The 56,877-nt window shown below is 31.8% G+C and overlaps 3 protein-coding genes across 13 annotated transcripts; 1 reads left to right on the top strand and 2 right to left on the bottom strand.

Moving 5' to 3' along the window:
• The first annotated feature begins 9,336 nt into the window (after nt 1–9,336).
• On the top strand, nt 9,337–37,360 carry LOC129806312 (CUGBP Elav-like family member 2). Of its 11 annotated transcripts, none has more exons than XM_055854790.1 (7): nt 9,337–10,081; nt 13,707–14,313; nt 31,127–31,305; nt 31,530–31,845; nt 34,136–34,330; nt 34,827–34,967; nt 35,032–37,360. In XM_055854790.1, exons 2-7 carry the CDS (start codon nt 14,175–14,177, stop codon nt 35,301–35,303), a joined length of 1,242 nt encoding a protein of 413 aa, XP_055710765.1. In that variant the 5' UTR covers nt 9,337–10,081; nt 13,707–14,174; the 3' UTR covers nt 35,304–37,360. The 11 variants fall into 11 exon arrangements, with proteins under 11 accessions (XP_055710765.1, XP_055710766.1, XP_055710767.1 ...); XM_055854791.1 differs by having other exon boundaries at nt 13,756–14,313; XM_055854792.1 differs by having other exon boundaries at nt 9,337–10,016.
• LOC129806314 (icarapin-like) lies at nt 37,355–43,981 on the bottom strand. The gene is made up of 5 exons (XM_055854802.1): nt 43,394–43,981; nt 40,909–41,106; nt 40,419–40,537; nt 40,070–40,315; nt 37,355–38,073 (listed from the first exon to the last, which is right to left on the bottom strand). The coding sequence occupies exons 1-5, from the start codon at nt 43,458–43,460 to the stop codon at nt 37,678–37,680; spliced, it is 1,026 nt and encodes a 341-aa protein (XP_055710777.1). The 5' UTR covers nt 43,461–43,981; the 3' UTR covers nt 37,355–37,677.
• Nucleotides 43,982–46,942: 2,961 nt separating this feature from the next.
• Nucleotides 46,943–55,468, bottom strand: LOC129806311 (ATP-binding cassette sub-family G member 4-like). The gene is made up of 8 exons (XM_055854789.1): nt 54,272–55,468; nt 54,084–54,207; nt 51,061–51,250; nt 50,506–51,004; nt 49,299–49,441; nt 49,070–49,238; nt 48,746–49,002; nt 46,943–47,537 (listed from the first exon to the last, which is right to left on the bottom strand). The coding sequence occupies exons 1-8, from the start codon at nt 54,351–54,353 to the stop codon at nt 47,193–47,195; spliced, it is 1,809 nt and encodes a 602-aa protein (XP_055710764.1). The 5' UTR covers nt 54,354–55,468; the 3' UTR covers nt 46,943–47,192.
• Nucleotides 55,469–56,877: the final 1,409 nt, after the last annotated feature.

A 56,877-nucleotide genomic window follows, 5' to 3' on the forward strand; every position in this document is an offset into this window, starting at 1 on the left:
TGCAGACCGATTATTCTCCATCCTTGTAAAGCCTAGAAGACTCTGGAAATCTCGTTGAAATCTTTTATAAAAGATCTTTTGAAAATCGACGAAATAATAAATATTAAGTTCATAAATTCTTTATTACAAGTAACTCCTTAAATAAGATTTTAGCCACAGTTCTACATGAAAATAACGAAATCGTAGTGGATCATTTACCCTTTGAGGGAAGTAGAGCACCTTTGAATTAGGGAAGCTTTTAAATTAGGCTTTTTTTTCTATTTAAAAAAAGAACCCTGTTTCAAAGCTGACCCACTTCAAAGGTACCCCACTACCCCCTAAGTATGCAAACCGTATTTCAATGTTAAAATACATTTTCCTATTGATGGGCATACCCTAAAAACCCAAAACCTTAATCACATAGTTAAATATTTAATCCCGTAAAAGATGTTACTCACCTTGATCTCTGATTGACCAAAGCTTTGAAAGCTTTTTAAGAAGCTTCATCCAATCAGACACCAGGATGGGAATAATATATTTTATGGATTTGAATATTTAATTCCATGCTTATGCTTACCAATTTTGATTTGGTCGTATTTGTTCTTCAAAAAAAGTTTGTCCCTCAACAAGCGAAGCTCTCTCTGGTATACTCTACAGTCCTTACTGTTTGCAGGATAATCAGTGGATAAGTTTCAATGTAAATTTGCCTTAAACGCTTTTTCTTAATTTTGTCATTAGGAAATTTTATTGTTTCATTCGCTACGTATAAAAAAAAACAAAGAAAAAATAAGAGAATCGCAAAAAATTTTGTACTAAAAAAAAAGAAACAAAGAAAAGAAAAACCGAAATTTTTTTACACATTAGGGAACCTAGGTGAATATTAATTTAAATTGAATTTGTGTCTATAATATTATTTAAGTTGAAGTTTACAAGTACGTATGTGTTAATAACTGAATTACTGTGATAATCAGTCTGAACACAAAGAAATAGGAAATACTAAAGAAGAAGAAAAATATTGATGAAATCATATCTTGAAATAAAAATTTATAGAGAAATAAAAAAAGTGAAATTTAATAAAAACCCAAAACATCTTCGCTGAGATACGTGGTATCTTTTAGTCTCGAACCTCCTATCATCTCAGGAGATTGTTTAATTCAATGAAATCACATTTTGAATTAATAACTTATAGAATTGAAAAAGAAGGAGAAAAAAAGAAAAGTGAAAAAGAGAAATTGTTCATTTTTATGCTAAACTTATGTATGTTAGGTATACCGAAATGTATATAAAGATATGAGACTATATGTTTTGAAAATTTGATAAAGTTTTTTAACAAATTTTGTATTTGGTACATTGAAGTACTGAATATTTAGCGAGCACATGTAAGTAGAAACGATGCGAAAATGAAGTACTGAGTAGTGAAAAATGGTATAATTTATTTCTGAATCTCTGCATTTTCTTCTCTCAGCAATGAATGCTCCACTCTCTTTATTAGGTCTGCAGGGTTTGTATTTCAAATTTTTGCTGATCAATCCACCTGGGCAGACCACCAAAAGATGTCTGTCACTGTAGTAGATGGAGTATAATTTGGAAGAATATGATTATGGATCATTTTTCTTTTCAGTTGTCCTTTTTTCTTATTTTCTACTAATTTGACTGAATGATCTTGGCAAATGTGGTACATTCGGAATTGCCTTGAGATCCTTTATAATCTTTGTTTATTCGCTACTTTTTAGTGAATGGTGATTTATTTTTATTAAACCCCAAAATCTGATATGCCGAACAATCTGACAGAAATACGGAACATGGACGAAGCATAAGCTTGAATAAATTCAACAATATTTCCGGAGGAATCATATCAATCGCTTAATTGGATCTAAAGGTATGTTAAATGAAGAATCGAGGAACAGATATTCCGATTAGCAGCATGAAAGGACTTTTTGCAGTAATGCTAGAAAAGTCCATTCTTTTTTTTATTTTCATCCCCTAGCTAGGCAAGATCCAGTCAGATAATGTAGTATTCTTTTATTGTTAAACAAATCAATAAAATTACATTATATGAGTAGGGGAGACTGGGGCAAAATTTATCAAAACGAACATTTCAATATTAACTATTTTCTAAAATAAAAGAGACTGATGCTTGAATTTTTTTCTATAGATAGCCTTCATGAACCTTCTTAAACTTAGAAAGTTTCAAGGGATTCGAGGAAGAATTATGTACATTATGTAAAATAAAAAAGGAATGAAATACTGAGCCCTATTTTTGGAATATTTGGCTTACAGAAAATATCAATACTGATTAGCTCAATTTAAGCACATTTCTCGTTAAGATGGAGAAAAATTATCTTCGACAAAGTTGTAGACGAATAAATTTCCTATAAAAATATGTGTATTTGATATTTTTAACGTTTGCGAGAGTAAAACGTCACAAATTATCTGAAGACTGACAAAATTTGCCCCAGCAATTTTGAGAATTTCCACAAAATCGACTTTTTGAAAATGATTTGAAAATCACATTGCTTTTGAAATAGAGCAAAATAGTCTTCTGCAATGTTGTATAGCAGTAAATTTCCTATAAGAATATGCTCATTATAAAACGTTTAAGTTTTCTCAGAGCTTGTGAAAGAATTAAATATGCCTTTTTACAAGTTTTCCCCAGTCTCCCCTATTTATTGGTAAAATTTAATGACCGTAATAAAATATATTTTTTCTGCAACTTAAAAGAATGTTTATTACCTCGTTTTTCTAAAAGGAAATATAGTGGGAGTAGCAAATATTCCAAGTCAGTATCTCTAACCATTTGGTCTCTTGATCGGGAAACGGCCGAACAGACACACGATCAGAGAGAAAAGCAGCATGACGATATTTTTATAGAAACCCCGATTGGATTATTAAAACTACTGAAAACTTGGGATTGGATTATTAAAAGTAAATGATCTGTTAAATTCTGAAGAATCATTTTAATTGCTTGCTATTAGGGATTTTGAGATCTTCGGGAACTGGACTGAACCTCTGGTCTGAAGACGGGTTTAGGGAATCTCACAGTTCCAAATTAGACATGATTTCTAATTACCCCATCTCACCCTAACCTTCTCATAGTTGTTCATAAGTCTCTGTAATACTGTATGAGCGATATGAATAGAATTAGTATTACTTGTCTTGCAATTTCTCAGTTTTTGCTTAGTTTAATTTAATATTTTTAGCAGTTAGGCTTCTTGAACTCTTTACTTTTATATGTAGGGCATTCGAAGGAGGTCTATCTTTTAATTGCAAATTTCCTTTGCAGTCTAATTGACAAATATCCCATATCCTTTGAGAACATGGTATTAATTTTCTCTCCATATGGAAAGTTTCAAGTTACATTTCTCGAGTAAAACTTGAATTTCTAACTAGATATAATTAATACAGAGAACTTTTTGGCATAAACTTACGTTATATCTAATTGCATTTCTACCTCGAAATTGATATAAAATAATTAAAACTTCATTTCTCTAATTGGTTTCCTTGGCAGTTGCCTTTAATCCAACGAATGACACGGTAATACGAAAAAAAAGGACTAAGCTCCACATGAAAATTAAAAGAAGAAAATTGGTAGTGTCGTTTCTCCGGGAATAAGTATGCAATTTCAATTCATAGGACACGATACAATAAAGGGGAATTGTAAAGAAACAATAAGAGGGAATCAATTGTGGTTAAGGACTCACTTTTGTTGTGTTGCTATGGTTTCTAATGATGCACGATATTTAATGCAAGAAGAAGAGGAAAACATATTGATTGTGTCTTGATTTTTTTCTATATACTTTCGTGCTTCTATTAAGACGAATGGATGAGGAAAAAAAAACCTCATGAAATATTCCAGAAGATATGGAAGCGCATTTGTGCTTTTCATAAAATATTTAAAGTAAGATATCATTTCTCTTATGAAATTGTGGGAGTGTAAAACGACTTTGCATGATTTTATTCGGAGAAAACCGCCAGAAGATATGCAGAAATGTTTCTGAAATAGACCAAAAGAAAGATCTTTAAGTTTAAGAAGTAGCCAGATGTGCGTTACTTCCCTCAAAAAATAGATAAAGAAAAAAAAACACGCAAAGCAATAATTTGTATTAAATTGAGAAGAAAAGACTTTAACCAATTCCAACTCAAGAGTCCATCGGAGGGGGATGCACATAAAATTCTTCGAGTTCAATTTCGTGTCCTGTCGCATCAATAAAAGAGTATTCTTCTCTATCTATAGTGAATGTTTTATGGCACCTCAAATGCGAGAAACATTTGGAATACTATCGACGCGAATCATCTTACGAAGCTGAGAAAGCAATTTCTTAGTTCGTTTCATCGTGAAAAAAGTACAAGAGTCATTCTTGCGAGTCATACAAATTATCCATTATGCTAATACTGCAAATATTTTAAGGTGACAAAGATGAGTGCATTTAATACGTCTTAGAGATTTAAGGAATTGGCCTTAGGATAAGTTACATTGAGATCTGTTGGTATATTCATAACAATTGAAGCTGAAACTTTAAGTACATTAGGAAGGATCTGATTTGCAATCTAAGCTGAATTATAAGCTCTTCTATATTCCAAAGCCCAACCAATATTCCTGATTAATTAATTGTTGTTTTAGAATTCTCTACAATTTCTCTGTTATCTAAAGATCGGAAATCGAAACACAGAACTTATAGATTTAGGGGAAAGCGCGTTCCTTTGGACGACTGAAGCTTTCATTCATTTTTTTAATATGTTTTTAATAAATTTGTTACCTAATAATAATAAATTTTAATGGCTAGTCCTATATTCTTTAAATTTCCTAAAAAAAAAGCCGTAGGTCAAATCCATTAAGAACACAGAGAAAAGATTGAGTTATTCGAAACTAGAGTCGTTCGAAGGCAGCGCGCTTTCTCCTGATACTATAATCCAATTATTTTAGAAACTAAAATTAGAGCACAATCTAGACCGTAATACGGGCTTCACACCTATGCGCCTATACGGGCTTTGCCATATGGTTTAACTCTTCTAATTTCTTATCAATCACGATTATTAGGAAAAATGTAACTTAGGATTGGATTATTAAAGATAAATTACCTATTAGGTAATCAAAATCAAATAAATTGTACACTATTTAAGATTTTGAGACCTTCAGGAACAGGGCTAAACCTCTGGTCTGAAGACCGATTAAGGATACAAGTAGACTCAGGCTGATCCTCGTGCATATTATCCTGTAAAATTTGGCGGTATAGATTTATCCCAAACACACTGAGAGCTTAGGATTGCGAATTAGATGTCCTTAACGTAATTTTCCTTTATCCAGTTCTCTACTGACAAATTATACTTTATGCTTTATCTGGGTAAAATACTTTTATTTGAACATGTGAAGCTAAGTATATCTTCCACTATCACAATTTTACAATATTATAAAAATTAGAAACTCAAACGTTTTGTCATATAGGGCGAGATAGAGTAATTTGGAATCATGTCTATTTTGGAATTTTGAATTTTTCTTTCTGTTTCAGATGGTCAAAGAGAAAAGGAAAACCACGAAGAAGTACATGACTTTACGTTCGAGAGTATTTCCTCGTTATTTTTCCTTTTCCCATCTGAAACTATTAGGAAAGTTCGAAGTTCCAAATTACGAAGTTCCAAATTACACATGATTCCGAATTACCCCATCTTATCCTAACATTTCCTGTGCTTCTCAAAATTTCATAAAGTTTTATTGCTTTTAATTCCTAAGGGTTGTAAAATACCAAAGCAACGAAACTTTGGCACCTCTACAATTGCTATGCCAAGAGAAAATCCTCTAAAGATCCCAGAAGGACAATAAACTTCTAGAAACTTGGTATTCGAATTAGCACACAAAGCAACATAAGGGAAGTGTTAGTAATTTTAGACAATATAAGAATAATGTTGGGCATTACATATAAATTCAATAAAATTATAAAATTCCTTGGAAATTTGGCTTTCTATTGTGAGGGATTAGCTGTCCAAATTACAAGCAATGTGTCCAAAATTACAGTCAAATTCACGTTTGGATTAATTTTAGAAAAACCAAAACCGATAAACTACTTTTTAAGGATCCTAAGAACACTTCTGAAACGAATTAACAAAATAAAACTTCAATTTCAAACAAACTTCAAGCAGTTCCCAAATAGTGTTATTAATTTCAAATCCATTGCGAATAATTCAAAATAGGGTAAGTATACCAAATTTCGGCCTGCTTACAATTTCGGAGACCTCTTTTGTTCTTAAAATTTCCATGAATTTATAATTTTTGCATACTCTAGCTAGATATTATAGAATGCAAAAAAAACTTAAGTAATTTTCTCAAAGTAAGGTTTACATCAGTAATATATCAATTTTTGTAATTCGAAATAGGGGAAAGTACTCTCCCTTCAAACGTTCATGACTTCGAATAATGTGAATTTTCTTATATACACATTTCTATTAAGCTTGTCATGATAATTATTTGACAATCATGTGGAAATTTCTTAGGAAACGTAACAGAAATTCACATTATTCGAAGGCATGAACGTTCGAAGGGAAAGTACTTTCCCTTATGTAGGGGGAAGTGGGGCACATTTGAAATTGGGATTTTCACGTATTTTTAAATAAAATCGAACCTTATCCTGATACAATTTAGCTGCACAAATAGATTGAGAAGCTAAATTACATTATGATATGGCTCAGTTCCACTTAAACATAGGTGAAAAATCCCAATGTTAAAGGTGCCCTACTTCCCCCTACCTGTAAGTACCTTATTGCCATCTAAGGGGTTGTTAATTATGCATTTAAGTGACCCTTTATAGTAGAATTATTGTTAACTTCCCATCGAATTTTACGTAAAGATCAGTGATTGACGTAAATTTTAACTTCGTTGTGAGAAACTTACCAAATTTGAGCTTTTTTTGGCAAAATCGCAAGAAGTCCCTTGGTACGATATGAGAATATCTTGACAAGGATCTGTCGAAAACTTCCGGAATAGATTTTTCGGAATCCTTAAGTTCCAGAAGTCTGGCGGTATGGCAATTGCTGCAGTATATACATTCTCCTCGAGAACCATCAAGAAAGTCTCTCCACGAGAAAAATACGTTTTCAATCGGATTCTTTAGAAGTGGAAAAGAGATGTTTTTCTTGTTTTATTTTCTTTACAAGACAAACACTTGAAAAATGTTCATCGAACTAATCAATACGGTGTTACATCTATTGTTTTTGTGTCAAACCCTCGTCACGGGCCTGAATTGTTGGTATTGTACTCAGAATATTCAATATCCTACCTGTGTAGTATTGGTACATATTTGAGCCATGAATATTCTACGTGAATACAATTGTATAGAATATTCTGCTGTTGCGATGTTCACTCATCGCTCTTCAACAGTGAGTGTCCCATATTCTTCCAGAATTTGTCTCATGTCGCAAACATTTTACTGTATTACCGGGAAAAAAGAATATCTTTTGGTCTACGCTTATACAAAAGAAAATCGATATTGTGCAAAACTAAAAATAGCAGAAAGTATCATCATCATTACACTGATGCCTATATTAATGTCAATAAAATCAATTTAATTTTATTGTCTAACGGAACACACTGTCTGGCAAAGTAAATTAATCGGACTTCTAAATTTATTTTGCAAATCAATCTTATTAACGCATTTTCCTATAGGGGAGGGCAAAGCTAATTCAGCTACGGGATATGTTCAATTGAACATGATTTTTAGGTCAATAAAATCAAATTCTATTAGTACTCAATTTAGAATCTTACTAGAAGTAAAATCATTAGGGGAAAGTGGAGCAGTTTCACTCAAGAAAATAAAAATATATGTTATTTGGATGAGACACAATTATATGTTATATTATCACATAAATAATCTTGAATGTCATTTTTACTTGATATGCAAATGAGCCTTAAAAACCTTCATCTATGTAAAAGTAACCCATCCTCCTTTACCAAAGTTTTGGCAAAGGAAAAATTAAGCTAATTTAATTTACTGTAAGGCATCTCAATAGGGGAGACCGGGGCAAAATTGGCTAGCAAGTGATTTTTTAATTGGACTGAAAAATATTTTAATGAACAGGGAGGAAGTACAGTTCAGTAAATCCTGACCAAAAAAAGTTCTTTAATTTAACTATTACTTAGATTATTACTTGATACGTATATATGCAAAAAAATATATTTTGAAATGCAAAAACTGAATATTAATAGTTTCACTTAAGAACTTTTATCAGTGTAACAGTTTAGTAATAAAATTTTAAATTTCTTCAAATATATTTTTGATCAGTAAAAAATTATAGTAAAATGAAAACTTTAATAAGTAATTTCATATGATCAAAGAAAAACAATTTTAGTCAGTGGAAAAACGAAAGATAACAAGAGATAAAGTTAAAAAGAAAGACGGCAAGATGGTTCGTAACTTCTTAATATTTCATTTGTCAAGAATATTATAGTATTCGTCCAATTCAAGGTAAGTCAAAACAATATAACGGCGACGGTGCACACTTAAAATAAATTTGTTTAAGGAGCATGAATTATGCCCAGTGCACAATACATTTTGTTTGTAAACATTTTTTTTAATTCCCTATGAGAGTGAATGAAATGTAGATATAATCATGTCGCTCTCTCTTACAGGAAATTTTAAAAACATGTTTACTTTTGTTTAGTAAACATGTTTTTGACATTTCAATGAGAGTGAGTGAGATCTAGATCTAGTCATCTCGCTCATTCTTATAGGAAAATTTGAAAACATGTTTACAAATAAAAGTTATTGTGTGCTGGGCATTATGCTTACTGTTCCCTTATAATATTTGTTTATATATGTTTGAAGAAGAATAGATATCACGACAGATCACAATATAAAATATTAAATATCTAAACACAATAATTTTTTAACGAACTTAATGAGTGATGAGAAAGTAATCATGACAACCTCCGCATTAGACATGTGAAAATAGAATATGAAGAAGCGAGATTTACAAGTTTATGCTCTGATAAGCAGCTAACCGTCTTGAAAATTCTTCTTAGCATCAAACATTCACCATTAACTTTGTAATCCGCACTTTAGCACATGTTTACTGTCTAATAATTGATCTCTATGTTCCCATCCCCGTAAACTTTTTAATTTGCTGGCAATTTGCTGACATTCATTTTATTACAAAAAAAAACAAAGAGGTAGGGAAAAAAATCGAAAATTCCATGTGAAGAAGTGTTGCAACTTTGCAGCACGATCACCTATCCTACCTGTGAAGTGCTTGAGGTGAAGTACTGCAGAAACATTACTAAAAGCTCAACCAATACAGCCTCAGGGCTGGTATGCAATGTATATAGTTTCTTCGTAAGACGCGATTGTGAGTCGTTCATGTGAATATTAAATACGATGTTAGTCGGTTGGGGACTGCGTATGTAACATTGCGCCCATTGAATAGTTTAGTTTAGTCGTTCGCGCGGCCGCATAATGTACAGACTTTTCTATTGAGTGTCGCGGCGAAAGAATCAGTGGATTATCCACCTTTTGGTCTTAGAAAAAAAAAATGTTTAAAATGTTTCGGAATCAATTTTAAAAAATTCAACAAAACATTTTGTAAATAGAGAAAAAAATCTCGGCTAAAGTGTGACAAAAAAATGCGAAGAAAATAAAGATAATTTATTGCAATTGAGCGTGAATCAGTGAAATTGGAGGAAATCGCAGTTAAAGCAAAAGAAATGTATTCAGTGTCACTCAGTGCTTCTACTAATAGGATCACTGTGAATTTAAATCAATCTTCAATCGTTGCTATTCGATGAATCTGTCGTCTATAGCACAAAAGTACATTACACCCAATAAATTGCTCATTGTGCCTTCACAGTAGACTTCAATAGTGTCAATAATTCTAAAAGTAAAGTGCCTCAGTTTTAAATAAGGCTCAGTCAGAAATAGTTGGTGTTCTAGCACTTTTGTTTGGTGACATATTTTAAGTCTACATAACTTACACTTTGTATTATATTACGGCGGTTTGAGTGATTAGTTCTAATCACTCAGGATTTTTCAAAATAGAACATTCATTGTGAGAAAGTAAAAGTGACATTAGGAATTCGATAATTAAAAAAAAATGGAACAGGATGAGAGGATACTGCAGTGTATTATTTTAAATTCACCTGCAGCATTGCACAATCAATGAAGCCAACATATCGTCGGTTGCCTCAGCAACTGTGCTAACTGCATTTTTGCGATTTTCAGGTTTTTGCATATTCTGATATTACTGAATTTTCTCTATTAAACTACGTTATTTAAAAAGTTTGGAATTTTCTCTATACAGAGATATTTTTCCGTGAAAATGTTCTAAGTGTACTATAGTCACAAAAATTTCTCTGCAACTGCGCTATCTACCAATTTTTCTGCAGTTAGCATAAAAATATACTGAAAAAAGGCGCAATTTTTTTTGTCAGCAACTGTTCTATTTGCAGTTTGTCATGTCTATCCATCACGACTCTCCATTAAAACAAGGTAAACGTTTGCGATTTGTGATTGAGTTTTTCGCGATAGTTGTGCAGGTGAAAGCAAATTAGTGATTTCGGAATTGTAAGTTTTTGTTTCATTTGTTTCTTTGTAAAAATGCTTATTAATTTACTTACTAAATTAGGATTTTGTGAGAAAAAAAAACAGGAAAAATGTTACGCAGGAAGAAAAATCATAAAGCAGCTGATCCACGTCCAAAAGAATGCAAGAAGGAATGGAAGAAGTATCTACATTGCGGGGAAGGCGTTCTTGGGCGATCTACGATCGGCAGATTCTTCCAACACGGTTTATACGACAACTTGGCTGAATTGTAATAAACATATCTCGATACGATTAATAATAATAATAATCAGGATGAACCAGATTCATCTCCTCATACTCTCATTCATGTAGTCGATAATTCGCAAGAGATGTTCACGAGTGAACAGGGTTCATTTGACCAGCCTGAAGTCAAAAATGAGCCACATATTTCAAACGATAGATCACAAAATTCTCTGAATGGTCACCCTGGAGCAAAAATTTTCATAGCAGATGTTTTATTAACCGAAAGTATGGGTCCAAAATCGACGCATAAAGTACAGGATAAGTACAGCATAAGTAACAGCTAACGGAGAAGGAAAATAAAATTTTCATACACACAGAAAAATTTTGACTCTAAATTTAAGAATATATCCTGGGAACTTAAATTGGACGTGAATCCGCTAGACGTTTAAGTTTAGAAGCTCTGAGCGAATGAAATGGGCTAGAATCCCTAGCTCTGACTGAGAGACCGGGAACTTATGTTCAGCATTAGCTGGAAAATGAAAAATGTGTACAGATTTGCAAATTGCAACTAAAACTAAATGATCAAGGATTTACGATTAGGGCATTGGCATTCATTCTATGGGATTTGAAATTAAATTCCTGGGTGTTTCTGTTTAAGAAATTTCCATTTTTCTGTGTTTATGAATTTTCAAAAGAAAAAAGATGATGAGACTTTGTGCAGAAATTGAAAATGGATAAAAATCTAAACAAAATGAAAAGTCAGAAATAAAATTGATATCTCATAATCAAGTATTCTTTTAATATAATCATTTAGTAGAACTTTTAATTGCCATATTTTTTTTCAATATGGCCAGAACAATTTTATAAATTCCCATCACATATCTGGTGCCAATTTCCTTTTTCCATGCTTATTCTCATGTGATCCTTAAGCTTTGTGGAAGTCTCCTCTTTCTTCTTTATATATTAGAGATCGTTTATTTCCTAAATATTTCACTTTCAGATTAACGTAACACTTTTAGGAGGAACCGTTTGTAGACTTTGCAGAGATCCATGAGAGCAAAATAGTGTTGATAAAAAGAAAACACACTCGGAAGATAAATTTTGGAGTAAATTTTAAATGACAAAAAAATGTTGCTCTACACGGAGTCAATAGAATAAAAAAAAAGAAAATTCTTTCCTTGTTAGGTTTTGACTGTGATAAACAATTGTGCTATCTGCAAAAATTCCATACATTGCAGATAGACTTTTGAACAACGATGTTAGTTAGCACAATTGCATATTGTGTATTCTTTTAGGAAATGCTTAATTTTTAGTGTGCAAAATCTACTTTATTCCAATTTCTTTGCATTAATAGACAGATTACTTGTTGTTCTTTCGATATTTGTAATATAAAATAACTCATTCGGGGTTTGATTTTTATTAAAATGTGATTAAAGTAAAAAAATGGTCTCCTGAAAAGTTGTAAAAATGCAGTTAGCACAGTTGCTGAGGCAACCGACGATATATAGGAATGCTCATAGACTGGAACACAAATACCATCACAATATTAGCATCGGATTAATTTAAATATTTCCTACGAAAAGCTCATAATTAAAAAAAAACATTTTTTTAATTTTAAAGTTAAATTTTTTATCAAGAAAAATTCTTTTTTTTTATTGAAAATTTTCCGCTTAACTTTATCGTATTTATTTATGAAGTAACTGTCAAGTTAATAAATTTAGAACACAAAAAATATTTATTTTAATATATTTTCAATAAAAATATATCTAATCTTTTTAAACCAAATATTGTGGGCCAAGTTCGGCTTTCTTTCTCAAAGTAAATTGAAGTAGTTATTCAGGCTTAAGTACCGTAGATGCGGGTGACTTTGTCCTCAGTCAGTGATTTTACTCCCCTACAGTTTGCAAGCTATTCTTTAATTCTATATCTAAACACGTATGAATGTTCTTTCATGCTCTCTTTATATAATAGAAAATATAAAAAAATAACATATTTAAATGCATTTGTGAACGACAATTTAATGAAAAGCTCACAATAACAAAACTTTACATTTTATTTTTAAAAAATCTCTGAAAAATAAATAATTTAATATTTTTTCATGAGTTTTATAAATATTTTTAAATTTCCAAAAGATTTAGGTAATGGTTCCTAAATTATTATTATTGTATTTATATTATTTAATTTTAAAATAAATTTTCACTGAGTTTTTAATATTTTTTTAAATATTTTGTCACACTCTCATTTTATTTACATCATTCAAATTTTGTTAAATACCCGTAGGTCTTCAATTACAGCTTGCGATTATTATTTTATTTTTGGAAAATATATTCAAAAAACACAAAAAGAAGAAATTTCATCTAGGATCTTCCTAAAATTTTATTAAAAATATTATTTAAATCTAAATCGGAAACCTTCAGCGATATTAAATTAAAGAAATTCAGCGCTTTTTATTTTTTTATTTTAATATTTTCTCTTCAGTGTATTAATACTTGAGGCAGCCTAAATCCCGAACGTCAAAATCTCGAAAGGGCTAAAATCCCGAATGTTCAAAATCCTGAAAGGGATGAAATTAGGCACAGGAAATTTTCTTTTGCCTCCAATCATGGGAGTAACTATGACACTTTTAAGAATTCGGGATTTTGGCTTTTGGGATTTTGGCGTTCGGGATTTTGACCAAGACCCATTAATGCTAATGTTAATAATTAGAAATCACTGCTAACGAGTACAGCATTAAAAAAATCGTATAATTTTTTTTATCACAATTTCTGGGAGATTTAGAAACAGTTACGGCGCAATTTCTGAGATTTCCATACGTTTGACAGTGGCAGAATCGCATATTATCAATACATGTGAAAAAAAAAATAGAATGTGTATTCCTGTATATATTGGTTTCATTGGCACGATTGAGACTACATCGGATACTTCTGGACAACTGAATGATAGAGCATTGTCATTTAATTAAAATGTATCCAATTGAATCAGATATCAATACAACGTAAAACTTCCATGTACTGTTTGCATATGTATGCAGATAAAATCGCATGTTTGCAATATATGGATAAAATACGCAAAGTGTCGGATTTATGCTGAAAGAGTGAACTATTAACTGGAAAATATGTGGTGAAGCAGAAATGGATATATGCACAATTTACAGTGTTACAAGTTACCATCGAAATAATCGTTAGGACATTTATCTGCAAAGATTCATCTATCATTTCATCCTATTCAGCAACTTATCGACCAATTACAATACTGACGTCATTGGAGAACCAAGTGAAAATTGTATGAAGATTTTGTGAAAATTATCCCCTTACCCAGCAAGAGACTGCATAAAATGCATCTAGTTGAAAACTCTTGCACAAGTTTGATTTAGTGAGGAAGAGTAGTACACCGACCCAGTGATAAGCGGAAATAAATCCAGTGGCATTTTGGAAAAGAGTTCACAACTGAATGGAAATGAAAAATCGCACGAAAATAAATTCCCCAATATCCATTCCAGGACACACAAGTCCTAAAAATGCAGCATATCCATCTATATCAGCAGCCTATTGGTTACCAGCACCAAATCCGACACCATACCTAATCCCAGGTACTTTATTTGCTAACTAAATAAGAAATATATACTATGTCTATGAGCTAACACATCTTCGATAATTTTCCTCCATCGTACAAACCTTTTTTTGTTTGTGACTCTTTCATAATCACAGCTATTGTAGTGCTGCTGTTTATTGAATCATCATAGATCGGCCTTAAGTTCACAGAATAGGAGTTTAAAACAATCCAGCGAGCACAGTTTGGTGAAAAATTAGCATTTTCAGCATATTTTTACTGAATCGATTAGCTAAAATATGCTGACAGGTCAGCATTTATCGAACAAAAAGTGCTAATGAACTATATGAAAATAGCACTGCTTTACGAGTTTTAAAGTTAGCAGAATTCAGATGAATTAAAATCGGTTAGCATTTGGTGCAGGCTGGGAAGGAACGTTGAGGTAGGTTCACGTAATCAAACTCATTTGGGAAATGAATATATGAACTATATCTAAACTAACTGATCCTACCGTAGATGCGGATAACTTCGTCCTCCGTAGGTGACTTTGCCCCCTACTGTTCATCAACTTTTCTTTAATTCTCATGTTTGAGAACGATCTTTACCGTTTAGACATGGCAGATAAGATCGGAAAAGACCATCCTTAGGCGCTAGAATTAAAGAAAAGCTTACGAACAAGAGGGGGACAAAGTCACCTGCATCTATGGTGCAACTGAACAGTGATTGGAATATTTGAATATTTTTCAATTTTGGAAAAACCTTAAGTTTTAAAAATTTTCTGTCCAAATTGGTTTGATTTTTTTTTAAATTTTAGTTATGTTCGTGTTTTGTATCCTTATGACTCCAGCACACTTTTAGAACAGGGAAATTTCATAAAATCGAAATTCCCATCTCTTTCTTTCTTAAACCTATTGCGTATGTGAATCTCACTCTTTTGCACTCTTCTTCTTCCTTTAAACATCATATCAAATTAAATTTAGCTGAAATGAATTTGGAGTGTGTAAGAATGAGATATACATATGCAAAACCTTTGAGACAGAAAGGGATATGAATTTTGATTTCATGAAATTTTCCAGATCTAAAAGGTGTGCCGAAGCCATTATAGAATTTTTTGGTTGACTTGTAATTTCCGATAACTTTTATTTGCAAACATTTTTTCGAAATTGCTAATGAGTTGATCTAGATTATCCTCACTGTCATTGAAATGTCAGAAATATATATACAAAACTAAAGTTATTGTACGTTGTGCATAAGTCTGTTAGAGATTTTTCCGAATTTATATTGTTTTAGTACAAATCTGTTAATAGAGTATAAGTTCCTAAATAGGGTAAAGTGATATAAGTTAGACATAGTGTTACAAGTTGGACAATTCGCCGGTACAAGTTGGACATGCCTTTTTTCTTGACAAATGCAGTACAAAATTTGTTTTTAAACACAAGGAACCAAATTATAAAACTAAAGCATTAAAAATATACAAATAAAAATGAAGTATTAAATTTATCAAGAATATAATCCCTGTTCAACTTGTACCACTTTACCCTAGTTAATTTATAGTTTTCTCTGAAGCTAAATTGGAATGAGAGAATCACTATTACCATAAGCTTACACAAACTTATTCCTAGTTTCTGAGGAATATTTTCTTTCCTCTTTAGTTACAGAATTATATAATGCCTATATGTTAATTGGTTATATAACTGTTTTCATACTGATTTTCTTTTTTCGAGGTACTCTTTAGTTGCTCTTTGCAAAATACTGAAAAAATCCACCAGATTAAATTCTCCCAGATTTCAACAGACTTAATTATTGTCAAGATCCCTCAATTTTTAGGCAAAATTGCCCAAATGATCGGCAAAAATTCAAGGTATCCCCTAACTATTTTAATGACTTGCACACTATCTGCTATTGTACGAAGTACACCTCATATCAGTCCATGATGGTCACTTATTTTTTGTCTCTCGCAATACTCCAACATACCTGTAATTGAATTATCACGATTGCCCCTAGTATATAGATATCGTGTCTTGACTCTTAATTTAACCATGTGATTTTACCACCACCTTCAGTGTGACATCATTCCGAGACTACATGAAATTTCCATATTTTATTATATAGAAAAGAGAGGAAATACATTTAAAAGTTCTAAAAGGATGAAAATAATGGAGATAGTAAGAGGTGAGTGTGTAAGAATGTTGGATAAATGCCAAAATGGAAATTTCGACAATGATCATCACCTTATGATGTGCGGGTGACTATTTTACTCCCATGTCAGAGTATGATGCTTTCCTATGCCTTAAAAATACATGGCCTTAATGAAATCCACTTTCACGCAAAATAACCCAAGAATACGTTCCAACAAACACAGTTGAATGGCAAAAGTGTATAAATAAAGAAAACAAAGATTCTTCAAAGGCAGAAGTGAGATGAAATAGCAAAAACATACCTACATACCGTAATTTTTTTTCTTCAGAAGCTACTCAGAATACCAAATATTCTCAATACTCGGAAATAACTGAATAATCCAATAGGCCGAAAATTTGTATCTCAATTGAAAATGAAACATGAATGGATATCGCCTTAAATTTTTTCTTATTATTAAACATTCCAAAGGAATTTGATAGCGATAATGACAACAGTGCCAATAAGGGCTTAAGATCATTGACCGTTAAATCGAAGAAACCGTGAGCTAAGACACATACCGATAGCCATTGTAAATATCATTATGTTTAGTTTCTCTTCGAAATCTCAATTCAATAGTCTGTTTCTATAATACTTTTTAATGATATTATGCAACTTTCATTAAGAAATCGCTTGAAGATTCGGAGAAAAGCATAAAAATCAAACACAATAGCCCGGATGCTCATCTTTAACGGTTTGTGTCTTGACTTGATATCGCCGGTTGGATCAGCAACTGTCCTAACTGCATTTGTTTTGTGTCTGCATTCGCTGTAATCGCCATGCAGTGATATGTTATTTATAATGAAAACATACACAAAGCAAATGTAGTTAGCAGAGTTGCTGATGCAATCGACACGATATGTAGATTGTAATATGTGCAGTTCCAATAGAGCTTTAATCTAAATTTAATACACTCTGTACATTCCTTATCTAATTTTATTTAACAAATAATGTGCTAGGACCTCAGTAGCACTATAACTCGTGTCTCTTTTAATGTAAACAGATCTCTTATTAATAATAGTAATTAACTAATTTGAAAAAATATTCGTTGCAAAATTTGATTTTCTTGTATCGATCGACGCAATGAACGCGACAAGAGCGATCTTGCAAACTGACCATTGCGATTAACAGAGATCATGGGGATTGATCGGTGATGTGCCACTCACGGTTTACTCGCTGGCCATCCTTTCATCTCAAATAAATAAACAAAATTTAATATTTTCTATTTTGCAAAATAAGAATCTTAGTAATTTTTGCAGTGGGACAATAATACGATTATTTATTGTTTTATTTTTGAGAATTCAAATTAGGAGAAAGAACCTTTTTGAAATATTTTAAACATAAAATAAGGCTTTTGTAGGGCAAAAATATAAAATCTCGGTTTCTTTTATTTTTGAAAAAGGGTTAATTTTGAAATATTCGATTTTGCAAAATAAAAAAAAAAGTTTAAAATAGTTTTTAAATATAATATTGAAAAATTATCAATCTATTAATTTTAAAACTCGAAATGACATATATAGAGTTGTTACTATATAAAAGGGCGAACCTTAGCATTTAGGTAGGTGTCGTATTATTGACTTTATGATGCATTGGTTCCGAGTTCCATTCTCACATCAAACTGGACGTTCTAAAATTGAGAAGAAGATGAAGCATTACACTGCCCAATAAATTAAAACTTAATAGTTAAGGGGTAACATATATCAGAATGTTTAAAACTGATGGTTTTCCTGTGTGATTTTTTTTTGTGATTTTGCTAATAATAAGTAGATCAATGTGAGGTTATTACAAATGTCTTGTATCTACATATACAACAATGCACGGAGTTAGGGTACATTTGTCATTGAAGTACTCCACGTATAATCTATCTGATCTATCAGATTGACTTGAACTTTTCAGTAGAGTTGCTAAGACAGATTCTCTATACACGTGGTATTTTTAAGAGTAATTATATTAGTTATAAACAAATGAATTATTTTTTTAAACAAAAAATCTTTTTTTTTTAATTTCAAAATACTACCCAGGGGTGAGTATCAATTATGATGCCAAAACTTAACTGTTTTTGTGATCTTTCTTTGGGAGGAGAGGGAAACGACGAAGCTTCTTAAAACTATTGATTTATACATATTTAAAGTACTTCAATAATTTTTTTCTGAAATTTTTATGGAATATTCTTAGATAGTTTATTTATCGATTTAAGCAATAAAAAATATAGACCACTTTTGACCTATTAATTGGCACTCTCTCCTTAAGCAAAAAATCAATTTTTCAATTGTATTAGCCTATGTGTGTCTGTAGAGAATATATATAAGCAAATATTAAAAAAAGCACTAGAAAAATTACTAGAATTCTATTGCTATTCGCGGTGCGCCTTAAAGAAAAACGACCTTCAGTCGGCGCACTGCTCTACCGTCATTTTGTATCCAAAAATTGTGAATAAAATATATTTTAGTTTTATTCAAAATATATTATGAAATAATTTCTGAGAATTTTATATTGATCGATTCATTTTCAAAGTCACGGAAAAAGAACGTTAATTTTGGGAGTTCTGGTAGATGTTACCCCTTCAAGGTAGAACCCCTAATCGACGGGAGTGGTTACTTCTGGCATTGCGAAAAGAAATCTAAAAAAAAATAAACAAAATAAAAATAGAAATATTTTATTCGCATTATAAAGTTGTTGCTCTTCAAACAGAAACCGAAAAGACATTCACTTTCAATGGGATAGTGCAATTAGTCTCTCTATTAAATAGTACAAAATTAAATGTTAATGAAGTCAGAAGACGATTTTGTACTAATGTTGTCATAATTTTCCGCTAGTACATAGTAGGAGTTTTATGTTTATGTACTTGATGTTTGTAGTAACGCAGTGCATAACGTGTTTTACGATTATTGCATATGAATTTGTGCAATAACTTTCTATTCGTTCCGTATACTTTGGTCGCATATGTGAATGAAAAAGTCTAATGAATTAAATTAGGGATAATTATTTTCATGATGCTGCTTCTCAAGATAAAAAAGTGCGGTTTCAATTTGCATTTTTTTCTCTATTCAATAAGAATTGTGAATGGAAAATTTGAACTTATGCTCTGTCACAACATATGTTTTCAGGTTTTTGAAAAACTACTCACTGAAAAATTCTTCTTAAGACTTACTATACCCTTGAATATGTCATAGTCATATTTAAGTTTTGTATGACGTGAATTTCAAGTTAAGAACATACAAAAGTGAATAATTTTTTAGGCGTATGACTCGTAGAGTGATGAACAATGATGTATTTTTCTTCAGTTGACTGTAATGTTGAAACTGAATATCAACATATGTACATATATGCAGAGACTATGTACATTAGAGAGTCTTGCATAGTACCTACATTTCATTTACCATCAGGCTATACTTTAGCTTGACTTAAGCAAAGAATTGGTATTAAGTACAAATACAACGTTAAACTAATATTTGTAGTGTAAAACAATGTACACTTTGCTAATTATTATGCAACTCACATTCACATTTAAGTTTAATCTTTTGTATAAATTCCTCTTGGCAAGTAGTATTAGAGTTGAATAGGTGAGCAAGAAAGAGAGAATTGTTTGTTTGATCAGCGATGTCGAATACTTTCCTGTCCAATGGCGTCCTCAATGCCCTCAGAATACGTTAGTAAATTATATGCTATTGTTAGTTATACAATCTTCACCTATATGAGAAAATTTTATTGTTATATGTGTTGTGCTATTTTGTTGTATTTACTGTATTTTTTCTTCTTATTTTCCTTCTAACATCAACTTCTGAGAAACTGATTGAATTTGTATGTGTTAAGAGTCAGAATATGTAATATTGGGAAATTCAATAAGCATAATGTCTGTGATACTTGCAAAAGTCTCCAGTAGATGTACATCACTGAATCAACCAAATGAAAACACAAGATTTTGCTTTAATACCTTAGATTATGTATATTATTTACCTAATAGCCATACCCTTGGAAGTAAATACAATATACATCCTTAACTAAGTCACTTTGAAGTTAAGCACAATTACACATTTGGCTAGCTGTTTCGTCGCTGTTTACTGTAAATAAATTACATACAATTACACGCTCTTGGCATTTGCACGCCCAAAAATTTGCAATTAAAATATTATTACTTAAAATACAATGCCATACTACCAGACGGTAAGTTGCTGCCTGTTGATTTTCCAAAGTTTTCCGACTGTTCCGCTGATTTAATCGACGGGATTTTGGGTAAAGAATACAACAGGTATTTTAATTTGCAAAATTATTACTCTGACTTAATTATAACAGTTTTTTCTAGTACATAATTATCATTATTAATAAAAAAAGTACTCTGAATGGGACATTTAGTTACAAACTCGTCAAATTACACCCAAAAATATCACTAAAAATTTAATTAGAGAAATACGTCCGTAGTAATACGGATTAATAAATTACTCTTGCATAGAGGACGCAGAGAAACTCAATATGATTGTTTTTTTTTCCCAAGTGAAAAGACGCGCCAAAAATGAAACACCGCACAGTGCATTTGATACGATTCTCTGGCGTCTTAACATGAAATCGACGTAGTCATATTAACAATCCTAAATAAAGGCTGTAGCAATATATATTTTTTATTGTATTCTGTCACTAATAAATACATTTTTTACCAAAATAAATAAACAAATCAGAATTCAAAAAACAAAAATTTGGTCAATATGGCTCCGGCACACCTTATAGATCAAAAAAATTTCATGAATTCAAAATTCACATAAGGGAAGAGTACCAGCGATCGGCAGTGTTCCTCGGATGGTCAGGTTATTACCTTATTGTTGCTCTAAATCAAATGAATTTTTAAAAATTATTATCTAATTTTTACCAATTAACTCTTACAAGAATGCACTGCATTAGCTCTGATTTAATTTATAAAACCAATTTTCCGAGAGACACCTGATTGAATTCGTGACGATCCGAGGTACAGATTGCAAGTTTGCAATTACACCTATTTTTTATTATTTTATTGTAAAAATTAAAAATTCAAATGCACAAATATAATTAAATGAATCACTAATGTACCAATTAGCATGCATAAAAATACCAAATAGTATTTTGATTCTTATATTTTCAACTAAATATCGAGCATGTCTCTTAACATTCCGATCCGGGGTGTTCTTCCCTTACCTTTCTCACTTAACAGTGCAGGGAATTTCGGCTTAAGTGAAATAGATTGAAAGAATTCGATATGACTTGCCCACTATTGGGAGCTCATTTAGAAAATAACTTTTGGATTGTGCAGTGGCGTTGAGAAAAGGCTGAAAAATATTTTTTTCGTACATCACGGCTTAATTGACCGCACGGTAATTGACTTTGATTCTATTGCGTCCACCGGCGTCTTAATATTGGTGATATTGTAAAGTAAACCTATTTCCAGTTAATAGTATACTTTTTCAAATATCCTGGTTGTTATGAACGTTACTATTCAAATCCGTTCCTGGACCGCTCCTAAGCCGTTGCAGTGTCAATGCCTTCTGGGTCTTTGCCACTGTACCTATAAGTTGGAGAGCCTAGAGAGACAGTTCGGTTTAGAACGTCAGAGAAGAAAGACGTGTGGACTTGGGTATCTCGGGGGAATCTGGCTGGGTGCCAGAAGGTATGGCGGATAGTTGCTTAAGAGAGCCCATTTCCTATCAATCCTTCCAACCTAAAAATCCAACCGGAGGTTTACAATATTAACCAAAGAGTTTATTGAACTATGCAAACACTTCCTAGGTATTTATTGCGAGCTCACATAAAAAATATTTGATTACCATTGTTGAAAGCGTTAATCATATTGCTCATATCCATAATAACCTATGAGGTAGAGCTATCCTTATTCGCTGCTGATCCTGATGAATTCTAATCTCTCATCACTTATCCGTCTGAGAGCTGTGTCATTCTTTTTCCATTTGATCATTTCTGAGAAGCCGCAATACTCAGCCTGATTCCTGATTCATAGGGCTTCTTTCAGGGCCCATAGCCGTATTGGTTCCAAGAGCAGGGTCGAATTAAGTGCCTCGTAGGCGTTTTGTAAAAGGCATATTTTATATTTTATAAAAAATCATTTAAGATTTTTACTCAGCAAGATTGAATTTCTAACCATCCAAGTAGATATTTTTGACTAAAAATGTTTTTTTTTTCATTTACTAATACACTTTTTATTTTTTCTATCTCAAACAATTTTTAGTTATCTCTGTTATAGTTATAATTTCACAGAAGTGTTGTCCAAAAGATTTACGATATTTCCTAATAGAAGAGACGTTAAAATTCAGAACCATTGACGGTCAATCTGTTTCAGCCTTTCAAAAGGATCTTGCTTTAAAATATCTTCTAGTGGAACGGTCAGCTATGTAAAGGTCACTACTCATTGGTGTTTATAAATATTTGTGATTTTTTTACAAAAAAAAAATTATAGTGCGTCAATCTTATATAGACATCAATACTGCCCAACCAACTCATGAGCCTCTTAAGAGAAACATTGAGTTTATTTGATTTTAATAAAAAAAAAAGAGTATTAAAGTGTTTTTTCAAAATTTCTAAAATCAATCAACCACATAGAAAAATGCCCTTCTACGAAATTGGCATTAGTTTAATTGTTTATACATTTAACATGAAGCACAATGGATTTAACGAGACGCATTTCAATTTGTGACTGATGTATCATGCAATATTGGAAAAACTTGTTGCATTTTTCATGCTTGATATAGTTTTGTATTTATGTTTCCGTATAATACTCCCTGTTTAATTCCACAAAATACTATAATTATGAAATTGTTTAAAATATGCTTAACATAAATAGAGATTACTCGGTTATGGTTTTCTACAATGTCGGTGAAAATACATAAATTCAATTGAATTTAAAACTAAATAGATCTTTATGGATTTTGTACTCAATTGTTGTCATCAATCACTCATTTTCATGAGTTAAAACCACCAACAAGGTAAATTTCATTGATTATTTCCACTCTAGTTGGGAATTTTACAGAGAAGACAATACATTTTTAATTAGGTGTATTTGAATAGTTGTTGACGTTGACAAATTAGTGAAGCGAAATGACCAATAACAGTGACGTCAATATTGATACACATTGATCAAATAAAATAAATAAAATAAATAAAATAATTAAAATGATGGTAAATTGGCCTCACACAAGTAGTGTTTATAAATAAACATTCCCTATAGCATTTCAGTTTTTTTTTGGTTTTATTTTCCTCAGAAAAGTGCGATAGAAATAAGTAAAGTTGAAGAACATGGCTTGTAGGGGAGAGTGAGGCAGCTTTCGAAAGGGCTGTCTTAGTTTTACGTTTCTTGTTTAATTATTGCTTAATATATGAATTTAAAAAAGACAAACTTATATCTTTAAAAATAAGTTTCCTAAAGAAAATTTAAAAAAAAACATCAAGGAACAAAATTTTCAATTCTTGAAAATTATACCTATCAACAAATTTTTAGGATGACTTAAGCTGAGTAATAATCTGTTCTAAGGAAGCTTAATTCCTCTTAAGAATGTTGTACCAGCATTCATATTATACAGTAGAGTTCCTCAAATATGAAACGTCAAATATGACACTTGAATTCAAAATGCAAAATTTGAGGTTAAATGAAGAAAGTTTTGCATGAAGTCTGAATTAGAAGTCACGGACTCAGAAATCAATAAATTCCATTTATTTAACAACAATATATTTATTGATATATTCTCTAAAAATATTCTTTTTTAATTTAAGGATAGTGCATTTTACATAAATTCAGTTACGGTTTTGAAAATATTATTTAAATTTGAGGAATGAGAAGTGTCATATATACCCTTAGATGTTCATATTTGAGGAACTCTACTGCATCACTAAAATGTACTCTTTTATACCTTTAAACAAATTGCAATAAAGTTTCTTGGGAACTGGGGTACCCTCTAGGTTAAAACCTGTGTCAGAACTGCTATCGAATTTCAAACTGGTTATGAACTGATAATAATTGTAATCAGGATTTTGTTTGGATTACTTCGACGCAATTTTGGGCTTATTTATCGATAGTTTCAGATAATCTAAAAATCGGTTTGATACGGTTATAATAAATCAACCAGGATGGGCTATATTTCAAAAATTTAATTAAGTAATGAAATTATGATATGATAAATTATGATATCATATGATATGATAAAAAAACTCGATTGTTTTGTCAGGTTTCGAACGGACGTGTGAAAATGCCAGAAAAATTACAGAATCCCTTACAGAATTCTTTTTCCTTTAAGATGAGCAATAAAACAACTCTCTTTATCAAGAAAAATAACTCAGGTCTTTGAAATTCCTTTGTAAGATAGTCCTCCTAAAGTCAGTTTTAAATTCATGCGTGAAGTTGCCCGAGTCTCCCCTACAGCACTTATAAGCACCAGCAGCACATTTCTAAAATTTTTCTCTGCAATCACTAGAAGACGCAGAGACGTATTGGAATGTCTTGTCTTACATAACACTCAATGGTTTATTTTTGATTTATTGTCTGTCCACCAATATTGCAAAATTTACATTAGAGAGAAGAACTTTACACTTAAGACGACAGAAAAGTCTTAAGATGAAGGAAACGTAATCAAAACCGTTGAAGACGAGTGGCAATGATCGAAAACAATGAATTTTCGATTTTTATTCATCTCCAGGAATTTATGTGTGACATATTAATTGTATGTAAAAAAAACCGCAAAACTCAACCGCTATCGTGCACATTTTTCACTAAATTCTTTCCTGAGTGGAAATTAATTTTATTGGTATTGAAGCTGTCGACCTTGGTTACTATATCTTCATGTCTAACATATAATTGATCCAATAGAAGATTTATGTGGAGAACATTGCACAATATACCATGGCAATTTTCTATTCTGTATTTTCATTAGCTTTATATTTGGCTCATATCCGAAAAGCATTTACAATAACTTCCGGTCTATTCAGCATCAAAATCTATGTCACACGACTCACCTTAGTATTGTAGTCTTTTTTCCCTTATTATATTCGTAAATCAATAGCCTATATGTGATGGAGGTATATATAATTTTTATGACAAATTTCACTACTTGAACTCAATAATGTGGCTCACGACAAGAATAGCACCACAATCTATCGATTTTTCATGTAGCACGTGCAGCGTTTCTTCGGGGTCATCTCCGGACACTTTCACGCCAATTGATACACTATAGGAAAAGCAGAGTATTTATGTCTGGGGGAGAGTAAATAAATAGAGTTGATGACCAAACATTTGAAGATATCCCATTGTATTGTTCAAACTCGCTTAGATGACTTCGAAGAATAATTTAATGAATGTCTTTTTCCTGAGCGTAAATTGCTGTATTAGTGTGAACCCTTTACCACCTATAAAGAAGTTACGGCTAAACAATTTTAGAAAAAAACGGTTTTTCTTTATAGATTAAAAGAATTACTCTTGCAATTTTTTTTTAACAAAATTTAAATGTAACCCAAGAAAACCATATTTTTTTACGTTGTTATTAAAATATATTGTCTGACATGGCCGGACTTTCCTTAAGAAATTAGTAACTTATGTCAGAATTCCTTTCACTCAATATGGTGAAATTTTCAAAAGCTTTTGTAATAAATTCTTTGTTCGAAAGAAACTTATCTTCATCGGAATCTTACACATTTTTCGAAACGATAACAAAATTTTCCTTTCATCCTTTCAGGACGAGTAGGTTTCAACTGTACGAGGATTATTTTTCTGCTCATTCCTATTTCTAAAGCCGAAAGACAAATAAGTAGTAAAATATTATTAAATTTGGTTTTACTGACCAAATTTAAATTTTACAGTCCATTTGTTATTTGTTTACAAATGGTTGATTTGTACGGGCTTCGCACCTAAGGCTTAGCCATATGGCTTAACTGTACTAATTTCTATTAATCACGATTTTTGGAAAAAAAATAACTTAGGATTGGATTATTAAAGATAAATGACGTATTAGGTTTTCAAAAAGCAATAAAATTGCTCGCTGCTTAAGATTTTAGAACCTTCGGGAACTAGGCTAAACTTTGAGTCTGAAGACCTGTTTCAATTCACAACATTTTTTCTTCCTATTTTTTTCATAATCCGATCATTTGTTCAGAACTAAACAAATGTTCATTACTTTCATCTCTCAGCTTTTAGAGTAAAATTCGAAGGAAAACGTAAAATTTGAATTTAAATTAGGAAAAAAAATTGAAGAGTGTTTTTTTCTTAAAAGTAAATTACTTTTATTTTAAGAGATAATTAAATTGTGTTACGGTGAAAATCATGGAATCCAAAATTAAGAATGCGATAATTTCGAAAAACAAAATTTAGAATGCCAGAGCCTGAAAAGCCAAAATTTGGGAAATTATTAGCTTCGCTTGCTGGATAAACATTAAATTTTCCATGTTTTGAGAAATTATTAGTTTCTCTTTATGACAAAAGGAAATTTTCTGTAAATAACAAAGGGAAATTATTGGCTGTTTGAGATTTTGGTTTTTCGAACTTTTGGTTTTTGGGATTTTGGCTTTCGGGATTTTGGGGTTTCGGAATTTTTGCTTTCAGGATTTTCGCTGCTGTCGATTCAGAAATCGTTGTATCGCTGTTTAAATGCAGTATCAGTGCTGCTCGAATTAACTGTAAATGCATGTCTATACGAGAGTATTTCGAAATTCATCTTAAGTGTGCTATAAATCGGTGTAACCGGTAAATATCCTCTTTAATAATTTAGCTTTGTGATAAAATTTTCTCAAAATTTGTAACACGGCTAGAGTCTAAATGGTAAGAGATATCAACTTCCGATCTTCGACATCCCCCCCCCATAAGTTAACATTATAACAAGTCTGTTAAAACAGACTTTTTCACCTATCCCTCTCCATCCCCATCAAAACCATGTTTTTTGGTTTTCTGAGATCAAAGTATAATAACTTTGGAGGGTCTATTTTTCATGCGATTTGCTTAAAGATATTGAAGTTTGCAACCTGACTGCGTCGGACTTAATCGGTCATGAGCCGGTTTTGAAAAAAATTTTTTTTGATCGAATTCTAAAGCTTGTGACATGGCTAGAGGCTAAACGATAAGAGATACCGACCTTCGATCTTCAACGCCCCCTCTCCCATAAGTTAACATATTATATTTATATTTAAAATATTTTTGCGTACTTAGTCCTTATTTCTAATAAACAAAGTGAAGCACTCGTTGAGGTGGGGAATCCACGTATAATAAAAGCGAATGCGAAATATTAAAATGTAGTTATAATGGAATTGTACCGCACTTGTACCGAATAATTGATAATAAATGCATTTGGTTGCATCAATGTCCTTAACTGTGTTTCGACTAAAATAGAAGGTCAGGAAGTTTTTCTATTTTATTTCAAAACGATTATTAAATGTGTTGAGAAGTGATGATTGTGAATTTAGAGTGAAATTTAATCTGTGAAAGTGTTTTAAACATTTTTTATCTTCTTGTTTATTTATTTTTTACTCATTCATATCATTGTACAGAATTACTTTAGTCTGAAAATGTGAAAATAAAAATAAAATTATGCGGAATTGACATTATTAATATCTTTTCAAATTAAATTATTATTGGATTTTAATTAAATTTGTCTTATTTGTGAAATAAAATTGTAATACAATACTGGACCTGTATGTGTATGATTGTAGATATGTATTTGAATAAGATATTCATTACCCACTAGGAGTTTGATGTAGTGATTGTATCTATTGAAATAGTCCATTGTTATTATTGTTGTAATTATAGTCCAATTATCTAATTAGTGGTGATAGAAGCCAGAACTGAAAGGCATGAAATCGGACCTATATATTGGAGAAAAACATTTCCAAAGGTTTCCATTAATCGATTTTTCCGAATGGTGGGCTATTAAGTGAGTTAAAGGCACAATAAACTGAAATGCCCATCTGGTTTTAAAGTGCTTCAGAGTCAATTAATCAAATTCAGTGGTTCATAGTGGAAAACTTGAAGTAAATGGAAAGAATATCAGAAAATTCTCTATGAGGTTCTTTTCAGGAAAACGAATATTTGCTCTTGAGTATTTTTTTGTGTGCCACAATTTTTCATACATTCATCGTTGTCAAATTTTATGTTGCACAAAAAGGTTTTCCAGAGAGAAATTCATTTGTAAAATACTTGTTGCATTTTAAGCAATACTTCTCACAAAACTGACAAATATTCTTCTTGTGGCTCAACCATTTACTTTGGGTTTTACAGAATGGTTTGAGGGTTGAAGTACAACGAAAATTTTGCTGACTCAATTTACGGTGTCTATTCTGAATAATCTGATTCTGCATGAAATTCTTTCCATGTGTTGATAAACGATGGCTTGCGCTTTGCTGTGCAAGCATTACGATAAACCAACCACTTTTCGCTAATTTAATTTTATTATAAGATTTGTACTTTTCTTAAGAAAATTATACCTATTAATTAAGAAGTTTTCCACTATCTTTTGACAAATTAGGAATAATGTGTCTAACTACTTCTGACCATATTTCTCCTTGGCTTTTTCTGTAAAAGTGCAAAATTTTTCCTTTTTATGCCACTTAACCGCTTTGTCTACACCCCTGTAACCACTATCTCGCCATAGTTTTTTTTATATACGTCAGAGCTCGAATATTGTAATTTCTAAAAAAAAAAATCTTATAGAACATCATTTCCTGTTCTAAGGTAGACCAATCCTAAAAGTTAATTTGAAAGCTGATACGTTGGGAAGCAAACATCCATTCCCTATTGACCGAAATTACACAGGAATTATAGTATACTATTCCAAAGAAAAAAACGAACATTTTTTTTTAGAATTTTACTGTTCTTAAGTATTTTTACATAATCGATCTTTCTCTGATTAGTTTTTGTTACGATTATTTTACGGTTTTAGAACACGGCAAGGACTCAGACAGTAGAGACAGGAACCAACACAAAGAAAAGTCGAGAGTACAAAAGCACTTAAGAAAAGCAAAGTGATGAAAAATGTCTGGGGAAAGATTTAACCTTTTTTGTATTTTGGCACTTTACTGTTCTCAAGTGATTCTGCATAACTGACTTTTCTTTTCTATGAATTGATGTCTGTCACGATGGTTTCAGCGGTAAGTCACGATGGATGGCGATGGTTTTAGAACACAGCGAAGACTGGGGAAAACAGTCGAGACAGGGATCAACGAAAAGATGAGTCGATAATACAGAAACGCTTGAGAACAGTGAAGTGCTAAAAAAACATACAGTAGACTTTCGTTCAATCGGCTCTTTTTCAATTAGGCAAAAAATTTTATTGACAATTTTCACGTTTAATTATGAAGCTAATTTGCTCAAATTCGTTGTAGTTCTTCCTATTTTATCGTGATTCTTTATAATTCAGCGCTTTTTGTAGAATTTACACAGGCTTTGACGCCTAAATCTATCGATAAACCGGATGACATTTTGCCCCAAATGCCCAATTGAGAGAGAGTCTACTGTATTCATTTTTCATTGGATTAGTACCATTATGATGCTATTCCGATGAAAATTTAAATGTGGAAAACTTTCTCTTGAGCATGTATTTTTTTGTACAAGACTGCTCTCACGTATATCTGCGTTATCGACTTTTGCCTGTATTGGTTGCTATCATGACTGTTTTCTCCAGTTCTCGTCCTTGAACCAAGACAATTCGATTATGTAAAAGCACATTACAACAGTTATGTGCTAAAAAAAATTTCAAGAGAAAAATTTCTCCTTTTCATTCCTCATTGGAAAAATGCATCATTAATAATAATTTTTGTAAAAATAGCTGTTGTTAATTAAATGATCCATTTAGCTTATATCCTCCCTCTTAACAGTTACCCACTACAGATTATTTCAGGTTAAGGTTGGTCTCGTTGGGTTAAAAGAAAGGGATGAAATAAATTCTATTCTATTAGAGTTATTTAAAAAAATCGGAAAATCATTCATTGGCAAATAGTGTATAATCCTCTGTATACACTGAATCTCTGATATAACTGACAGTGTTCTAAAGACTATTTAGCCAATTCCAAGCTTCCATTCACGGAACATTTGCTAATGATGCGACGTCGTGTCGTCTGTCACAATTTAGAAAGATATCTTTTTTTTATCTTGAATAATTTATGCTATTCAAGCATAAAAGAATACCCAGAATTAATTTTCTTGCCTTGAAGAAAGAAAGCAAACGATTTAGTGCCATGGAATATGAGTGTTCCAAATAACAATCAATATTTTGCAAATTGAGTTAATTAGACCAACCATTTAGGCATGTGCCTTATCTAAAATACTTTCTGCTCTAAAAATACTACCATATCTTTTTTTCTTCTTCTAGGCTAAAAGCGAAAAACTTCTTTTTCCCCATAATCCAAAACATTTCCGCCGTGGGCTTTTCACAATTCACTAGTGAGGCATCAGTGAAAAAGATAAATTGTCAGTCTTTCAGAAATCTTCTGACAAAAATCACATGTGACATGTGAAGCATTTTTATGTCGATTCTTCTAGCAAGAGAGTGTATCTTTGGGGAAAAAATAAGAAGGGAATCAATATGACTAAATTGTCAATCACACGAACTCAAGATAGACAAAAATAAGAAAAATTTCGTCCTAGAAATATTTGATGTAAAACCAAGAAAAAAACATAAGAAAATAAAATGAATATTTTATTCAATGCAATTTCCTCTAAATTCTTTTCTTTTTAGATCGAAAGCTCTTTGTGGGGATGCTTAGTAAAAAATTCAATGAGCAGGATGTAAGGCAACTTTTCTCTGGCCATGGAACCATTGAAGAGTGCACTGTACTAAGGGACCAAAACGGACAAAGTAAAGGTTGTGCTTTTGTGACATTTGCTACCAAGCAAGCAGCAATAAGTGCTATTAAGGTAATAGTCAGTAGATTAAGTTTAATTCGCTCAATTTATCAAATAATTTTAAAGTTCTAAAGTATATTCTCTTTGATCGGTAAAATGTAATTTTCAATTACTCATGCTCCCAGTGGGTGTGTCTTATTTTTTTGTGGGAGGAGTTTATTTAACAGCAGATTATCTATTATTCTGATTCAAATAAAACAAAAAAAAATTAGATGATTTCATTGGACTTCCCTTAGGGACTTCATCAGAGCAAAACCATGGAAGGGTGTTCAGCACCTCTTGTGGTAAAGTTTGCCGACACACAGAAGGACAAAGAGCAGAAAAGACTACAGCAATTGCAGACAAATCTCTGGAGTGTACCAGGTACAAATGGCCTCTCCATGCCTCTCACACAATCTGCCACCACGATAGCGTCACCTGTTCTGCCCAATCCTCCGCAACAGCAGAGCCCATTCTTGGCTGCTGATGCTATTCCTCCCTCGCAAACACTTCAACTGTTTCAGCAACTCCAAGGCCTCCAAACAGTTAATATTCAGCAACAATTGCTTCAAGGTACTTTCATTTGTATTTGCAAATTACCTGTACAAATTGTTTGCACTATATTTGAGAGAATGATTTCCTTCACTGAAGTATGGAAAGATGTAAAAAACGAACATATACATTGTTATATTTCACCTGCATTCAATTTTATGTTATCTCGATCGCAATTAGTTCTAAGTTTTATCAACTGTTTAGCGTTAGATGCAGCAACCGTGGAAAATTGAGAAAAAGTTCCCCTTGTTTAAATTACTAGTGTCAATTCTTTTATAGAAAAAAAAACTATATACTTGTGCTTAAATATTGAGAAGTTGCAAAATGTCTTAACACATTGTGAAATGTAGGTTAATAAATTAATATATTTTGCATCATTTAGTGTAAAAAGAACACTGAAGGATCTATTTGTGTGTAATGTAAATGTGTTATGTCACTAGATGTTATTTTTACAATTTTTCAAAACATTTGCAGTAGCATTAAATTTCATTTACGGAAAAATTATGTAGAGGAGAACGGGAATATATTGAACAGGTATTTCAGTTTCATTTATTAATACAAATTGTATAAAAATAATTCGATTTGACCGACCGTAGTGAGAATTTATAAAAGTATTTTGTCGAGATTTCGATTCAGCTACTTTGTCGTAGGTTCTACAAATCGATGGCAGCCAAAATCCCGAAAGCCAAAATCCCGAATGTTCAAAGTCGTGAAAGGGATAAAATTATATGGAGGAAAATATTCAAAATAATTTCCCAAGACACAGAAGATTTCCCCTTGCCTCCAGCAAGCGTGGGTGCAATCGTGGGAGTAGTTATGACACTTTTAAAAATTCGGGATTTTGGCCTATTCGGGATTTTGGCTTTCGGGATTTTGGCTTTCGGGATTTTGGAATTCGAGATTTTGGCTTTCGGGATTTTGGCTTTTGGGATTTTGGCTTTCGGGATTTTGACCGGGACTTCTACAAATACAAAGCCCCGATACAAATCAGTAAATTTTTGCCTTAGTTGTGGGCTTTATTTTCAAATATGTAAAGGTAAACCGTTGAAATCGTTTTAAGGAATAAAATTCGAAGAATTTAGAAGTACAGCTGATACCCATTGCTTAAACTTGGTTTATTCCGGTGTTCGCAGATAATTTGTTCATACAATAATGACTTTAAAAATCATTTCTATAGTAACGTTTTTTCAAGGTTAAAGTTTAATCAGCTCCTGAAAACGTTCATTTAACAGGTTTTATAATTCCAGATAAAACATTTGCTGTGTCAATTGATTTTGAATTAATACGATTTTGGAAAATAAAGTTAAACAAACAATAAATAGGCAAATCTATGTTGTAATTTATTCAAAGGTATAGTCCGGTAGTCGTCGTCGGGTGAAAGAAAATTCACCCAGAATAAAATTATTTTCTTCCCAGATCTTCAAGTTCACTGGGAAGAAAATAATTTTTATTTTGGGCTGAATCTTCTCGCACCCGACTCAAATAGCCTTGGATATAAAAAACCAAAAAAAAACATGGTTTTGAAGGGGTGGAGGGAGATAGGGGAAAAAGGAAGAAAGATCATCAATGATAATGACCACTTATGGGGGAGGGGGGCATCATCGGACACCGGAAGTCGATATCTCTTACCGTTTGACCTCTAGCTCGGGAAGAAACTTTAGGTCAACATAAAAAAGAAAATTCCAAAAAAAACTATTCAAAACTGGGTACTTAACCGATTTGTTACCGATGAAGACTGATGCAGCCGTGTTCAAAATTTCAATACCTATCCAAAAAATCTGAATTTCACCAAATTCATTAAAAATAAGTCCTCCAAAGTACCTTTGATCTTTTTAATTCAAAATGGCGAATTTTCCGTACTACCTCTAGAACATTTCCGAAAATCATTGAAAAATCTTGGGCCAATTTAGAGAAAAACCAAAAAAGAACATGTTTTTTAGGGGATGAAAGGGAATGGGGAGAGAAAAGAAACGTCTGGAGATATTGTTTTTTTTTTATTGGGGGTCATCGAAGATCGGAAGTTGATATTCTTAACCGTTTAAGCTCCAGGATAGTTACAAATTGAAAAAAATCTATTATATAACTGCTTTCTCTTTGAGTTCGATCAGTAAAATTATGTGAAAAATTTAATTCACGAAGAACTCTATCTCGTGAACTCGAACACTCCGCAAAGCTGGGAGGCTTTGAGACCAATTTTACATTAAATTTAATTATTTATTTATTTGTTGAAATACTGTACAATACAGCTCCGCTCTCCTCTACACAATAATGTTGCTAAAATTGTCTAAAGCATTGAAAAACTCTAACAAAGGTTTAGCATCTCCTACCACGGATCCGACTTCAGCTCCTTCAGCCGCTGGCCTCTTGGCACCAATATCCATGCAAAACGTCGTTACCCTGGCTGCAATGGGTCATCCAGTGCCTCAGTCCACATCCCCCCAGCCACCCACTTTAACAGCAATAACGCCGATATCGGCCGCCACGGCAATCGCGGGAAAACCACTTTGTGAGTAGTCCATCGAGCATATGCTCATCACTTACATTAAACTCTACCAATCAGTAGTTGAAGCCCCCTCTCTAGTCAGGTAGTCCAAGTGCTCGTAGTATCAAGTCAATCAGAGCTCTTGAAGAGGAAATGTGTGTATGTGTATTGTGCGATTGATCTGTGTACATTGCATGTACATACAATTACTCACCCAGTGATAATCACTGTTGAGTAAATAACTCTCATGGTTTATGTACTTTAAAAGCATGTGCTAAGTGATGGATGAAAAACCGAAATTCACAGTATATGATTCTGTAATATATATTACCGTAGAAGTGCCAATGTATGTCAGTATGTATCGAAAATGATATTTTGTGAGAATGGATATTGTCATCAGTATTAGTCGTTATGCTGAATGTTTCATATTTTATTGACATCATTATCCCATTAGAAGATATTCTAGTTGATGTATTGCATGTCAATTTAATATATTTCTAATTTATCTCTCTGTACAAAGGGACGGCAAACACTGATAGCCTACCAGTAGCATATACAGCAGCAACAGGTCTTCCGGGATTGGGTGCAGCATCTGCTGCAGCATTTCCTGCTCAGCTGGGTCCTGCAGCAATTTCTTCCGTAGCTGGGAAGCAAATTGAAGGTTTTGCAAATTCTTTCTCCTATTTTTTATCAATTCTAAACATTTTTATTTTCATCTACGGCAGGTCCTGAGGGTTGCAACCTATTCATTTATCATTTACCGCAGGAATTCACCGATACGGATTTAGCATCGACATTTTTGCCTTTTGGCAATGTTGTATCATCAAAAGTTTTTATAGATAAGCAGACAAATTTATCAAAGTGCTTTGGTTTTGTTTCATATGATAATCCTAATTCAGCTCAAGCGGCCATACAAACGATGCATGGCTTCCAAATCGGCTCTAAGCGACTCAAAGTCCAATTGAAAAGAACCAAAGAATCCACGAAGCCATATTGAAAAAGCACCTTTTATCATATTTTTGCACAAAATATCTCAGTTATTAATGTTAAATATTGATAAAAATCAATCAGAAATCTTTATTAATTAAATTTATAAAATTTGTTGCTAAAGCATTATCCACATGTAACTAAATATTTAATCCTACAAAATATTAGGTGAGATTCTTCACAATCTCAGCTACCATGATCCTTTTATTATTTGCTAAAATGTGTTTCGCCACTTTAATTAAGCCTTATTTTAGGCCCAGCCGCCTATCAAACAAAACAATGCTTAAGTCGATCAATAACCCCTGACCCGATGAGGTATAAGGGGCCAAAGTTCCGAGTTTGCTCACGTTAAGAATCTCACCTACAATAAGCTGATCTGGGCTTATTACTAGCTTTTAGTACTTTTACGTTCTTTATATGTCTGGAGCTTTGAAAGCACTAAATACCCAAAGCTCTAGCCCATTAAAGAACGCAGTGCGGCTAAAAATTAAATATTTATTTACATCTGCATAATGTTTAATTCTTTATAAATTACAACGTGAGAAAAATAGAATACAGTGCCAGTAAATCGAGTATATTAAAAATGTTAAAAGCAAATTAAGGCTTTAGGCACCTAAAGGATAGTCTTTGTAGAATTTCCATATTGTGTAGTGACCAAAAATGAATAGAAGTCAAGAAAATCTATGTACTTAAGTAGGAAACAGGTATCTTCCAATTTTAAGAGTAATAAAAAATACTATGTACTTAAATATTATTACTAGAAAACTAGAAAGTTAACATAGGTCTTGAAAATTTTGCAATTACATTTTAAAATGATGCAAAACGTTTTATTTCTAATGTAATTTTTGTAGAACAATTTTGGTTAAAACGACTTTGGCATAAATTGATGATGCGTAACCTAAAAAATCTCAGACTTTCAATGGAAGTAATTTTGAATTGTCAGAATAAGCTCCGCCCTAAAATCATTTGAAGGCACACATCATTTAGAAATTCCGACTAGATACTGTGGTTTTCTAAAATTTAATTTTGCAATTTGAAAAGTAAAATTAAGCCAGGGACGTGGCCTAATTGTGTCAGACCATCTTCAGACCAGAGGTTTAGCCTAGTTCCCGAGGGTTTAAAAAAATTAAATAGATTAGATTAGATTACAGTGGGGGCGGATCCTCGCGGAACCGCTGCACCCAGGCCTCCTTTTGGGCCTATTATGCATCCCCATTTTAATTTTTAATTTAACACAAAATTTAAATAACAAACAGTTTTGTTGATTTTTTAAAATCAAATCTTGTGTGATAAGGAATGACAGAATTCAAGCCATTTGGCTAAGCCTCAGGTCTAAAGCCCGAATAATACTTAACTTCCCTAACTGGTTGTTGGTCAAGGTTTTTGGGAAAATTTTGATTTAGGATTAAATATTGAAAACAAATGATCAATGAGACTTTCAAAAACAAGAAAAAGTGATTGCTATTTAGGATTTTCAAACTTTCGGGAACTGGACTAAATCTTAAGTCTGAAGATTACTTAAGACCGTCTTCAGGCCACCGTTTCCGAGTGTCTCTAAACCTTTCAAAATTTTTCAAAAAATCCTGACTGATAACAAATTAGATAATTTGAGCCATATGGCTTAAGCCTATGTCTGAAACCCATATATAACGTATAAGTTCATTGGACTTTACCTTCATACGATTTTATATAAGAACCTTGCCCTGAAAAATGCATAACTATTCAATTAAAATTTTCATTTTATTTTCTTACCACAACTGAAAATATTTTGCATAAAGTTCAAATTATTCTTAAAGAAAAGATTTGTAACGCTGTTTTCTAAAAGTTTATCAAAAGGATGTTTCATAAAAATCAAATCATCAAAAAAAAACATCCTTTTGACATATCTTCAACAAAAAACGTGAAGCCCTTTTCTTTTAGGATACATTCCTGCTAAAAAACGGGATTTAGGAGTAACGAAATTATCAAGGAGCCAGACAATATCTTTAACTTACAAAATAATTAAATATTGTAATCACCAAAGAAGAATTTAAATTATGGAAAATAAATTGATATAGTGGATTTTAATTGTTTTTATTAATTTATTGATTGAATTTCTATTTGATAAAAAATATTACAAACTATAGTTTGAAAAGAAAGTCTTTTTGATTCAGTTGCATGAATAAAATTTAAATAAAAGATGTCAGCTTAGAGTAAAATTAATAAATAAATTAATATCAATCATAGTAAAAATATAAAGTAAATTTCATAAATATGATTTGTTTAAAACAAAAAAATAAGAGAGATAGTATTTAACAAGCCTTCTAACTCTTTAACATTCTTCGCAATGATAGTCTTTGGTTGAATGATTAACATTAAATTTGTGCTAATGAAGTCTTTTAGCACTACTTGATGGGATTATATTCCGAATAGTGGTACTTTCTTTGATGACTTCGTGTATCAACATTGTCAACTGTGAAGACTTCGACATCCGTATCAGAGGCAGCAACTCCTTGATCAGCTAGCATTTCATTAATAGCTATATCATCTGAGAGATCAATTGGTTCAGCCTCAACAAATTCCTTCTCAATTTCATTTCTATTGAACTTTGAGAAATAATTTGGATAATCTTGAGAATCGAAATCCATCCATGATTGAATTTGGTGTGATTTATGGGATGTGGACAATTGTGCAGATGGGGATGACGGTGCTAATTGCGATACTAGTTCATGTGATCCAAAATTCTCGTAATGTGCTCTTTGGGGAATCTGAGGATTCACTAGATCGTGCATTTCATTGTTCTGTGTGAAGAAAAGAAATATAAATAAGAAATCTACTTGAAAATGGAAATGAAGGAAAATATTTGTTTTGTTTTTCACATCTTGCTAATTTGCAACACAGAACAACATTTCTTTTGCAATCATGCGGTTATTATTTTAAAGAATATGAATGAATTTTGTTTTAATTTAGTTTTAATTAGACCAAAATTAGTATGAAAATTTGAAGTTGTGAAAATTGTGAAATAATCAAGATTGAGATATCTAATATTATCAATAATGAAGAGAATCCTTTTTTTTTCAAACACAATTTGCTGAAAAACGTCCAAAACAAGGGGTGATTGGGGTGATACATAGGGAGAATATGTTGGTAATTGCAATAGAAATCATTAATAAATCCAGAGAATCTCAATAATATTTCAAAATTTTTCGCGAATCCCAATACCGCTCAAAAGTTTTCGCGAATCCCAATAGTGGCTTAAAAATATTCGCGAATACAAATAGCGCTTTAAAAGTATTAGAGAATCCAAGTGAGTTAGTGTTAGCGAAACATAGTTCTTTTAAAGTTTTCGCGAATCCCAAAAATTCTTTATATAAAAATGTTCGCTAACCCCTTTAATACTTTAAAGGTATTCGTGAATCCCAATAATTTTTCAAAAGTAATCAATTTCCATAACGCTTCAAGAGTACTTTTGGATCCCAAGAATGCTTTGAAAATATTCGCTAATCCCAAGAATATTTTAAAAGTCTTCGCAAATACCAATTCAAGAACATTTGCGAACCCCAAAATTACTTAATAGTATTTATAAATCTACATAGTGCCTCAAAACTATTCGCGAATACCATGAATTCTCTAATTAACAGTATTCACACATGCCAATAATTTATTAAAAATATTCGCGAATCCCAAAAGTGTTTCAAAAACAAAAAATTGTGTATCATTCATTTAAAAAATTTCATTTCTTCAATTTAATTCGGAATTAAAGAATGTCAAAAATACTTTAAAAGTATTCGCGAATCCCAAAAATTTTTTAGATCAAAATACTCGCTAATCTCAATAGTTCTTTAGAATTATTTTTAAAGATATTCGTGAATCCCAATGGTTTTTCAAAATCACTCGCGCATACCAAAAACTCTTTAAATAAAAAAAATGTTAATCTCTAAAATACTTTAAAAGAATTTGCGAATCCCAATAGTTCTTCAAAAGCACTCGTGAATCCCAAGAATGCTTTAAAAGTATTCACGAATCCCAAATTGCGCAATAAAGTACTTGCAAATTCCAAAAAATAGGTACTTTAAAAGTATTGTTTAATCCCAATAGATTTTCAAAATTCGTGAATCCCAAAAATATATTAAATGTATTGTCGAATCCCAATAGTTCTTGAAAAGTATTCGTGAATCTAAATAAGTTCTTCAAATCGCGAATCCCAACAGTTGATCAAAAGTATTTAAGAATACCAAGGATCTCAAGAATACATCAAGTCTTCGCAAATTAAGAGAATCCGAATTCACACTATCTGAAATGTAAAAACATGTTCATATAATAAAATAATGTCCTGTGTTGCTCACAAAAGCTGATAATTGTTATTAAGATATCAAGTACAATGTAAACATGCAAAAAATATGTACAACATGTAATTATCTTACAAAACAAAACCTCGAAGCGCCCTCAAGAACAATCAAATCAAATCAGGAAATCAAAGAACATAGCATTTTTTCTGATAAACATAAAATATTTTATTTTGTAGAAAACATTCTTCTGTAAGTCATCCATTAATTGTTATATAAGTATTTGCCACATGGAATATTAAGTCAATATTCATATTAACAGTGTCACAGATTTATAAGGATCTTTTCATTTTATTAATTTCATGCAGTAAAATTATTTTTAAAATAAAAGATCAGCACCTCCAAGATATTGTAATGGACATCAATAGATAAGTTGCAGCAAGGCAATAACAATTTATAGGTTTAGAAGGAAATTTTTTCAACGGGTCAGAGGTTCATTGGTTGGCTTTACCTCATCGTATCCTCCTGCAACTTCATTCGCCGTGGCATCTACTTCGGAAGATTCAGGATCCTTTTCGATCTCGGTATCCCTTTTTGTGGTAGACTCTGCCTTAGGATTAATTGTAACCTCACCTTCAGTTCCTTCCTCGTCAAGAGGCTTGACATCAACGGTCCTGTGCTTGAAGATTGATGTACCAAAATCGGTTTTCTTCACATAAGTTGTCTCATTTGTAATCACTTTGTGACCATCAATGATCTAGAAGATAGTAATGCAAACAATTAAGTCATCATACTTAAAATATCTTTTTTTTTTAAATTATTTCCACTGCCGTTTCGAATTTATCAATCAATTTATGTACCTGAACAGTAGAAGTGGTATTGCCCTTGGAAGGATCCAATTCCTCAACGTCAACACCATCGAAGGATGGTGTATTTGCCCAAGAATTCGCAATATGCTCCCTCATTCGCCTGAGTGTTTCTGCAAAGATTTACAATTTCATGTCAATAAAATCATAGTGTTGCCGGGTAATTTCTACATTCCAGTATGCATGCCCAATATGTAAATGTACACTTGAATAGAATACTGCTGAAACGGATATTCTGTCTTTACATAAAAGATAGTCATACAGATTGTATATTATATATTCAACTGATGCATGAAAAAATGTGAGAGCCGTGCATCGAAATAATTGAATTTGATTTGAGGCATTATTAACTGATACCGGATGCATTTTTCTATGTAATCATTTTAACCAATAAAATAAAATGATCTTTTCACCTTAAAGGATAAAATGCATTTAGGGTTAGAACACATTGACCGGGAAAGTTATAGAGAAACTGATTAATCACCTTCAAAGTCGCTGAAGAAGTTGCCAAAGTCAAAACTGAATGGACGACGGAAAATGGTGAAGAATCCACCAGGAATTTCACCTTCAACTACCCCATCGAAATTATCAAAATCGGGATCTTGTTCGCCTCGGGATGCTGGATCTTGTTTCTCAAGAGGAACAACAACCACTTCAGCATCATCATCTGGATCGTAACGAGCTGTAAAGAAAGTGTATCTTTTTAATTACTGAATAATTTTAAAAGCCTTCAATAGGTAGATAATTGCTTTAGATTAATCTATGTGATTAAAAAGGGTGGTAATATGTGGAATTCATGATTGACTCAAGTAACGACAACGAAAAATTCCTATATAAATCAGCCCTTGTCTGAAGAGTTGAATTTAGGAAATAGTAATAAAAATGTTTCTCAAAAGCAATTGCTTTGGGCTTTTTTTAAAATTTAATTTGCATTTAAAGATATACTCCAGGCTATATAATACCCTATATTTATTTAAATATTTTAAAGTCAACCGTCGTGTCATTTGAATTTAAGGAACTTGGCTGTATAATATAAAATTTACGAATTTGAATATTCTTCAAAAGCAGGAATGATTTTTATAAAATCTGTTTTACTAAAGGGGGAAGCCTGAATTAGAGCATCAAAATTGGTCTGTATTTTCTTTGTTGGTAAAATCAGAAGATAAACTTACTAAGAATATACCATTAAAAAATCAGAATCCAATTATAAATATTTCCGGAGATACAGAAACGAAAGAAAAAGCGCCGAGCAGGTTGCAAGCATTCGGGCGCACATTTGCAAATTTTAATACGAAAAAGAATAATGGCCTCTACACATTGGGAGCAATTTTTGTCAAAAAATGCTTTTTTGAAGGAAATTCCCTGCAGCGTTGTAGGGGGAAACGTCAAATTTCTGTCAAAAACGCAATTTTTGACGAAAATTGCTCCCAATGTGTAGACACCTTAAGACGCTAAAGGTGTCTACACATTGGGAGAAATTTTTGTCAAAAATTGCGTTTTTGACAAAAATTTGACGTTTCCCCCTACAACGCTGCAGGGAATTTCCTTCAAAAAAGCAATTTTTGACAAAAATGCTCCCAATGTGTAGAGGCCATAAGACGCCGGTGGGCGCAAATTATCGCTTTCTGACTTTATGATTGTACGTGTATATTTAAGGTCTACTTCAAGAGCCTATGTTCAAAAGCAGTTGTTTTTAATAAATTAAAATAAAAAAAATTTATGGACCGAATGAAATAAACAAAATATTCTTCTCTTCAGTATCAAATTCTCTCTTAGTTGAACCTAAATGGTACTTGAAAAACTATTTTTTTTTTAAAATATTTTTTACAGCGTCTTAAAGCCAATATTTCATCACAAAGTACGCACTTATAAAAAAAACCATAGAAAAAAGTTCCTATTCCCCAATTTTCTCAAGTTTTTTTGGAAATACATTTTAAAAATTGGAAATCTGTTTAGAATTATTTCTCGTACAAGACCTACGAGCTGTAAATTTTTTGTCACTTAGAGAGTACTGGGACAATGCGCTTCAGAAAACTACTCTCTAGTCCAAAATTTTGTTCGAAAAAAATAATTCAAGAACTTCAAATATATTCCGAAAATTTTGTGAAGCTTGGTCTTTTCCCTATCTTAAAATAAAAACAAAGAAAACTGTTAAGGTTTGGTCTTCTAATTCAGGCCGTCCCCTTAAGTTCATGATGATTCAAGTCACTTACGAAATTAATAATAATAAAATTCATTTCGTCAGACAATTTCTGTTTTGCGTTAAGAAAAAGGGTTGAGTGTTTTAAATAAATTTAAACGCTTTTGTCATTTTGTGGTGAAAATTAGTCACCGGCTAGTCAAAATCATATACGTTACATGTGAAGCCGTAAAACTTTTTAAGAGGACAAAAAGAAGTGAAATAGCCAATTAAGCATTCCCGTGTTCAATGGATGCGATAAAAAAAGCTTTGAATACTTTGACGTTGATATTAATTTTTTGGATTTATTTTGTTTCGTGGAAATTTTATTACTTTCGTAGTCATATAGAGGCCTACAAAAAATTGCATCACTTCTTTTTGTTTGTGTTTGAGATGATGTTTGTGCCTGCATTTGGCTTAAGCAACGTAAACAAGTCCATTATTCTGCTGTGGGAATTATATATATTCTACTCTGGCTTTTTGCGTTTCCCTCCTATGTAAACTTGTCACACCCACCACCTATTCATATTCATTTTCAGTATCGGATTAAGTTCAGGAGTGAGAGGAGCACTTAAAACTCAATGTTGTATGGTAGTGTGACATAGAACGTGCAGAATCGCGAAAGGAGGATGATTAATCCATTCTACGGCAATTGAATTTAATCGGCATCACGAATAAATTGCTAACATTCAGAATCACCTTCATATGAGGCACCATGGTTAAAAGAGTCATTCAAATCAGAAATTGTGTGTATGAGTTAACTTATGAATAGTCACTATACTAATTTTACCTGGTAGAGCAGATACACATAGTATCGTCACAGATACGATTAAAAATATTGATGTAATCAACTTCATGTTGGATTCACTTCAACTTCAATTTATGTTGATTTATGCAGAGAAAAAATTAACCTGTATATCCGAGAGATTGTTCAGATCACCAAATACGATTCTTATCAGAAAATCGATATATTCCACTTAATTGTTTATTGTTTTTTTTTTGCAAATTTTTTCCGCGTAAATTTCTTATTTCAAAAATAGCGATGTAGAGTCCACAAAAAAACAGTATCACTCAATGCCAGACTGTTTAAATTTAGTAATTTTGAGCCATAAAAGTAAATTTCTGTGGAAGCACTGTTCGTTGTGACTATCTTCTTTGAACTGAACTGAAAGTGATCAGCATCGCTTCAATATATAAGCCTTCGTTTCGTGAGAGAAGCGACTATTCGCGGTGTTGGAAAATACCTAGAAAATACTTCACGCGCCACTAGAAACTTCTAACATTCTCCATCAGACGTTTCACTCATAATTTTTTCCACTATTTTTTTTGTACTAATATAGAAGAAAAACCAAACAATTACTGAAGAAATGTTTTAACTGTCATAATATCTCAAGTAAATATACTTACATTAACCATTAGTCATTGCTGCTATTGCTCTCATGACTACGTCACTGCTTCCACTTACCTTGAATTTATTCTTTTGTAGATGTTTCAACTCTGAACTATATACATTACATACATTATTGATATAACCAGCTCAGCATTGCAACAATTTAATCAGGAACATTAAAAATGAAATATTTTGTATAAATGTGTCGTACTAAGCGTAGATTTTTCTCAAGACCGTAGATATGGGTGACTTTTCGCCCCTGCTTTTTGTAAGCTTTTCTTTCATTCTAGAGCTTAAAGATGGTCTTCATCGATTTGATCTACTATTCGATCAGCAAAGATAGCCCGTAGCTTTGACAAGGCATATATGTAAGGATTGCGCCCCTTGGCGCATCCGATGTGAGTTCATTTCCTTAATTCATTTTAATCGCCCTTAAATACCAGAATTAAAGAAAAGCTTACGGAAAGCAGAGGTGCAAAGCTACCCTTATCCACGGTAGTAAAAGAAAAATTAAATATGTTATATTAAAATTCGGAGAAATTATTTTTATAAATTTTCTTATTTGATTTTTTTTTTATATCTACCCCAAATCGTTATCTCTTTTATCGAGAGTTTGTTTTTTGGGGCAAGAAATAAATTTATACAATGAAACACATAAAAAATACGTACTTTAGTTTCTCTATACTATATATTATTCGAATTTATTACTCGATTATATAGCTATCATCAGCACATGTTCATATTCAAATGACTTGCCTTGCTCCAACAATTATTCATTATTGTAACGCGTTTATCAAAAACAATAAAACAACAATAGTTGCAAGAGAAAAAAAGTTATCCCATATGAATTATTTATAAAATCCTATCCTCAAAAGACAGATGAATATTTTTTTTTTCATAAAAGTAATTAAAAGGAAATAACATACGTATATTCAGTTCGTGTGGAACTTGGAATAACCTACTCAATGACTTATCATCATATTGATCGTATATAAAGTTTAATAAGATAGTTTAATATCAATGGCTACATAAAAGCGAGAGATTCTTTAGAATACCAAAAAAGATTATACCTTAAAACTAAACCTGCCGACCGTTTTTGGGCGTTTTTCGGTCAAAGCACAAACCGCGGTAGGGTAGTATACTTAACAAATTTGTCTTGGAAAAGAGCAAAAAATTTAAATTTAAACACTGAAAAATATATTATATGCATATTTTAAGAAATTCATAAAGTTTAATAGTGACATTGTACCTTTTAAATATGTTAATTTTAAACCGATCAATTTGACCGGGTCTTGGTAGGTTTAGTGTTAAGATCCCGATTTGGGGACCTATGAATATGAAACTAAAACTTTAATTCTAACCACAAAAACAAGATCAATTACAATTAAAAATTTTCAAACAATATTTCACTAGATTTCTCTATCATGATCATTGCTTATTTTTTACTGCTTGAACTCAAAAAGAGAGCATTATAAAAATCCACTTCATTCGAATTTGTTACCGGTCTAGAGCTTAAAGTAAATGCTCAAATAGTAAAATATCTACGTTCAGTCTCCGGTGACCCCTAATAAATATATTATTTCCAAATCTTTTTTTTTTCTTTTACCACACCCCCTTTCTTCCCGTCCAAAACCATGTTTATTTGTTTATTTAGAAAACGGTTCCAACGATTTCTTTTATTTTCGGATATGTTCTGGAGGTAGCTCGGACGAACATTTCGTCCATTTGATCGCAAAAGTTTCATCATCCAATTTTCGAAGATAAAAAGTAAATCACTCTGCTGGAGAGCCAATTTTTCAACCGATTTTTTTTTGAGTTTGAATTTTTGGAGAGGTTTTGAAATTTCCAATCCGGCTACATAGGCACCAATCAGTAATTTATCGGTGAAGTACTCGTAATTAATTCATCTTTCTTTAATATTTTATTGTTGTTTGTCCGAAAGTTTGCTACCGGTCTTGAGATCAACTAAACTCAATATTATCTAGAATCGCCTTTTTTTGCCCTTACGATAAAAGGAAAAATTATGCGAAAAACATAATTCACGGGAGCCCTACCTCGTGAGTTCGAGCACTCCGCAAAGCTGAGAAGCTTTGCCATGTCTATTATCATAAAAAATAGTGCTCTCTCTTTGAAAAATTAAAATGAATAGTATATCTAACTTTTATAATTCAAAATTAATTCATCAAGTATTATAAAAAAAAACTTCATTGAATAAGTAAATTAAACACTTAAAACGTATTTTCATGAATTTTTATACAAAATTTATAATGTAAATTGTTATTACTCTATAATATCTTTTTGGTATAAGCTAATATTTCGTCACATCATTTCAAAATGAGTGAAATATGTACTTTTTCAGGACAAAGACTTCGGTTTGTTTTAAAATTATATTTTTATGGTTTATCAATGCACATACGATACTTCTCTGTTAATTTTATAAACTTACCAAAGCATGGGATTTTCCAATTTATATACAAAGTCTTGTTTAACTTGACGCAAATTTGTAAATTACTTCTAAATAAGATATTTAACAAATATGTGAAAAGGCATTTCAAGTGCAAATTCCTAATTTGTACCCGAAATTAATTCAGTAAATAGTGATTCACTACATCTTTTGTTTATTTTGAGAATTTTGTTCAATAACACGGCTTATAGGAAATAAATACTAAGTTTTTTGATACTTCCTTCTGGAATTTTGTCGATTTGATAAAATTTTCTAACACAACACGGCCAAAAAAGAATGGAATTCTTTAAATTCTTTTACACTTATTCTTCACTCTCTTTTTAATAACTTTAAACTACTGAAACTGAAACCATACCTTCTCATTGTGATTCACATTAAGCTACAAAAAATATGAAGATTAGTATATTAGTCATATGGTTGATCTCATTGTAGAGCCAATTTTATTTATTTTGATGATTAAATTTCTGAAGAAAAGATCAATTACCTTGTTTGTCTGCATAATATCTTTATTCAGTAACAAAAATACCAAGTTAAAAAAAAACAAATACAAAAAATACCGTAATGTAACATCATCCTAAAAACCTGTTATAAAAAATCGGAATGTAATTAATTATTACATTTTGTACGTTAATTGTATAAAAATACAATTTTTTTATTTGTTTATGACGGAATTATTATAATTATTGTCATAGAATTGTTCACCAATAACTTAAAATATACTTTTAAGAATCCCAATTATTGAGCCTTTCTTAAACGAATTTTGAGAGCAATAAATACTCCAATTTGGAAAATAACAGCCCAAGTAAATAAACCCAATACGTCCCACTGGAACCTGTCCTCAGTCATATCTAAAGTTTTGAGTATTTTTTCAGAGGTTTTGAAGTAACAGAATGGGTCAGAACATGTCAGATTTCCGCGATCGAATCCGTATATAGCTTGAATGGATCCTTCGAAGCCATAACGAAAGAGAGAGATATAGCTCATAGGTTTAAACATAAAATGGAGTTCACTGAAGCGAATAAAATATCCCGAAAACACCAACATTGGAACACACGATGCCGGAATCAGGAAAATTCCCATCTAGAAAAAAAATATTATTTTAGTTTCTAATGACTTTGGCACACCTTTAGGTTAGGAAATTATCATAAAGTCAAAATTCACATCTCTTTCCTCTCTTTCTTTCTTAAAGATTTTTCATATATCCGTTTCATTTTCGCATTTAAAATTCGATTGAACTAAATTGAATTTGTTGTGGTATTCAAAAGGTGAAGAAGAGTGAGAAAGATGCAAAACGACTAATATGCAAAACATTTGAGAGAGCAAAAGTTGTAAAATTCTTAGAGTCAAAATTCAAATTCATTTCATTCCTAAACTCTCTCGCATTCTTCTTCTTTTTTTAAACATCATACCGAATTATATTCCGTTCAGTTCAATTTTGACCCACATTTTTTGAGATAGCAAGTCACCAAAACCTAATTTTAAAAATAATAAACAATGCCATTGGCACACCTTTTTACATCAGGAATATTTCTTGAAATTAATAACCTATCCCTTTCTTTCTCAAGCATTTTGAACACGTCTTTCCCACTTTTTTATTCTTCTTCTTATTCTTGACAACCAATTCAATTTAGATTTGAATAAAAAAGGGAGGTAGACTTGTACAATACGTTTGAAAAAAGAGAATAGAATTTCACCAAATTTTCTTCGAAATAGAAAACAAAAAAAGAAAATTTGATTTAAATTTTTTAATTTAAAATTCAATTTCAATTATAATGACTTTGGCAATCCTCTTATAATTGAGTAAAAGAAAAATCCAGTACAGATAATTATTGCCTCCTTCCGTCAAATGAAAATTCTATTTTAAATTGAAATTTTAAGTTTGGTTTGACAGAAAGAGACAATTATATCTGAATTTATCCTTCAAAGAGTACGAGGTAAAATTTCGATCGATAAAACTTTACCAAATTGAAAAGCTGTGCCATTGCCATTATTTTGTCAAAATTAAATTTTTTATGGCTCCGGCACACCTTCTAGACCAAGAAAATTTCATGAAGTCGAAATTCAAATCCTTTTCTTTCGCACCCCAAATTCGATTGAGCTGAATTGAATTTTTCTTGTTGTTCAAAAGAAGAAGAAGAGTTCGAGAGAATGAGATAGACATATGCAAAACGTGTGAGAAAAAAGTACTCCAATTTCGACTTTAGGAAATTTTCCTGATCTAAAAGTTGTACCGATGTTATGAGGATCTAAATTGTAATTTTACTTCTTAAAGACTCTATTATGTATACCTGTACATTAAAAGCTGCTCCTGCCAGTAATCCCATTGCTTGGGCACTAATTGCCATAAGAAAGCAAATCATCCACATCATTGCAAAGCGATTTTCATCATTCGGTTGTCCAGATAGAAAATATCCACATAAAATAAAAATGCTTGGACCAATTATTTGCAAAGGAAGATCAGCAATTATTTTTGATGCAAAATACGATCCAAGGGAGTACCAATTGTTCAAATGCTCTCTAAGAAAAACAGATGTTTCAGATGGATCTGGGATAAATCGCAAGAAGACAAATTTTAAAAATAATTTTCATAAAAAAATAATAAATAGTATTACATGATAACGCTGTTGGCATGCTGTTTGCGAAGAAGATGAAGAGTAGGAAGAAGAACAAGCAAGATATGTTAGTTAACACTTTAGCAGCATCCGATCCAATATCGTAGAAGACTAATCCAAGAAGGACACCAACAACTATATGAGTTATAATCCTGAGTTGAGCGAAGAACTGCAAAAAAATAATGTCATTAATTTACTGATAGAATTTCATAAATAGGGGTGTAATTACGAAATCTCTGTAGGTGCATAGAAGTGCTCTCCTGGACAAGATTAGGAATTGATTCCATGTTGATATGGGGTATATCAATTTTCGATTACGTTGTTGCACTAATTTATGCGTTGATTCAGGTGATTCCGATTTAGACACGTACGCTACGTAAAATAATTAAGGTTAAAATGAATAGGTTTTCTTTAATATTTCTTTTCAAAAAAGTGATTTATATTAGAAACAAGAGTACTTAAAAATATGACCACAAGTTAGTCTAAAGCGGTCTTTAAACAAGAGCCTTAGCTAAATTCCTGAAGGTTTCACAATCTTAAAGCAACGTTTTTATTCGTTTTTAAGAATCTAATTGATCAATTGTACTTAACAATCCAACTCTAAATTATTTTTTACCAAAAATCTTAAATGGTAAGAAATCAGAACAAGTAAACCTTATGACTAAGCATCAGGTCTGAAGTCCGTATAAACTGGATCCAGACCTAAGGCTTAGCGTTGGTTGACTTGCTCTACTTTCTTACCATTCAAGATTTAATGGAAGAATTTAAATCAGGATTCGATTATTAAGGGCAGGGCAAGTGAACTATTAAATTCTGAAATGGAAAAGATTGCTTTTTAGGATTTTGAGACCTTCGAGAACTAAGCTAAATCTACAATCGGAAGACTATTTAAGGAAAGGATCATTATTGACCAGACACAACTTTTTTGATCCACCACTACCATATAGAAGAAATGCTAATAATATTACAGTGCCCGCTTTCTAATCCGGATCGCCGTAATCCGGACAAGTTCACGACAGTTACATTTAAAATACTTTTGAGGTTATGTATGCATGCGTGTTCAGCAATGAAAATGAACTATCTTGTGATGTTTTTGTATAATAAATGAAGTATAATAGGATAGACGTCTCCAATTATGTCTTTTTAATCTTCTTTAAAATTTTTTAGTCTAATTCTACAAAAAAAACTTGTATTATATTTTCGAGACGTTGAACAAATTCAAAAAATCCATCCGGATTACGAAGCGGACATCTGTCATTTTGTCTCCCAATCATCCGGATTACAGAGCGGGCACTGTATATTGCAATCTCTTCCAATAAAATTTGGATATTTTAGTCAAAGTGGTTTTAAAGCTCAAAATTCAAGATTGGTCAATAAATCGTTCCTTTATGGTAAATAAAGATTAAGTTTGAATCATTCAAAGATAATATCCTTACTTAGTTCTTCGTGAGATTCTTGGTTGTTATCAAATGTAGACGTATATTTCTTTCGCTCATTCTCCACCAATTCTTCAAAATTTCCTTGTTTTTCCCGACTGGCAACTTCTAGAGCAAAATCTGCACGGTTGTAGTATTGGGGACAGTTATATCCAGCTTTATGGAATGCTTCAATTATGCCATCAACAGCACCACTATACACGCATTGGCCTTCAGAGAGAACATAAAGATCATCAAAGAGTTCCAGTATGCGAGAAGAGGGCTGATGAATAACACAAATCACTGTCCTCCCAGAATGTGCCAAGTCCCTCAGATGGGTCACAACCTGGACACAGGAGACACTATCTAGCCCACTTGTAGGCTCATCAAAGAACATTGCTGGTGGATTTGTGATGAGTTCTACGCCAATCGAAAGCCGCTTCTTCTCTCCCCCCGAAAGTTTCTCCACTCGAGTACTCAAGCATTTCTCCAAATTCAAAACTTGGGTTATGTCTGAAATCTTAAATTTTAAACAATTTAAGCTTTAATGTAACCATTTTATCTTCGTAAACCTACAATCTTTTGCTTGACCACGGTTGAGATTTTCTTCGATAGTTTTAAGTCCACCCCAAATCTTAGGGTCTCAAGCGTTGTCAATTTTCCTAACATAGGAAATTCTTGTGGAATGTACGATGACTTGTTTCGAAAGTCCTTCTTATCGCGAATTTCTCCATTTACAAAAATACTGCCATCAACCCCTTTGCACCTGGAAATATATAATTAATTTTAGATTTGAGGTTATTTTCATATAGTGCAGTACCTTCGGTCAATTAAACCTTTCGCAACTCAATGTTTTGCATATTTCTAATAAGTTTGATGCATTGGTCAAAGATTAGTCGTCTGAGGGAACCCCTGGTTTCCCAATAAGGGATGTACGTATATAATCGTTTTTTATAAAATGTTCTTAATACCCAATTTACAATTTAGTAGTAAAATTGATATTTTATTAATTTTGACCTTGCCTATTTTACTGATATCTTTTTTCTAAATATTTTGTATTTAAAAAAAACTATAGTTAAAAAAATAGATTCTTTTCTAAACTTTATTCATTATTTTGAAGAGTAACCCGGCAGATCGAAGAAATGATAGTGACATCAATGAGAACAATTGTATTGAAGAAATATCATTATATTCAGGTTTTCTTGCTTTCAAAAGCGTCAAAGTCTTAATTTTGAAATGTAATATTTTTAATACAAATTGATTTTTTTTAATATTTCTTCTTCAGGAGTGTTGCTTGGAAACTTGTAGACAGTTTATCGTCTTTTTTTCTCTTAAATCATTCTTAATACATTTTAAAATGAATAAAAATGTAGACATAGCTTTAGTAGCCTATTTCGTCCACCTGCATTCTCATAGTCCCTTCCGGAATTCTTCCAATGTCTTTTTCACAACAAGTCATTTGTCGAAGCTTCATTTTTTGTCATGTTTTTACATTGTATAATTTCTCTTCAATATGCAAAAACTAAAAAGAACATGGAAATTCGAAGAACAGAAAAGTGGCCGGAATTGCAAGCTGGCCGAAATTTGGTACGCTTACCCTGTTTATAGTTTGGAAACTTATTGTGTTGTTGACGACATTCAAGACTCATTTTCTATAAATATCAGGGAAAGGCACCAAAACAAGACATTCTCACTGATGGTTGTGATACACTGCAACACTGCATGGTTGTGAATCAGCAACAATGATGGTTGTGATACACATTTTTTTTTAAATATGTACGAAAAATCCTCTCAATTCTCAAGTTTTCAAATGTAAATAAAAATATACTTCTCTATTTTACTGATTTTTTTAAAATATTTTGTATTTTAGAAAATCTATATTAAGAAAAGTAGATTGTTTTCTAAATTTTATTCATAAACTCAAATGTAATAGATCAAGGACAATAAAAGAACAAGTTAGGATGAAAACAAAACTTCAGTCTTCTTTCTAGCCTGATCTTTGGTCCTTTTTTGGCTTTCGGGATATTATAAGTAATTTAAGCTGTCTTAGAATGAGTCGGAATGGAGCCATCGATGTGACCAAGGCGTGAATCACATCTTATCGCACCAAACTCTAGACAAAATATATTTAGCTCTCAGATTAAATCTTTCTATAATTGCTAGCTGATAGAAGTATCAATAAGTACATTTTTTTAATCCAACGAGATAATTAAGTATAACAACCGACATACAGTTTAATTTAAAGGGATAGTCTATAGGGGAATTCTGTAACGATATGACAATGTCATATGACAAATTTTCGTAGTAAATTCGGGAATAGGATAACGTTAAAGGCCAGTGAGCATCGAATAGTCATTCCAAGGAGCTTTATGAAGCTCTCAGTAAGTGATGTGAATCTGAATTTGAATTAATTTATACTAATTCACGACATGAAATGTGTAGAATTTGTCATGTGACATTGTCATACTGTTACAGAATTCCCCTTCTGGATTCAGCCCAGAATAAAAAATATCAATTTATTCTTCATAGAATCCACGGTGCTATACGCACTTTCTCTAGCGGCTGAAGAAGTATTTTTTTTCTGCATTATAGAATTTTACTTCTCGAACTCAACAGATTATTACAGATTACAAAAGTATCATTGAATTATACCTAATAATGGTTTTTCAAGGTTAAAGGTTAAAAGGGATCTAGAGAGCGTATTTCGCAACCGAATGATATCACTTTTGGGCTCATTGGAAAGGTCTTGGAGTTCCTGATAAGACTGAATTAATTCCAATCGGTTATGAACCCGTAAACTTAAGAAGAAATTGCCCAATTCAATGAAAAAACTCTTCGCAAATCGTGAACTTGTGACCACTATTCATGTTCTCATGAATCAATACAGAACAAAACTTTCATAACCAGGGGGTGACATTAGCTCTGAAAAATGCAACCAGTTTTAGTGTAAATTTTGTCCTGTATTCGTACACATTTCACGAGATATCTTCAAAACTACGTAGGGTGTCAATTTGGGATTTTCGGTTGCCTCTTCGTTATTAAATTGGCTTTTATTTTGTATTTGATTTTTTTACTAATTCATTCTACAATGACAGATAACAGCTAATAATCTCAAAATTTTTTTCGGCTCGCTAGAAACATATGGGAAGCATAAGAAACATCATGCCCCTGTTCATAACATAGGTAAATGATGCTAAAGTCTTTTTAATTATATTTCTTTTAATTTACAATAAAATTTTTCTACATTCACTCGGAAATGTCTGTACAAGATAAGAGAAAATATCAAGGTTAATGCAATATTCTTATAACCCAGTGAACACTTGGAACTGTTACAGAATTATAGACAAAAATCCTGATAGTACAATCTATAGAAGAAGAAACTTGACTTTTATGGCCTCAAACCACCATTTGTGGACGGATATTTTTCACGAAAAAGATCCAAAACTCATGACTTTAGATAAGACTCTTTGATAGCAACTCTATCCTTCCACAAAAAGAATTGAGAATACTACTTCCACCTAGGATTTAACTGGGGAACTTCTACTTAATAGATTTTATCTAACAGAGCTCTAACTATGACTGAGTAGAGTTTTACTTACTTGAATCCTGATAACACATTCAGAAGAGTCGTTTTTCCCGCACCGGATGGTCCCAAAATTGCCGTCAATTTTCCAGAATTGAATTTCCCAGAAACATCATGAAGTATTTTAACTCCTTTTTTTCCTGTAAAATTGCAGTTGTTAATTTTATTCATAAATTGCATAACTTGTGCAAAAACTTGTCTTGCCTTGTGTTGTATAATTTAGTTGATGGAAATATATATCGATGCTTTTCCGATAAGCTTTAATATCAACGTCAATTGCAGCCATGACGTAAAAAGCAACAAATACAAAGTTTTAATTCTTGTTCAGTTTTGTAAATAATTTTTGTAACAGCATTTCAACGTAAAACTTGTCTGATGTAGTTTATTTAGTGCGATATTTTTCTTGATTTATTTTTATTTCGCGCTTGCGATCAACAAGTGTCTTGTACAATGTACATTTATAAGAAATGTAATTAATAAAGTCATGAAACAAATTTCTGAACACAATAATAAGCACTGGTCAATTTTCTTTAGAAATCTTGCGTATATATAGACTAATACATTTCCAAATTTTTAGAAAAGGCCTGTTTTATTGAATTTAATTGCATATGTCAGCAGTTTTTGTGATTTCACAAAAAAGTAAATAAATAAACTCGTAATAAATGATATGCAAGATGAATGATCAGCTCAATAAAACGAGCGATATTTGTAAAATTCACTTTTTAAACCACATATCTTTTTTAAGATCAACTTAATTGCACTAACAATATTTTTTAACCTAATTAATATGTGCACCTCCCAAGAGAACGGCGCAAAGTTGACTGCTTTCAAGAGTATCTGATACTTTCTTAAGTAATCTCATATGAAAACAAACATACTACAACAACAAATGTATTATATACATTTACAATTTCACTAGCACATATTCATTTTTATCAAAAAAAAAAATCACGTAAAGTATATACAGAGGCTTACAAATGCTTATTTCTTATTATACTGAACTTCCGTAACTGATATGATTTATCAATTTATTACTGTATCCTATTTTAGTAGCAAAGAAAAGAGTGGTCAATAAATGTTTTTAAATTAAACTTTTTTTTAATGAGTTAAAAAAATAGGAATTTTCACTTTAAAACATTTCTGTCAGTGTGATCGTGCTTTATAACTCGCACTTATCTCATCTCATGCTTGTGGTTAGTATCATATATATTACCTTCCACTAATACTATGTATAAAACATTACAGTGTTTGGTTGTACATTAACAAGCCGGTTTCGTTATGACTCAGTTTTTATAGGGCTTGAACATGCTGCCACTTTTCAATGTGTCAAAAATTCAAAATTACGCCCACATAAATATGTAGGCATTAATCAAAAGGGTCAGTGACCTTTCTATATTGCAATATTTTTATTTCAATATTGCACGTTTTCAATCTTCATCTGCATTATAGGAATAAAGTTTTAAAGGATTGTCCAAGATTGTCTGATTGTACCTTTTATGCCTTTAAAACGTTATTGAGACCTTCAAATGTTGCACAATTATCACGAAGAGTTAGGCACAGTATTAAAACAATATTACAATAATAACTGTAATATTCTAATTAATGTCTAAAAACATTTCCGGTGTCGTTTGTTTATCATTTAACTGACCATTTCGCAACTTTTAATTATACATTTTTATTACTTTATTTTTAAAATAACTCACAAAAACAAAATTTTAATTGGCAATTTAAAGAAACATGTTCTTTTTTACTTAATAATGCAAGAGGATATCGGGGTAGTTCCGAACAATTTTGAAAGGTGAGAATTCGATGTAAATTTCCAAGTAGTAGTTAATCTTAAAATATATAAGAAATCAACAGATCAGACAGATCCATCTTGGGGCAGATTTCTACACCTATTTCTCTATCATTTTGGATATTTTTTTATCGTTCCTATAATTATAGAGATATTGAAATTTTGAATTAAAAAACTAAAAATAAAAAAAAAATAAAAAAAAATACAAAGCTCAAAATATTATATATAGAATAGAATAGAGTAGAATTATATTTCATTTCTTTCTTATAACCCAGGCCCTGTGCGGCCATCGCCGTTTTCGCGTTGAAATCAACCTCCAGGACAAAACGATGGAAAAGCCCCTTCTCAGGTTGTATGTTTTGTAACTGAGTATCAGCATTGCAGGGTTACCAGCCGAAGAAGATAGGTATGCCCAGAGAGAAAGAGAGATACCCGAAGGGAATCGATCCATGACTGTTTGTTTCCCTATCACAGACATTTTTCATCTTTTTTGACACCAAGTACATTAAAATCAAAATCGGCCACTTTACGATCAAACTGTTCAAAAAGGCTAATTCGCAAATATTTGCCTACTGGTAAGAATTTTTTGACAAAAAAAATTATTTTTTCAAGAAAATTCGTCTAGTCTGTTGGCAATTTCTTCAAACACCGAGATATTCTTGTCCAAAAATGTTGTATAATAATTAATAAGTGAACAAAATATATTAAAATCATTTTTGATACGATTTTTGAAAGAAATAAACAAAATTCGAAGTCATTTTTAATGAATATTTGTCGTTTGACTGCTGCAAAGAAGTGAGATGAATGTTAATTGTAGTTCCTTACGATAGTATTTAGTGAATTTCCATGGAAAATTTTCAAAAAAGCAATAGTATTTCTCTAGAGATGTTCTTTCAAGTGGAATCTAATGCAGTTTTGAAGAGACTTTTCCTTGAATTTTCCCTTGAAATTATCGTAAGTTACTCCTTCTGTGTATGTACTGTACTGAAGAGCTCTTCAGTACAGTGGCCCTGTA

Source organism: Phlebotomus papatasi, chromosome 3 (genome assembly GCF_024763615.1).
Source record: "Phlebotomus papatasi isolate M1 chromosome 3, Ppap_2.1, whole genome shotgun sequence".
In the NCBI taxonomy this organism is placed as follows: domain Eukaryota; kingdom Metazoa; phylum Arthropoda; class Insecta; order Diptera; family Psychodidae; genus Phlebotomus; species Phlebotomus papatasi.

What these genes read in the sequence shown, in the direction of transcription:
- LOC129806312 (XM_055854790.1), top strand. Translation starts at nt 14,175, where the DNA reads ATGGAAATGAAAAATCGCACGAAAATAAATTCCCCAATATCCATTCCA. An exon ending in GACACCATACCTAATCCCAG is followed by an intron (nt 14,314 to 31,126) that starts GTACTTTATTTG and finishes TTTTCTTTTTAG; the next exon opens with ATCGAAAGCTCTTTGTGGGG. An exon ending in TCAGCAACAATTGCTTCAAG is followed by an intron (nt 31,846 to 34,135) that starts GTACTTTCATTT and finishes ACTCTAACAAAG; the next exon opens with GTTTAGCATCTCCTACCACG.
- LOC129806314 (XM_055854802.1), bottom strand. Translation starts at nt 43,460, where the DNA reads ATGAAGTTGATTACATCAATATTTTTAATCGTATCTGTGACGATACTA. An exon ending in ATGTGTATCTGCTCTACCAG is followed by an intron (nt 41,107 to 43,393) that starts GTAAAATTAGTA and finishes CTTTCTTTACAG; the next exon opens with CTCGTTACGATCCAGATGAT. An exon ending in ATACCACTTCTACTGTTCAG is followed by an intron (nt 40,316 to 40,418) that starts GTACATAAATTG and finishes ACTATCTTCTAG; the next exon opens with ATCATTGATGGTCACAAAGT.
- LOC129806311 (XM_055854789.1), bottom strand. Translation starts at nt 54,353, where the DNA reads ATGGCTGCAATTGACGTTGATATTAAAGCTTATCGGAAAAGCATCGAT. An exon ending in CCGTGGTCAAGCAAAAGATT is followed by an intron (nt 51,005 to 51,060) that starts GTAGGTTTACGA and finishes TTAAAATTTAAG; the next exon opens with ATTTCAGACATAACCCAAGT. An exon ending in TATGCACCTACAGAGATTTC is followed by an intron (nt 49,239 to 49,298) that starts GTAATTACACCC and finishes ATTTTTTTGCAG; the next exon opens with TTCTTCGCTCAACTCAGGAT.